Source organism: Microcebus murinus, chromosome 14 (genome assembly GCF_040939455.1).
Source record: "Microcebus murinus isolate Inina chromosome 14, M.murinus_Inina_mat1.0, whole genome shotgun sequence".
Classification (NCBI taxonomy): Eukaryota; Metazoa; Chordata; class Mammalia; order Primates; family Cheirogaleidae; genus Microcebus; species Microcebus murinus.
Genome location: NC_134117.1, coordinates 77,159,107 through 77,229,821, shown reverse-complemented (window position 1 = coordinate 77,229,821; position 70,715 = coordinate 77,159,107). Strand labels below are relative to the sequence as shown.

At 53.3% G+C, this 70,715-nt stretch overlaps 1 protein-coding gene and 1 non-coding gene across 3 annotated transcripts; both read left to right on the top strand.

Annotated features, from left to right (window-relative positions):
• Window positions 1-20,115: 20,115 nt before the first annotated feature.
• LOC142875590 (cardiac-enriched FHL2-interacting protein-like) lies at window positions 20,116-46,642 on the top strand. 2 transcript variants are annotated; one of them, XM_076010305.1, is made up of 3 exons: window positions 20,116-20,593; window positions 36,220-36,322; window positions 42,121-46,642. In XM_076010305.1, exon 3 carries the CDS (start codon window positions 42,265-42,267, stop codon window positions 46,540-46,542), a length of 4,278 nt encoding a protein of 1,425 aa, XP_075866420.1. In that variant the 5' UTR covers window positions 20,116-20,593; window positions 36,220-36,322; window positions 42,121-42,264; the 3' UTR covers window positions 46,543-46,642. The 2 variants fall into 2 exon arrangements, with proteins under 2 accessions (XP_075866420.1, XP_075866421.1); XM_076010306.1 differs by lacking the exon at window positions 20,116-20,593 and having other exon boundaries at window positions 34,876-36,322.
• A 6,044-nt stretch (window positions 46,643-52,686) lies between these two features.
• Window positions 52,687-52,793, top strand: LOC142875766 (U6 spliceosomal RNA). The gene has a single exon (XR_012923059.1). It is a non-coding gene; the product is annotated as a U6 spliceosomal RNA (small nuclear RNA).
• Window positions 52,794-70,715: the final 17,922 nt, after the last annotated feature.

Here is a 70,715-nt window from a genome sequence, read left to right as displayed (position 1 = left end):
TTTTGCTCCCTTACCTGCATTCCTGGCTGCACCAACGTCTCGCTGTCTGCCAAGAATGCCCCAGATGCCATTCTCCTTGTTCTGACTTTGTCAGTCCACAGGGGATTGCAAACGCTTCTGCCATGTGCAGACGCTCAGCATGTGCGTGCACGCACACACACGTGGCAGTTCATCCCAGGCTCCAAGCTGGCACGTCCTGCCCTGTCTTGGAGAACCAGCCTTCAGGGCCGCAGAGCTGGCCCAGTGATCCCTGCGAAGATACACCGGGGTGCAGGTCCAGCGTGCAATAACAGACTCGAGACTCCTGTTCATCTCCTGGGCGCCCCTGCCCTCTCCTGCCCCCGGGTGATGCTGACTGGTGCGGCCATCTGCCAGCCGACTTCACAAACCCTCCCTTTTCTTTAGCAACTGGACAGCCACTGCATGGGGACATCTGGATGGAGCCACTCTGCGTGACAGCCTTTCAAACATACCCCGGGGTCTCCGGGCTCGGGGCCCCGCTCTGTCTGCGGTCTCCTTGACAGTGCAGAGCAGCCCTCGCCTTCCCCGGGCAGACGCTCATCTTGTGTTGGGGCGCAGGCGTTAGGACAGCCGACCTAGCTTTCCGCAGCGCACAGGCGAACTGCAGACCTCTCACGTTCCCACACACGGACCTGCTCCCTCGGCGATGGGCTTGAGCAAGTGCCCTCTGAGCTGGTGGCCTGAGGTGAGAACCCATTTTCTGAAGGAGCCAGATGCGCAGGCTACTAGCCAGGTGACCTCAAGCAAATGACTTGGAGGACTGTAGTACTTCTGTCCTAACATTGCTGCAGTTATTAAAATGAGTCATCACGTGGCTGTCACCCAGGGCTGTGCCTGGCACGTAGACCCAGTAGGGTCACTGCGCACTAGCTGTGGAACGTGCAGGCCCCTCGCACCGTGGTGTCTCCGAATTTCACGCTGCCGTAAGTGACTTCCCCACACTCCCACAGCGAGTGAGCATTCAGCACTGGGAGTCTTCCCCGCCCCTCACAGGCAAGCCTTCAGCGAGTGACACACTCATTAAGAATTCGGAAAATATAGAAAACAACAAATTCTATCCCAGATGACCCCTCCTCTCCTCTCTCTGAGCCTCTGAGCCACCTTCAGTCTCGCCAGAGCCCTGCGGTGGCCTTCTGACCGGCCGCCTGCCCTGGCCTCATCCTACAACATTCCGTTTTCTGTTCAGCAGCCAGAGAAGTCTTTCTAAAATGTACAGCAAATCCTACGGACCCTGATTAAAGCCACTGTTGTCATCCTGTGACACTGAACAAAATGCAAACCTGTGTCCTGGCCGCCAAGGCTTCACGCAGCCTGGTCCTGTCTGCCCCCGCTCTCCTCGCAATGAATCACGGGCCCAGACCCCAAACGTACGTTCTGGGAGAGCAGGGCCCTGTCTGCTGTACCCCCATTGCCTGGCCCGTGGTGGTTACAAAACAATTACTTCTAGAATAGATGAAGGATTTGGGTCCATGTAACCTAACTCTGCTGCATTGCACTGGGCAGAGGGAACAGGTGCTAGTGGGAATAAATCACCGCCACTAAGCTCACCTCGGTCCTTCCCCCTGACCTGGGAGCCAGTGGGCCCAGAGGGCGAGGAAGAAGTTTGTCCACTGCCAGGCTGAGTCTCCAAGGACCCAGGTAGCCTTAGAGGGGCCACTGAATCCAGTCACGCAGGCTGTGGAGTGCGCAGATCCCGGGGTGCCACTGATCCTGGGGTTTTAGATGGGGCAGAACGGTAACCCTGGACCCCCAACCTGCCCCCTCAGCCCTGCCCAGGCCGCACTGTGCCTCTGTGCCTCGATTAGTCTCCTCCTTCAGAACTCTCAGACCAAGAAACCAGGGAACAACACGAATGGCCGCCCCTTGGGGAGGAAAGAGGACCGAGAGGCAGATGGGGCGAGGGAGACCTTAGTCCCATCAACACAGCTCTCAGTCTTGTCCCCACTGCTTCCTGGCTGTGTGCCCTGAGTCCTCCACTTTTGTGAGCCTCAAGCTCTCAGTGCAGAGAGATCCCAGAGCATTTGGAACAGGCCTCTGTACGGTAGGCTGATCGCAAAGCACGTGCCCATGGCAGACTCAATGGCACAATTCGCCCAGCGTGGGCACATGCTCTCTTCCCTGTATTTGCCGTAACAGTGTGTGTGAATGACCATTGTTCCTTCTTGCAGATGAGGGCAGAGGGCCAATGGCTCCCAAGTCCCGGGCCCTGCAGCTCCCCCCAGCCTGTGGTGCTGCCCAGAGGCCATCGGGTCAGAGGAGCCGGAGACTTTGATCTTCGAGGCTCAGTAACATGCTCCGGGACCCTGGGCAGTTCCCCAGAACCAGCCCTCTCTCTGACCCCACCCTGCTCCCCACATGTCATCCAGGCGGCTCTGTGGGGTCTGTCCGAGAGCCTAAAATCGGGGTGGGAAGGAGGTGGGACTCCTCCTGAAAGCCAGATCCCCACCTCGTAACTGAGCCTGGCTGTCAAGCCGAAGCCTGATGCTAAGTCTGAAAATCTGGGGCGGTGCTGCTGACAGCCCCATGACAGCCCAGCTGGGAGCTCGGCTATATTTAGCGCAGGCTTGACCTGAGATGCTATCAGGAGCAGATCTGCAGCAGCCGTGGGAAGCAGGAAGGGAGGCCACCAGCCCAGGGGAGGCTGCACCCCAGCTGTGCAACCTCAGTTAGCTGCTAGGGGATGCTTCCACTTCCCAGGCACTTGGCTTCCAGTGTTAGGAGGGTCTTGCAGTTTGCCTAGCACTTTTGGCCTGAGAGCAATAGCTGGCATAGCAACCTCGTTAGGAGGTAGAAGCTACAATCAATCCATTCTGTTTGCAGCAGGAGGAATTTCAGCACAAAAGAGTAAAGAAACATGTTGTCCATTTAAAAATACTGGGGAGACACTTGCATACTGAAAAAAGTTAGAATAATTTTCCTAAGTTACATAAAACATCCCTCGCAAACCATGATTAGAATTGCCTTACATTTATGGATGAATGAATGGAGAATTTGAATCTTTCTAAAACTGTGTCTTTAGTTCCCTTTTAGATGCAATAGTGAATTTGTAATATCTACACATTTCCCTGTAATTTTGCTTTATCTTTATTCCATATATTTGTAATTTAGCATTTGTATCAGTATTCTGTTTGTTACTTATCTTTAATTTTGTTGAATAAAATCAGACAACATAAAAAAAAAAAGAAAGAAACATGTTGTCCATGCTCATGTTGTCCAGCTTCCTCCTGCATCCCCGGGCAGGACAGCGCGCCAGTGAGTCTACGTGCACCGGCGTTTGCTTTGCGGGGAAGGGAGCTCAGGCCGTCTGGCAGCACAGACCCAGATCCTCCTTATTGGTGCTTCCTGCCTCTTAGAGTCTTTGAAAAGATCGAATGAAATAGAGCATGAGAAGTACGCAGCACGACAAATGCCATGACTTTTCTCCCTTCCCTCGATGCTCCTGACCCTACGAGGTAGTTTTAGTAGATTTATCCCCATTCTACAGATGAAGAAACTGAACCCAGCACTCCAAAAGGTGGCTTGCCTGAGTTCTCAACCAGGATCTCAGCAATATCTGTGCTGCAGACACATCAATATTCCCACCTCCGTGGTTGACCTCACTAAATGGTTCAAGAAAATGGGGGTGGGGGCACTAATTTCCCAGAAGTGGTCTTACCTCTGCTCTTTGAAGTGCCACACAGCTGAGTGAGACTGCTCCTGTCAGCAGCCCTGCCTCAGGCTGCCGGCAGCACTTTTAGCACCTGATTACAAAGGGGCCTCGTTTCCTGAGCAGTTACCGGCCTGCCCCTCATGCTCTCACCCCAAAGGAGAAGAAACAGAGAAGAAGGCAGGCAGGCTGCCGATGCTCCCGGGACCCTGTCAGAGCCTCAGAGGGGGACGCAGCTGACCCCCTGCCCCGCTGGCAAGTCCGACTTGCGCGCAGCTCCCACCATGCCAGCCCTAGCCGTGCCTGGAGCATTCCACACCAGGTGTGGCCTTCAGGGCGAGCTCCTGTCACAGGCTGTGATCCGGCTGCTGGGGTATTTGGAAACGAAGCACAGGGAAGAAGGGGCCGGCCTGACTTATGGTTGTCATCCTTTCAGCTCTGCTTGAGAACATGTTAACCTCACACTATAGTAAAAGGAAACACAGACTCCGGAGATTACCTCTTGGCCACAATCCTAGGGCCAGGAGCACAGCAGAGCAGGGACTCCAAGCCGGGGCCCTGCCCAACGGCACCCCTACTCTGCCATCCGCCGCGGAGTGCCCGTGCTGCCTACTCAGAGAAGCTGGAGGCTGCGTCCACCCAGGCCCGTCCCCTCTGGTCCCAGCAATGGAAGCCCAGAAGGGTGCCCTGCCCTGAGGGCGGCTAAAAAGACCACTCCCCTCTCCCCCTGCAGTGCCCTCACTGGCATTCTGCTCTGCACTCTCCACTTGGCCTCCCACATAACCGGGAGGGTTTCGCTCCATTTCCCACAGCTCACGGTGGCAGGGACCCTCAGATGGAAACGTCCAAAGCTGCCGGAGCCGTGATCAAACAGGCAGGCCAACCCGCTGCTGGCTGTGGTGGGAAGCAATTTGCCAATATGTGTGCACATGGAGCTTAATAATGTGTACCTCTTTGACCCAGTCACGACACATCTGCAAATATACTGTAGGCGATGGATCGAAATAATTCTCACCTATAAAAATCTTTATCATGGCATTTTGTAAACAGTCAAATAACATCAAAGGCCCATGGTATAAATATTAACCCATTAAAAATAATGTTTCAGAGGCATTCATAGTAACATGAAAATTCTTTTTATAAAGTTTAGTGACAAAAGAGAGTTATGAAATTATCCAAATGGTGTGATCATAGCTATGTGGAGAAAATAAGAAGTAAAGATGTTAAATACACCAATGAATGAATTGGTATTCAAATGGCACACGAGATTATGGGCAGAGTTTTTATTTATTTGTTTATTAACAGTCTTTATTTTTTAGACTAGTTTTAGGTCCACAGTAAAATTGAGCGGAGAGCGCAGAGACATCCCCAGAGGCCCCCGCCCCACACATGCCCGGCCTGCCCATTGTCGACACCTGCCTGGGGTCCCCGCTGTCTTGTTTTTCACCACAAAATTATCTAGAATGAGAAAAATACACTGTGTTAGGAAAGAAGGAAGAAAGGAAATGAAGGAGGGAGGAGGAAAGGCAAGAAGAGGACCCTGTCACCCCCAAGGAAGACACAGGAGGCTCCTGTCCCTTTTGGCTTTCACAGTCCTCGCCATGCCGCCAGCGGTCGGCTGCTCACGGGCTAGCACGTGGCCTCATCCCCCGCCACATGTGCTCTCCGGAGGGCAGGCCGTGCCAACGCCCCAGCCCCCCTGCAGTCACCAAATCCGAGCCGCCTCCACAGGACACCTCCTGGGCCGGCTCCCCAACCCCGGGTACCTCAGGCAGGGTCCTCCTCTGATGGGGCCCAGCCCTCTCCCTTCACCTCCGTCCCCACGCCCGGGGTCCCCGCACAACCTGCAGGGTCGGCTATCCGCCAGCAGGGGGCAGTGTGCTGAGCCCAGGTGGGACCGAGCCCAAGCCTGCGCATCTCAGGGTCCCTGGTGCCCAGAACCCGGGGCACAGGAACACTGGCTGCGTGAGGGGTGTGTCCACAGGCCTCTGTCCAGCGCCCTCAAGAGCGTAACACAGGGAACGGGGCTTTCTCAAGCAGCGGCGGTGGAGCCCGCACGCGTTAGATTGCCCACGGGAGCGGGGTTCCTTGCCGCCTGCTGCGGTCTGCTGAGGGCTGTTCCCACCCAACCGTGCTGCCCAGGAAAGAGCCCGGGGTTGGGGTTTGCCACCCACACCCAGGTCACCTCGGACAATGCCCCTGAAAACCTCACAGTAGGTATGGAGCTAAGGGTTTCCTGGCCGCTGTCTTAGCATAGACACAAAATGCCAGGTCGGTATTGTTACACCCACTTTCTCAATCGGACAACTGAGGCAGAGGGAGGATAAATAACTTGCCCGCACCCACATAGCTAGTAAGAGAACAAACTGGGATTTGAAACCAGATGCCAGGTCTTTCCTCTCCTCTGACCGCCTCGCAGTCTGTCACCCGGGAGGGTGGGGAGGGACATGGCAGCCAACACTCCCTAAAGGAGGCGGAAAACATCCCTGAGGTCACAGCCCTGCTTAAGTCTTGCTCTCTTTCAAGCCCAGCAACGCAGCAGGTTTCCTCTGGGCTGACCCAGCATTTCAACAGCAATTACTATTAAATTAGTTCCTCAAGGGTGTGGCCTGGGTTTGTGGCTTCATCCTGCTCCAAATTAAAACTGTGGTCAATGGCAGCCCATTGTCTGGTAGATGCAGTTTATGTCTGCCTTGCCTCTTCATGCAATCCTTTGTTTTAAAGAGTTCTTTCTCTGTAGCGAAACAAAACCTGTCACCCTAGTCGATAGGGTTTTTGTGGGGGCGGGGCTGTCCTCAGGTGGGGGATTCTTCATGTGTTTACTGGCCAAACCGACTCTCACTTCCATGAAAGGCATGTCTGTGGGGCGTGCATGTCGTCACTCCCATTCCTGGCTCTCCGCGCCCCTTGCGGTGAAGCAGGGAGCAGACCCTTCCCACACGCCGGCCGAGGCCCTTGTCTTCATAGACCCTGCGCTCTCCGGGGAAGGAGTTCATGGGGCGTCTGGCTTTGGAGTCGGGACCCCAGGCTTGAGTTCCAGCTGCCCTCTGGGCTCAGAGCCCCACCTGCGGAACATGAGGGCAGAGCAAGGCAACGCGCCGAAATGCTTTGCGGAGACTAGCAGCTGCAGGAGGATGCTCTGGAGGGCTGGCAAACACAGCCCACCTGAGTCTCTGGTTCAGTGGAGCCTGGGAATCTGCATTTCTAACAAGCTCCAAGGTACTGATGCCGCTGACCTGGGACTCACACTTACAGAACATGTTAGAACCTCTCAGAACTTGGCCCGAGGAGAACTTCTGGTTAAGAGTGAAGCCCATCGTTAGGATGAGGCAGGGCGGTGGGTCCCGCCGGAGGGAAGCCGACCCCATGCCACCATTCTGCACACTTCAAAGCAGTGCTTCCCGATCCCAGATAAGCCTGCGCTTGTTTACAGACAAAACAACAGATTGTTGGGCCCTGACCCAGACTCACCAGATTCGAAGTTCCGTAATCTGCACTGTAACAAGGCTCCAGAGACGTTTGGGAAATGCTGCAGCTCCACGGCTAGCTCCAGATTGGAAAAAAACTGTATGGGAAAGCAAATGTTCACATCCCCTGCAAGTGGGGACATGGGTGAGAAGCGACGGCATCGTTTCCGGGAGAAGAGGGGCCCTGCAGCCTGGGAACGGATGCCTCGTGAGGCAGGCCCGGAAGCAAGGCCTCCGTCGAACGCTTCTGGTGGCATCAGGAAGCAGGACCGAAGCGGCCTCCACAGTGCAGCCGGCCACCAGCACCAGGAGCGGCCTGCCTGCTGCAGGGCATCCCGCCTCTGCCCCGCAGGCACCGTGTCCCTCACTGACCCTGAGGGATCCTACGAGGAGGAAAGCATAGCGCTCTTGAAAGCTGGGGCGGCGCTGGCCTGGCTGTACCTCAGGCTCCCCTGGGAGGCTTTGTAACCTCCCCCAGGGACAGAACATTGCCAGACCCACTGAGGCAGAAGCACAGAGCTGGGACGCGCCTGGCAGGGCGGAGGAGGCCGCCGCCGCTGGGGACGGAGCACTGCCGCAGCCCGGAAGGGGGAGGGGCCGCGCAGCCAGGACCGCCGGGTCTCGCCCTTGCTCAGGTGCCCACCCCCTCTGCACGGAGCAGGCAAGGACAGGGACCAAGTGCACGGCGTGTCCGGCTTGCGGGCTCTCTTACAATAAAACCCCGTCAAGTCATGTTCGGATGCTCCTTTAAAAACTATTTTTGAAAAGATGCTCAACATCATTGATGGAAAATGCAAATCCAAACCGCCGTTAAGACGCCAGCGCACACCCTTGGGGTGGCTGCTGTCAGAACGGAAACAGCAACCGTCGGCAAGGACGTGCAGAGATGGGACGTCCTGTCGCTGCTGCGGGAATGGAAGCGGTGCAGCCCCTGAGGAAAGTGGCGTGGCATTTCCCCAAGGGCCACACACAGAGCCACCGTAGAGTCCGGCAACCCTACTGCTGACTACAGACACAAAAGAAGCAAAAGCAGGGACTTGAGCAGATGTTTGTGCGCCAATGTTTGTAGCAGCATTATTCACAGTGGCCAAGAGGTGGGAACAACCCAAATGTCTGTCAGCGGCTAGGCAGAGAAACGAAGTGTGGTCCCCACACAGTGGAATGTGACGGAGCCTTACAAAGGAAGGAACCCGACACACACCCAGTGCGAGCCTTGGGGCCGCATGCCAAGTGAGATAGGCCGTCAGGGAAAGGCAGAGACGGCGCGATCCCGCTTACACGCGGTTCCTAGAGCAGCCAATTCACAGGCCGAGAGTAGACGCTGGTTGCCAGAGGCTGGGGGGACAGAGTGCTGTCTGCACGATGAAGACAGGTCTGCAGTGTGATCGCACCGTGATGCAAATGTACCTGCCACTGCTGAGCTCTGCGCTCCACACTTAAAAGTGGTTAAGACAGTAAATTTTATGTTATGTGTATCTTACCACAATTGAAAAAGAAAATCACAACATAAAAGAGCACTGTGGAAACAACTGGGGTGCCTTTCACGATAAAGCAGGGCCTCGTTTGAACCTAGTGTCGGCGTCGGGGCTGGGGCTGGGGCTGTGAGGCCCTGCGTGTGGGTCTTCGTGTTCCCACACACAGAAGTAATCTGCTAGGAAACAACCGTGAGCAAGAACATTGGTCACAGAAGTCTGTGTGTCGATGCCAGCACACATTTACGATTTGCTTCGTTCATTCATTCCTCCTCCTCTACAGACAGTTGCGGGGCGCAGACCCTGGGCCAAGGAGAGGCAGAGGGTCAGGGTGCAGGCTCCGGCCGGCAGGTCTTTCTGGAGAGAAGCGGCCCAGGCTTGGGAAAGAGGCCGAAGTGAGGGGGAGAGCCAGGGAGGGGCGCCCGGCCGCCTCCCCAGGCAGTGGGGGAGCAGCTGGAGGGCCGGTGGAGGAAGGGCCCTCCGGGCCTCATGCTGGGAGTGGCTTCGGAGGCCTCCCCGTGCCTGCTTCCCTCTGTGGCCCCAGCCCCTGGCACACAGTGGGGACCCAGCAAATGTGGGCTTGTGACATGTCAGGGAGGGGCCAAGTTTGTGAGACATCCTAAAGGGCTGCCCGACCTCAGCCCGGGATGAGTCTAAAGTGCAGACCTTCACCCAGGGTCTGGGAGGACTTGCTCCTCTCCTCTTTCGGGGACAGCCCCTCTGCTGGCCCATGGCCCTCCAAGCCAGCGATGGATCATTTTCATTCATTCAGATTGAACAGCAAGACAAACTGGGTCCAATTTCTGATCAGCCTCCTTTCTCAGGCTGCTCAGGGAAGATAGCGTCCGCTAGCCGCCCCTGCTTCCCTGCGAGGGCGCCACTCCCCGTGCAGCAGGTGGGGCTCTGGAGGGTGAAGACTCAGTGCATGTGGATTAGTGGCTGGCTTGTTGTAGGTGCTTAATAAATATTCAATCGTAACCATCTTAATTACTGGATTACATCATGTCTGTCTTAGGGTAGGACATAAATAAGTAATGCCACGATAATAATGAGGCCCGAACGGAGAGTCGCTCTGTTTGAGTTCCCACAACCACACAGGCAATTTTAATAAATGTAGGTGGATTTCATATTTCATGGAGAAGCATCTGCTCACAGCAGGTACACGTTTCTCAAGATAAGCCTTATTTAGTGCTAACGAGAGCAGAACACTTCCAGGTTTCCTGTTTTATGTCCTCTTGCAATCAAATCATTTCAAGGTGGGATGCAGTCCTCCGAGTGCCTGGGAGTGTCCACAGGCAGGGTCAAGGAGGGGACAGGGCTGTGTGGTGGGGGGTCCAGCACGAGAGCTGGCGTAAGGTGAGACAGGGAGGCAGGTTGGCTTTGCTGTGGTCCAGCGATACCTGCGTGACACAGGTGAAGCCGGGCTGGAGCAGCAGGTGTGAAGTCTCTGGCCGAGCAGCTTCTGTAAATGAAGGGAGACAGCAGGTACTCGGCAGGCGGGACAGGCTCCGTCCACAGGGCAGCCCCACACAAGTCCTGCCTCTGCCCCATACGGGAATGCCACCCAATAGTACCCGATCCCCCATTTAAAAAAGCCAGAAATGCAGCCATCACTGCAAAAATCTCTTGATTTTTAAATGCTACGAATCAATTGGGATTATTTTAGGACAAAACACACTTGCGGGTTTTGGGGCCACATCTGGCCCTGGGCTGCACCAGGCAACACTGGCGTTTGGAGCACACAGAGCTTTGTGCCGGGCCCTCGGTGAAAGTCTGGAGTGGGCAAGGGCGGGAAGGCCCCTGGCCAAGCAGTTGGGCACCCAGCTCTGGCTCCGGCACCAGCTCTGTTACCCACTGGACCCACCATGTAACTTCCCATAAGTCTCCAAGCCCCTGCTCCCAACGCTGGAAAGCAGGGAGGCCGGGGTGGGGGCACGAGGATGAGGAGGCTGCCGGGACTGTGCTGGGCACCACAAGTCCTCTGCAGAGCCGACAACACCAGGCCCCTCAGAACAGCAACTAGTGGATGCCCAAGAGACTTCTGGACTTCTGGTGAATGCCTCACATCTCCTTGAATTCTGGCCTCTGGAATCTTCTGGAAACTTCTGGAAGCAGAGCTAGTCTTGCGGAGTTAAGGCCTGAATGTCAGATACTGACCCCAAGGGGAGACGATGACCTGCAAACCTGCTCATCTGAGCGTGCACAGTCTGGCCTGCCCCGACCTCACACAGCACCAGAGCCAGGCCCGGTCCCACTGCGAGTATCCGTGTCCCACTCTGTGCTTAAACCTGGCAGGACGATGAAGAGGAACCTCCTCTGGGGAGCTGAGGTGTGTGGGGCAGGGGCGGCCTTGACACACTCTGTTCGCCAACAGGAAGTCCAGCAGCTCTGACCAAATGGCAGGTCTGTGAGCTGGGCGGCCCGTCCGGGGGCCTGAGTACCCCCACCTCCCTCCCGGGACCCGAGGTGACCCTGTGAAGCAAAGGCAATGCCCACAAAGGAACCCTGGGGCCTGCAGGAAGCAGTCTCCAGGAAGCAGCTCCTTGCCCCAGGCACGGTCACCAGCCACAGCACTGCCACTGGGGGGTGACCACTCACTGGCGCTTGGGAGAAAGTGTAATAGACAGTCCTGGGCTTCCAAGCGAGACTCTGCCGGCACTGGGGTATTGTTTAAGCCCCACCATCCCATATATCCACTCTAGGGGCATTGACATCCCGGGTGAAAGGAGCCACTCGCCTTCGTGTGGTTCCAGTAGGAAGTCTCGGGCAGCCGTGTGGGGTGAGGCAGGGGAAGTATCCCCCGTCAAAAGTAGGACCAGGTGTTCTTCACCCTGCTGCAAAGCACCTTAATGAAAAATGCATTAGTATCTTCTTAAAGAAGAAATCAACACTCAAACCTATGTATTCTGCTTACAAGACTATATTTGTGGTTTTAGGTATTTTTTTCCTTTAACACTTGGCAACATAGTATTTGAGACTTTTTAATATAAATACATTTTTATATTTTTTCTTTACATGAAAATATATATTTTTACATTAACATATAAACTCCACTTTTACTTGCTTACTTAACAATCTACTACAAATATTTCCCCCTATTTTAATATTTTAATCTGTAAGGGCAGCCTTAGGCAACCAACCTCTAAATTGTTTTTGGTGTTTGATGTACTTGCCAATATTTGCAGAGATGTCGAGCTCCCTGAAGCCACATTATATCAAATAACCCTAAGTGAGGTTACCAGACAGACTGGAGTCTGCAGGATGGCCACCTCCTCTGCCATGTGGCCCGAGGGGCCGTCTCAGGTCTCACCCTGGCTCCCACAGGGCCGCACCCGCTCTCTGCTGCCCCGGGGCTGTCAGCTGCCTGGCAGCTCCCCTGACCCTTTCTGTCCTCCCTGCTCCAGGGAATTTTCCATTTCTTAAAATTATGGAACATTTGAAATGTATACAAAAGTTCAGAAGATGGTGTGACAAATGCCCAACTTCAAAAATATTGCTTCGCCTAAGCCGCACCCCGTTTCCCATGCACTGCACGGCTCTGCAGCCCAGGCGTCACATTTCATTCACAAATACCAGTGTGGGTCTCTCTATACAGCAAGGCGTCTTTTCTCAACATGATACTATTATTGTGCCTAAAATGCTGGCAGCGATTTCTCAATATCGTCAATTACTCAGGCAGTGCTCGGAGTCCCTAGCTGTCTTACAAACGATTGCTAGAAACAGTTTGTTGAGATCGGGATGCAGAGAGGGTGGGCATGTGGCGCTTGGTCGGCTGTGTCTCCAGAGGCTTTAAAGTGACAGGTCTCACCTGCCTTGTTTTCAACAACTTATGTGTTACGGAAATTGGTTCCTGTTCTGCAGAGTTGTCCACGGGTTTGTCCAGTTTTCCCAGAGTTTGCTGATTGCTCCCTCGTGGTATCACTTACCGGCTTCCTCCATTTCTGTTCTTCCTGGAGTTTGGCAGTTAAATCTGGTTCGGAGACTCGTTCTAATTGAGGCTCGGTGTCTCAACAAGAACACTTCCTGCGAATTTTCGCAGGCAGTCGTTGGCAGTCGTTACCCCAGCCATGGTTTCATGGGGGGGCTGAAAACCTCTGATGGTCTGTTTCCGTTCCTCCTTCCTTCTCCATCTGTTAGGGGAAGCTTCCTTCTCTGCCACTTGGTGCCTGGGACTGTTGGGCTCAGTTCATAGGGGGAGCAGGCGTAGTCCCCCACCCCGTCCCACTTTGCAGCAGAATGGAGCTGCTCCAGGCATCCGCCAAAGGACCTCGGAGTGCTGTTTGGGCTGTTACTTTCTCAGTATTGTTATGAACTCGTGAGTTAAACACATTCAGTGTTTTTTATCCATTGTGGCTTTTATCCATACTGATGTACAAGCCAATCCACCCTCCACTAGCGGGGCCTCTGTAAGTCAGCTCCTTAGTGCGAACGTGATCCCAGGAGTTTTGGTAGCTGCCTGCCTTTCTGGAATGACAGTGTTCCAGACTCTTCTTATGTATTTTCTGTCCTTTTTAATGAGAAATGGTATTTAGAGACAAAAATCCAGGAGCAAGCAATGTTCATTGCTATCACGTTGGCTACTGTTTCTAGATCTTATCAGTTAACAATTTTCTTTTTTAAGAGAAAGTAATCAAGAGTTTATATCAATATTCAAATATGGGAGTGCAGGGCTTTACTTTTTGATATATTTGCATCTCTTTTCTCTAACAATAAAAAAATTTGCTTTCAAATGACATTAACATCCTTACTAATTTACTTTATGTGTGTCTACCTACATTTCTCAGATGAGTTTAAGATTTTATTTAACAGTTAATTTTGTGTTAGGATATATTCATATTATGAATTAAATCAAATTGCTATATTTTAAAATCACTTGATATAATTCTCATCTGTGAAATTATGCCAGCTACACATTAAGTTCATTTTCATTTCACTCTCAATTTTAGGAACTGCCTTTTTTAAAACTTTGATTTAATTTAGTTTTAAAATTCTGTAAGGTGCTTGCATGGGTCCAAGTCAAATCAACCCAAAAAAGGGCAGATTCAGAGAAGTCTGGCTCCTATTCCTAATCCCAACAACCTGTTTCTCCTTCCCCATAGGCAGCTTTTTAAAAAATTCATCCTATTTTATTTTCATATAAACAAACACATGTAAATACACATACATTTGTAGCCTAACCTATTTGAGTGACTGGTAAACACTCTGTACTCATGTTTCTCCTCTGTGTCCTGAGAGTTACTCCCTGCATGGACAGACAGACAGACGTTCCTGGTTCCTTTCTACAGCCGCGTAGTACTGCATGGTGAGGAGGTGCCCAGCTTCTTGGCCCTCCACGAGCTACCTCCTCAGCCCCAACCACCAAGGTTTTCAGTCATCGCACACCTGCTATTGCTCTCCAGCCTCACCACGACAGAGCCAAGGCGACCACAGTTATGACAAAATACTGCCGCTGTTGTACCTGAGCGTGTGCATCCACCTGTGCTAAGCACCTGCATCAACGCCAAGCGAGGGGCCGGCAATCAGCGTTTTCCCCTCCGGGCATTTGAGAGCCACTGCCTGAGATGAGCCCAACGCTCTGAGGCGGGATGGCAAGGAGGGGCGAGGCGGGAAGAAGCTCCCGATGGGTCAGCAACCCCCGCCCATTCCCTGCGCATCAGGCACAGAACAAGGCAGGCAAGAAGCGGTGCTCGAGGGGCTGTGTTCTGGGGGAGGGGCGTGTACAGGCGGCAGGAACCTATGAACAAAGAGGTGAGAGGGTTTCTGGTAGTGACCAGAACCATGAAGGATGCAACAGGGGCATGGCAGAGGCCAGCTGAGGCCAGGGTGAGGGCCTCTAGATGGGGTGGCCAGGAAAGACCTCTCTGAGGGGGTGGCACTTGAGCTGAGGCTTGAATGTCAAGAGAAAGCAGTGGTGTGCAGATCGGGGGCAGAGTGCTCCAAGCAGGGGGCCATGCAAAGGCCCTGAGGCAGGATGGCGTCTCATGCACAAAGACGGGCAAGGAGGCCAGTGTGGCTGGAGCCAGGGATTCTTGCCTTGGTCCCCCTCTGGGACTAAAGCAGCCCTGCAACCCTGCACCAGAAGTGTGTAGGGGACAGACAGTGGGGAGGAGAGCTGGGGTGCTTGGCGCTCCAGCCCTGCCTGTGGAGCCCCTTCCCCCACAGCCAGGCTCGCGGCGGGTCCCCCACAGCCAGGTGCGCGGCGGGTACCCCACAGCCAGGCACGCGGCGGGTCCCCCACAGCCTCTCCAGTTCTGCCAGGCGGCCCTGCCTGCCCCGCACGCCAGTGTCACGGCACCAGGGAAAACTGCGGTCTGAAGAGACAGGGAGACCTGACGGAGACCAGCTCGGCTGCCAGTCACATATTTCGGCCCAAGAGATTTTGCTTCTTTGAGCTTGATCTGTATCTGGAAATGGAGCTAAGGACGCTGGCCCAGGCGCTGTGAGGATGGAATGTGTGCGTGTGTAGGATGCTAACCCCACTCGAGCTTCCAGTGGGCACTTGGAAAATGGTACACTCGCTATTTTTTTCTTTATTCTCAATTTCCTATGGCCTGATGTTGTCTAGACAATGGTAGAAGCAAATGGTAACAGCACCAGTGATCTAGGAACCGTTGCCCGAGTTCCTACTTAACGCTCCACGCAGAGCAGGTGCCGATGGAGAAGCCGAGACCTTCTCCCCACGGCACCAGCCCGGTCCCGGGCAGGCCTGGCCTGAGGAAGGGCCAGCAGTGAGGGCGAGTGTGGCCCAGCACACAGCCAGCCCGGCACCGGCCAGTGGACATGCAATGTGTCATTTTAAATTTCCTAGCAGCCAAATTCCAAAAGCAGAACGAAACCTGTAAAAATAAACTTAAATAAAATGCTTCATTAAGCCCAAAATATGCAAAGTATTATCATTTTGACATGTAGTCAATATATAGTATCACTGAGATATTTTACAGGGTTTTGTTTGCATCAAGTCTTTGAAATCCGGGATGCATTTTACACTGACGGCACATCTCGATCCTGACGAGCCGTGTTGCAGACGCTCCGTAACCACGTGGGGTTGGTGTCCACGAAGTGGGCAGAGTGGCTCCAGGGCAGAGGCTGGCAGACCAGCCCTCTGGGTCTGTACGCCTGTGATCTAATGCAGTTTGTACATGTTTCAATAGTTGAGGGAAAAAATCAAAACAAGATACTTGGGACATGTGGAAATTATATGAAATCCAAATTTCTGAATTTAAATTCTGAAATTAAAAGTTTTATTTGCAGCGTTCACCACTCCTATTTGTTTAGAATGTCTCTGACTGCTTTCCCGCCACAGTGGCAGAGCGGAGCAGCTGCAGCAAAGACTCTGCAGAGCCGCCGCCTCCTGCAGGAAAGTTTGTCGGCAGTGCTCGGGAGAGCAGCTGCGCTCAACCGGCCCCAGGCGCCTCCGCGGGGAAAGCAAGCTCACGGACCCAGCTCCCCGGGGAGACAGGCCTCCCGGCTGCTCGCCCTGGCTTTGTTGCATTTGGTAGCGTTTTAATAAACTGGATTGACTTCGTTTCGCAGCGAAGGTTCTGTTTCTTTTGTTTAAGCCTTTTATTGTAAAGTCCTAAGCAAAGAATCCTAAAGGAGAGGCCTTGAGGAGAGGCCCCTGGCCAGGGTGGCCCTCGGGTGACTGTGACAGTCGCCACCCTGGAAGTAGGCTGGTCAGATGGAGAGGACGGCAGCCCTACAGAAGGGGCCTCGGTGACCTGGGTCTGTGGGCTGTTCTCAGCTGTGAGCACAAACAGTGCCCTCCCCCGCAGCCCGCCGCTCGAGCCAGCTGTGGGACGGGCATTAGCAGGCAGCATCCATCCCCGGCACCAGCGGCGCTCCTGGAGGAGGGCTCCAACTGCTCAGGCCCTCAGCAGGTGAGCCGCCCAGCTGGGCCTGAGCCCCAGAGCACCCTTCCCCACGACGCCCATCTTGCCGTCAGCCCTGGGGACACCCACGAACTGTGCCCACACCGGAGCACAGAATCCCCACGGCTCCCACAGCAAACGAGCAGCTGAGGAGGGCCTGGCCCACTGTGGGTTGAAGGAGGCTGCGTCCTGAACCCAGGCTGGTGGGGTGGTGAGCTGGGGGCGTAACGACAACAAACTGCCGGACGGCCAGGCGGGCGAACGCTCTGTGCATCCTCAGTGCCACGTTAGCTGCGTGGCACCCCAGGACCGTGGCTGCCAGCCTCGGTTTCCTCCTCTGTAAAGAGGACGCATTAGCTGCTGTCATATGGGGGCAGAATGAGGGTTCTGTGGAGCCAAGCACAGAAAGTGTTTTCCTGGCACACAGTGGCGCTCGGGAAATACTGGGTCCCCTTGTCTTGTCTTTCCTTGGCTCCCTGACAGGTAGCAATTCATGGGGACAGAACAAAATCATGCCGGGACCAAAGATCAAGAGTGTACAGTGTGGAGGTTTGCTTACGCAAGGACCGTGCAGGGCCAAGCAAGCGTTCTGGGGGGCTGGCGAGCACGTTCACGCTGCCGCTGTTCTGACTGCTACTAATATTATCACACCAGGGAAGTGCGCCAACCTCCCAAAGAAGTCTACAGAAATGCCTCGTAAAGAAAGCTGGGCCCTCATGCAGAGTGTCTCCCTGCAAGGAGCCGTAGCCATATACAACCAGGACACAGGGGTAGAAGAATCAGGTGAGAGGCCTCCTGTTATTTGCAGAGATGTGAGCTTCTGATACCCAGAACCAGAAACTGGCCTGCAGGACCCATTTAGCCTTGCCCTCATTGCCAGCTTTTGAAATTTCTAATTAATACAGAACATTCCTAATCCGCTGCAAAATTAAGTTAGCAATCACCATGTGCATCGCGGTGCCAGCTAGACCATTACCCACGCTGTCAGGCGGATGCACTGCCCTCACGGTGTTCCAGAGCCCTTGCTGAGGGTTGTAGCCAGTCAGTCCCTGTGGGACGGGACACGGTGAGCCCGCTGCCTGAGGACAGCCTTATTTACGCTCTTGCAGAGTGTGCAAGCGGCCTTGTTTGTCTGGACAGCCAGCGAGAGCGCTGGCTCACATAGCACCCACGGTTCCACATTTAGAATTGTGTCTTCATTCACATTCTTTCCATGCGGCTCACAGCTCCTGGACTGGGAGAGAGTAGTCACTTTCCTGGGTCAGTCACCTAGACAGATGCCAGCCCCAGGCCACGCAGACCCTGAGTTCTTGGTCTAGGGCCTGGGCTGAGCTCTCTGGCTGTGTTTTCTTGCTGGGGGTGATCCACACCAGTGTACCCACTGTAACTGGTGCGGACGTGGGGGTCTGTAGCACGGGCCAGGTGGAGGCATTTTCCGAGAGAAAGCAGATTCCGCAGGGGTCGGCAGTGCCCAGGCCACGCTCCAAGGGTTGCCTGCCCTGGGACAGGCCCTTGCTGGGCCAACTGTTTTGTTATTCTCCCCCATCCCTAGTGCAGACATCACGGACAGTGCCGCCTGCTGCCGCCCGGCCCCTGAATGCCCCCTCGTCATCCTCTTCCCCTGGTGCTCCTTGCTCCATCAGCCACTCCCAGCAAACACCGTCAGCTCCTGCCACTTCTAGGGTCCCAAACAAAACGCGAGGTCATGTTCTCCGCCTGGGAAGCATTAAGAGCGGGCTGGGGGAGAAAGGTACCGAGGAGGGCAAGGGGGGAGACGCGGGGGCCCTGCCGACCCTTTGTGCTCATGTTACGCGCGCCCGAAGCGACCTGCTCCACAAAGTGCGCGCAGCGACGCAGTGTCTCCTGACACCTGGGGCAGAACGCTTGGGGTCAGACAGATGACACAGGAACTCGGTATAAATTTGTTTCAGTGTGTACTAGGGAAACAATTTAATATCAAATCCATGATTTCTCAGGTATTACTGTTGCTCATAAAATTCTGTTCAAAATTTTTAAAAAGCATATCGATTTAAATTTTCTTTAAAGCAAAATATTAAGTAAATGTTGATACAGATGGTTGAGGATATGTCAAAAATCCTGGGGTAAATGGGGAAAAAAATAACAAATAAATGACTACTATTTGGGAAGCTTCGCAATATAGGAACATGTGTGTACATGAGCCCCTCTGGTCCTCAACCCACAGAGCATGGGCACACTCTCCACCTCAGAGATGGGTAAACTGAGGTTCAGAAAGGTCAAGTAAGTATTTGACGAAGTCAGATGGCTAGGAAATAATGGAGCCAGGGCTCCAAGTCCTGGGTACTATTTTAAAATGTTGGCTCACGTCTTAAGCTGATGGTTTTTCATCTGCCAAGTAGGCTGGTGTTTGTTTTGACAAGCAGGGGATGTGGGTGGGTGGGAGAAATTGGAGGGTTCACTTTGGGGCTCCCTCGAACCAGCTCTGAGTGTTGAGCAGTGAGCAGATGTCCCTGAAGTGAGGTCTCGAAGCTCTCAGGGCAAAAGGCAAGTCCCTAGGTTCCAGGGAGTGGGAGGGTCTGGATGCCCCAGGTGGTTGGGCTCTGACACCACGGTCTGCAGGGCAATGAGGAGCTGTTCTTTCTGACTTGGTTTGGACAAAAGTGCATAGACCCAGGTCCTGTGACTCTGGCCGCCAGCAGGCTCAAGGCTGGAGGTGATGCCAGGCCCCGAGCTGGGACTAAACAGAGGTTGCTGCCCCTGAGGAACCACAGGGTACAGAAGTGGCAGTCTGCAAATAGATCCAGAGATACAGTACCCTGCAGACTTCCAGGGGCTTTGAGCACTGCACAGAGCTGGGCATGCAGGGGCACAAGTCAGCTCCACTTTCTCAGGTCACAGGAGAGGGGAGCATGAGGAAGGGAAGAAAGAAAGAAAGAAAGAAAGAAAGAAAGAAAGAAAGAAAGAAAGAAAGAAAGAAAGAAAGAAAGAAAGAAAGAAAGAAAGAAAGAAAGAAAGAAAGAAAGAAGGAAAGAAAGAGTCTTGCATTAAATCCTGGCAGTGAGCAGACTCTTATGGGGCCAGCTTGGGAGGGCAAGGAGGGCAACCCGGGAGCTGGCACAGTACGAACAAAGTATGGCAGGTGGAGGAAGTTTGGGGGTCTGTGGGCAGTTTGGGGAGCAGGTCACCACAGGCCGAGACAGAAAGTAGCTATTGGGAAGGCAGATACAAGCCCATCTCAGGGTTGTGGGGGCCAGCCCCTCCCAAAGATGGAAGGGGGAGCTCTTGCCTGGCAGAACAGGACTTGTCCACTCGACTTGGACCTTGCAAACAGCTTGCCACGGCCAAGCTCACCAAGTGGACTTACCTTGCTTCTTCCCCGACTATTCCATATCCTTCTGCAACTCTCACCCTGAAACCCAGCCTGGCCTTCCCCCAGCCTGCAGCTGGGCGTATTACTTTGCTCCAAAAGCACGGCAGAGCATGGCTCCTTACTCGAGGAATGCAAGCTGTGGCCGTCCAGGGCCGATGATGAAACGGGCTATTTCTGCCCCGGGACCTCACAGGCTCCGGGCGCTGGCTCCAAGGCACACACTCTCCTGTTTTTAAGGTTTCCCCAAACAAATGTTTCACTTCCCACCTTGGAATATTTTTATTTGACTCTAGGTGCTGGAATGGCGTTAGAAATCGTTCTGAGTTGACGTTGGAATCGTGGTGAGGGTCCAGGCAGGCAGCAGCGACTTCTCACTCCCAGAGTTATCTGTTACTCGTGGCTGATCTGGATGTAAAAATAGCTGCTGAGGCTGTTTGTTTAATCTGACTGTTACTTGACACCACGCGGGTGTTGCAGTGGGACTGTTTGCCTCTTCCCCACCACGAGCTCCATTTGGTTCCCCCGGCTGGTCTCTATTTAGGTAAGCTTCTCAGACTTCCAGCGTCTGGCAGGCTTCTGGGCACTGATTTTCCTCAGACGGGCAGGTTTGTGGGAAACAGGAGGCTTGGGCTTGGATCCACTCTCCTCTCCTCTCTTCTCCGGGCAGCCCAGCTGAGGAGGGAAGAAGTTCTGGCTGCTGGGCAGAGCTGGGTGTCTCGTTCCTGGGGCAGCCTGAAGAGCGGACGGCCGGGACACACGGAGAGCGGAAGGTACAGTCCGGACGCTGTCTGCTCCGTGGCGTGGGCAGGGAGGCCCAGGCTCATGGCAGCAGGGCCGCTCGTGCCGGGCTGGTGGTGTGCCGGGGCGTCACTCAGCGCCAGGGTGCTGTGCAGGGTGGCGTGTGTGTCAAGGGTCACTGGGCTCGGGGGTTCTTGGTATGCTGGATGTGCCTCGTGGACCGTGTACAGCGGCTGTAGTACATACACGGAGACTTTGTCCTTATATGTTCACTGCCAGGGTGCTCTTTCCCACACGGCTGAGTGAGCACACGCCTGTGGATGTGCCCAGGGCCCTGAGGGCCCTGCATTGCCGAACGGGGGTGACCCCATGGTCACAGGCTTTGAGGCTGGCTCTCTGGTCTCCCCCAGGTCTTGGCCTGGCAGGGTCATACGAGCTGTAACAGAGAAAAATTGATGATCCGGACATAGTGGCTCATGGACTCCATGGGCACATGTGTACCCAAAACAAACTCTCCACGGGTTGCCCGTTCTCACGCACCCTGGGAGGGGCCCAAGCAGACGCCCGCAGGGTGGACTTGACAACTCCAAAGTTTTTTCTGGTGGAGGAGAATTGGTCATTGATTGAGAAGAGCTATGCTGACTAAGTGTGGGAAGCTAGAAAGGAGAATTACTATTCAGGACTTTAAAACACCTTCGTAAGGGTAGGAACCTGGAGAACAGATTAAACAAATGTGCATATTAAATGAGGCCCGGCTTTCCAGCATTGGAGTTCCCTGTATGGTAGTGGTTGGAAAACTACAGCCTATAGGCTGGGTGTCTGGTTTTGTAAATAAAGTTTTATTGGCATACAGCCACGATCATTCATTTGCATATTGTCTGTGGCTGCTTTCCCACTGCACCAGCAGAGACCACATGGCCTGCAAAACTGAAAACATGTACCATGTGGCCCTTCACAGAAAAAGTTTGCCGACCTCTGCAGTACAAGAACATTTCTCAGTGTGGGTCTATTCAATACAAAATGTATTAAAAACCAGTGAAAGTTCTTGCTTAGAATAGGCTGTGTGCCAGCCGCTTCAGGACCAGTGGCTGGCTGGACCAGCGCCTCCTGCCCTGCCTGGGCCCATTTTTCAGGTCTGGCTGGTATACAAAATACCCAGTTTGCCATTGTGGTGCTGGGAGGGTTAGTTTAGCTGTGGTATCACCAGATGCACAGCGTATCTGTGTGGCCTGGGCCGCTGGGCAGATTGTGCTTATCGGGTGGTTTATAAATAGCCATCTCTGGTGACCAAGTCCAACGTGCATCTGCCCCTGGGTCTTTGGGGTGGAACAATTATGCCTGCTGGTGGGTGACCAGAGCTCGTTGGGAAGTGAGCCAGTGTGCTCTCTGGGAGGAAGGGGCCTGGTGGAAAGCACATCCTAGAAGCAGAGGGGCTTGAGTCCCCTGGAAACCCAGGGAGAGAGAACTGTCTGAAGGAGACAGGGAAGGCCAGAGCCAGCTTTGCATCCTCTACATCGATGCCTAATCACCAGGACACGGGCAAGCGTCTGCATTTTCTGCTTCTTTGCCCCTGGCCTTAAGGAAGCCCTGGAGACCCTTACTGAAGAGGAGAAGCCCCATGTCTTGAAATAGCCCTATTCCTCCCACCTCCGCCAGAAATCTCAGTAGCTCAAACCTGCCAGTGGTGCCAGGACTGGGCCGTCTTCCTCATTGGCTCTCGGGACTTCACTCCATCTGCCCAGGGTTGTGGGGGAGGCAGAGGGCTGTAAGAGAAGGCCAGCGCAGGCACTCAGTGCCCCCAGCAGGAGCACAGGGGCTGGAGTGGGCCTCGGTCTTTTGTTCACTGGAGGCGGTAAGCCCCACGTCCCCAAACCCAGCCAGCGCAGAGCCCTTGACTCAACCTTATGTTTCATTTATTAACGGCTAGTTGGAAAAACCCAAACACGTCTTAATGTCTACTTGGTTCCAGGGTTCACCACACGAGCTGGTGGGGTACGGAGGGGGAAGGACAGGGCTCAGTGGAGGCACAGTCAGGAAAGAGCCAGAAGTGGGCATGTGGAGCCCATGCTGGTGCCGAGATGTGTCGCCCCAGCGTAAGTCTTTCTGGAACATGCCCCGGAGGGCTGTGCGTGTGACAGGGATGGTGTGAATGATACACGGCCTCCTGGCGCCGGGTGAAGGCGGAGCGGCTCCTCCAGACCGCAGTTAGGGGCGCCGGGAGACGGCTTGGTGCACACGCCTTCCCCTCTGCGCCTGCGTGGCTGGCCTGGGGCGTGTGACGGCAAGGGCCTGCGACCCAGGTGGCTTTCTCCCCAACCCTGGGAGACCTCTGCCAGCAGGAAGGGGAAGGCAGAGCCCTCTGGACCGTGGCCTGGGACAGTGGGGGCCTTCCTTGGCGTCCTCCTCTCTCTGCATGGCGGACCCCTGAGGGTCAGGGTCAGCCCCACAGGACGTGAGCCCGGCTCAGGCAGCCAGGACCCCAGAAGGGCTTCCAGATCCCATGGAGGTGCCCACACGTGGCTTCTGCGGAACCGCAGGGGCCTCGCACTCTGGGCCCTCTTCCTTTGCTCAGTTGTTCCACCCTTCCCTGAGAGGCCCTCTGGGTGGGCTTGAGCGGTGAGGGACTGCGAGTCTGGGCTACGGGCAGGGTCTGTCTCTGCCTTAGCAGTCTAGGAGCCCCTTCCCCTTCCCCTGCCATCTCAAAGCCTCCTCCTGCAGCTTGCTGGGGCAGGGAAAGGGGCTCCTAGATGGCTGAGGGAGCCTCTGAAGGGCTCCCCAAGGCTGCCCCGCCCTCCCCGGCTCCCTGTGGGTCCAGAGCCTGGTTTCCGACCTGGCACCACCCAGCCCCACCTGCTAGGGCCGGGTCACAGCCAGGTCATGGTGCAGCTGCCCCTTGGCTTGCCCTGGCCTGAGGCCACCAGGCCGCAGCAGCACCCCCAGCTTGTCCCCTCGCCTGGCCCTGCTAGCCTCTCTCAGAGGCAGGTCAGGCCCAAGGCTGCAGAGGTCGAGGGGCCGGAGCTCGGCCCACTGAATTAAACCCGCGGATCACAGCCACTTCCAGCCGCCACTTCCCTCCTGGCAGGCACAGGCTGACCCTCCATGTGCAGAGCCAAGTGTCTCTCCGGCTTTAGTCTCCCTCACCCAGTGCGGAGGTCTTGTGAGCCCTTCAGAGAGGCAGGCACTGAGGTTTAGGGAGGTGCAGCAACTTGCCCAGGATGCACAGTTAGCAAGGGGCTGAGATTTTAACTTGAGATCTGAGGCCAAAGCCCAGGGCTTGTCCTAACCACCTCCCATCCCCAGAACCCCTGGCAGCACCCAGCAGATTCTCTAGGAAGGAGGCCATGCCACGAGACAAAGGTCAAAATCCTCCTTGGAAGAGCCAAGCGAGCCCAGGGAGGCACACAGGTTTCATCCAGCTCCTTAGACCTTCCAGAAGCTGCCCCAGGCAAAGCCTGCTAGGGCTACAGGACAGGCAAATGCAGGCTCACAGGCCAGCTCTGCCATCTCTCAGCAAGCCCGGGCCTTAGCTTCCTCCCCTGTGATATGGGACTAATAACAGCTCCCACCTCCTTTGAGGTCCTGCGAGCATTAAAGAGCAAATACAAAAAGCACCAAGTACATGGTAGAAATACAAGAACTGCTTTTTCCACTCCATGGTCCTGTTTGGCGATATTTTTTCTGCTGCTTAAACTCCAGCTTGGGTCTGTACCTTTCAGAGGCCGCCAAGGAGAAAGCCCAGTGCTTCCGAGTCCAGCCGATCTGTGCTTACTGCTCAGCCAGAGAGCAGCTGGCACCACGGTGGCCACCAGGCACTCTCACATCACGATTACCTCCCCTCTGTACCAAAGAGGGTCACGCGTCTGAGCACCTCCAGTTCTCGGGGTGAGCCTCGCCCTAGAAGGAAGTGGCGTTCCCGCCACTCGGCGACGCCGCAGAGCCGGGTGCAGGGCGAGCGCAGACACAGCACAGGCCGTGGCCGTTGCCGGCCCTGAGACCCCGCAGCCAAGAGGCCGCGGCCCGTCAGAACAGCCTCAGCTGCTCACGACCTGCAGCTCCTTCCGCAGCTGTGGTCTCGGGACCGCGGTGGGACCCAGCGCCGTCTGGCCAGCCCGCAGGGCGTTCTGGAAAGTAGGAGGACCCTGCCTCGTGAAAGGAGAGGGGGACGCGGCTCGGGCCTTGTCTCGCACGCAGCAGCCGCAATCCACGGAGCTGTTTCTCACCTCGACACAGCCATGGGTTTAAGTGACGTGTCGTGGGAGGAACATCTTTCAGCTTTAAATTCTAGAAGGATAACCTGGGTGGTCACTTCTGAATGCTCTTTCTTGCCATGAGGAATTCCGTGAGGGAGGCTTGACCAGCTTCTCCTGACTGTGTCCGCACGGCAGGAGGCTCCTCCCGGCCCTTCCCCTGGCTGAGCTCGCCTCACGATGCCTGGCGAGCTGGAGAAAAGACGGCAGTCGCCTGCCATTTACTTCCCAGCCTCCTCCAGCAGGGACACGGGCACAGCTGGCCTCTGACCTGGCAGGAGGCTTAGGAATCCCAGGGGCGCTCTGCACACAGCTTGCTGGCGTCCGGGGTGGGGTGGCCTCTGCAGGAGAGCTGGGTCCTGCCTCTCTGGCTTTACTAAAGCAAATGCTCCCTGGCGGGACAAGAATGACAGAGAGAGATAGAAAGAAGGTGCTAGGACCGGGGCTGCCACCCCCTCCTCACCCTGCACAAACCTGGTGGCAGTTGGAAGACCATCCCGTCTCTCTGCTGTCACTGCATCCTGGCTCTGCTGCTCTTAGCTGTGTGACCTTGAACTCATTCCTCAACCTTTCTGACCTTTACTTTCTCTACCTAAAGTTCCTTTGGCAGCAGCCCTACCTAGTTTGGCAGTTGTCATGACCATCGAGCGAGGTCGCGGGTGCACAGTGTGTGGCAGGTGACAGGTGCACACAAGTGGGGTAGATGTGCGGGGCTCCTGGCAGAGTGCTAATGCTTGGCGGTGCCACTTCCAGCTCTGCTTTTCTGCCTGTGGCACCAGCCCTGTGGCACGAGTCCACAGATGGGGGGCTGGGTGCATGGATGGCTGGAGGTCTCTGTGGGACCCCTGCCTTCCATGGCTCAGGGGGGTCCTGCCTGAGCCTCCTTTCTCTGCCATGTCTGGCACACCCCCTCCCCATATTGCCTGGCTCTCCTCCCAGGGGCTAGAGAGAGGATGGTTGCTGAGGGACACCCCTACCCTCATCCCCAACAAACCCAATCGCCCCTTCCTCTAGACAAGGCCCTTCAAGGTGGAGTTCGGTCCATAGGTTACAATCATCCTGAAACCACCACTTCCTAATCCAAAAGGATTTCCACAAGCATCAGCTGCTGGGTCGCCTTAGGAACTCACAGGGGCGCTCTGTTAGCCAGCCCCACGGTTACCGAAACAAGACAGATTCAGACAAATTGAGTGGCTTGTCCAAAGCCTGTCTGGTCTTGAAGCTCTTAACTGGAGAGCAGTGTGCTCCCGTAGGTAAGGGGCAGGGGAGCGTTTCAAGGTCTTTGCACCCGTGCTATGGAAGCCTGAGCATTATCGGTGAGGGAACAGAAGGACACCCTGTGTCTCAAGACGAGCTCCAAGGAGACCTGAAGATAAGAGCCAAGAGCAGGGGGCTGCGGGGTGGCCAGGGGCAGGGGCTCCCCAGAGGGGCAGTGTGGTGCTGAGCAGGGCTCTTGCCTGCAGCTGGCATTTCAGAAGCCGCTGGAGGAGGCTGCCCAAGTGCAGGAGGCAGGGATCCCCTCTGCAGCAGCCTCGGGTTCGAGCCCCACACCCCGGAACTCCACCTTGGAGGGCCTTGTCTAGACTCCACGCTCCTCTTCGGTAAAGAACAAGAGTAATTCCTGCCTCATGACACTGCTGTGAATACTAATTAAATAATAATCAATAAATATTAGTCAATAGCACGGGGTTATAAAGTGCCTTTATACCAGGTGCTCAGTAAAGGGGAATTTCTCTTATCCGTTCATTCGTCTAACAAACAAATGGCCCCGTGCTGGGCACAGGCCCTGTGTCGCCACTGGGCTCACAGCCCAGAAACAGAAAGGCAAGGCCCAGCCTGGCGACCCAACCTAGCCTGGGGTCTCCTCCTCTCCCCAACGAAAATCTGGTCAGACCCCACCCATAGCTGCGTTCAGTCCTCGGGTCTCCAATTCCCCCCCTTAGATGAAAATCTAGCTCACTATAAACAACAGCCCTCAATGGGGCTTACTTAGGGACAGCCTGAAAATGCCACTGCAGATCGTAAGTCATTACTGAGTCCTGGAATCACTTACTAAGTTACAAATAGGTTTTCTAAATGAAAGAATAGAAAAGAATAGAATGGAAATTATCAGAACAGTGTAAGTAAGAAGGACGAGTTTTGCTTCACAAAGTTTTCCTTGACACATACATGTCCCTGAGCAGTGATGTGTGCTGTGATGCAGATGTTTCTTACTACGTGTAGAGGGAACACCTCTGCTCCAGGAAGACTCTAGAAGCATGTGCAGGACGCACGCGTTGCTCGCTGGGCCCGGCGCGGTGGCAGGCGAAGTGCAGGGCTGCAGCCGGGCTTCTGGGCCTCCTGGGGCACAGGCACCCCCGCTGGGGTTGATGGAGGGGCTGGTGGGGTGGCTCTGAGGGTCTCTCAGCAGTGCCCGCCTCAGTGACCCATTCCGTGGAAATTCCTTTCCCTGGAGTGGGAAGCCATCCTGGGGCGGGGCAGTTGTCATGGTCCTGATTTTACAGGTGCAGTAACAAAGGGACACACCCACTGTGTGGCCTGAGAGCGAGGGGCACACCTGAGAGCGAGGGGCACACCTGAGAGCGAGGGGCAGCAATCCCTACTGCCCAGACTGCCTATGCGATCCCGCTCTCGGATCAGGCCCTGCCATCCCCTGACGCCAGGGCAAGATTCCCCGGGAAGTGTGAGGAGGAAGGCGTGGCTGGGCCACCACATTCCAGATTCCACAGCAGCGGCTCTCAGCCAGGTGTGATCTTGCCCTCAGGAGACGTCGGCAGTGGAAAGTGCCAGGTTGAGAAGCTCCATTAGGAACCTCCTCAAGGTGCGCAGCATGAGCTGCGTCTCGCAGGAGAGAAACCCAAGGCTCGCGCGCTTGGTATCCTGCAGTTGTATTCAGCAAAGGTGGGGCAGCACTAGGGTCCCCCCCACCCCGATCCCGGGTGGACCCCCCATTGTCATAGCCCCTGCGTCTCTGAAATAGCTGTGAGTCCTTCCTCTGGCACCTGCCCCAATCCAGCCCAGCAGTAGGCGTGGCCCTGCAGTGAGGGTCTAACAGGAGGTCGGTCCGAGGTCAAGGCTGGGCAGCAACCATCTCTGCTCATTTGACCCTCTTGTCTTCGCAGCTTGCCCATCAGGCGCTGCCCCTCCCGGGCAGGGGAGCAGGACCAGCACTCACCCAGCTCAGGGAAGGCGTGAGGGAGGGGAAGCAGAGTTGTTTGGGGTCATCTGCTGTCCATTCCAGATCTTTCATGCTCCTCGTTTCACCTTTGATGGCAATGCAGCTGCTCCTATAAAAGCAAACTGGAGCACTTCTAAGCCCCCAAGGAGAATCTAAGGGCCTCCCATTCAGGGGCATCTGGCCACTGAGGCTGGGCCCTTCGGCATCTGCAGAGAGCACCTGAGGGAGCACCACAGAGACACTGGCAGTGCCAGGCTCGAGCTCCTTCCTAGTGGGAGGGAGCATCCAAAGACCCTACCTGTCCTGGCCAAGTCCAGCCCATCTGGCCACAAGGAGCTCCAAGGAGTGACCCCAAATAATATTCCACCTGCAAGAAGTGGTCAGAAACAGCGTGAGGATGACAGCTCTTGGGTCAGCCTCTATGGAGTGAGGCTCCGCCCAGGTGTCCTTGTCAGAGCAAACACAGGTGCAGTGAAGCCTGTTGAGATTCAGAGAGTGCCAAAGCCTCGGGCACCGTGCAAAGCCCACTGGGGCACACCTTGTCCCAACTCTGCCTCTGAAGTCACGTCAGCATAGGAAATCGTGCTACAAACCAGTGTTCTTGCCCAGAGAGCCAGTTATTAAACATTGCTTGGCCGGTCCTTGTCATCACAGAAGAGGAACAGAAGCAGGGAGGGGACAGGTTGTGGGGGACTCATTAAGCCCAGCCCCATTCTCCTTCTCTCTTTTTTTCTCCTACGACTGGGGCCCCTCCCTGAGTCTGTGATGCCAGGTGTCGGGCAGCCTCGCGTGCAGGGTGGCCTGAGTCAGACCAGGCCAGGCCTTCCCTGAGTCAGGCTCCCTGGCCTCTCTCTGCAGACACCCAGGCCTGAGCCACAATCGGAAGCTGCTGGGGAAGGACCTGTCCAGACGCAGGGACCAGTTGCTCAGGCCAGAGTCAGCAGAGAAAGCCTCTCTCCTCCACGCTCCCCCTGAGGGTGGCAGGATGCATGCAGCCCCTGCGACCACGACCCTCTGCTCACCGCCAGTCCTGTAGGTCCAGCAAGCCCAGGCAAGCTGGTTTCTTCAGCCACAAGCCCTGAGGTGTACAGGGGTCAAAGGCCTACACGCGACATGGTTTGTAGAAGGCCAGACTCCCGCGAGGCCGGAGCTACATGAGAGCCATACCGACACCAGCCACCCCGTGCTCCTGGGCCGCCCACAGCCAGCCTTCTCTCCCCCAGGGCCCAGGAGTCTCGCGGTGAGTTTGAGAGCCCTTGGCTTGCCTGGTCTAGCACCTGGGTTGGGGGCCATTCAAGCCAGGCTGGCTGCAGGCTGACACCCTGTCCCCTGGGTGCCAAATACCAGACCAATGGAGCCCAAATGGCCAAACCAGATGTGCAGTGACTCGTGTGCAAATCAAAGCTGTGTTTTACATGCAGAAGAGGCCCTGCCCAATGGAAGCCAATCGAAGTAAATGTGATTTTACAAAGCAACGCCCTCCCAGGATCCATGCTGTTCCACAGGGGGAGGGCCCAGGCCAGCCCTGCCCATGGCTGGGTCTCCTGCCCCAGAACAGGGGTAGCGTGTAGTCTCAACAGGTGCTCCATGAGCCACTGCTGAGTGGATGAATGCAGAAAAGAGCGTCAGGTTTGGCTTATGAGATCCCATGTTTTCTTCCAGTAGAATCTAAATGAACTTAAAATTCCTGATTTCCAAAAGTCAAGAGGGGTTGCAAAGAAAAGCAATTGCCACATCTGGGAAGAGCCAAGCAGGACTTACCCTGGGGCCAGAGAACAGGACACAGTACACCCAGGCCAAGGACTGGTGTGGCTCTGCGCCAGCACTCAGCTCTAAGCAAAGTACAAGTGACTGACCCAGCAAGCCTCAGTTTCCTCACCTGTGAGATGGTGAGGAGGCCTCTCCTGCCGAGTTTTATCCAGAAATAAGCGAGCACAGCCAGGTGCAGTCTGAGACCTGAGGCTGCCACTTCACAGACACTCAACAGTGCCTGCCCTCCTCCTCTGGACCCTGACGGAGGAAGTCAAAGACGTCACTTTTGCCATTTCTTCATGCACTGCTATGGACAGAATGTCTGTGTGCTCCAAATTCATCTCCAACAGGATGGGGTTAAGAGGTGGGGCCTCGGAGAGGTAATTAGGTCATGAGGGTGGAGTCTCTGATGACAAGAATAGTGCCCTTATGAAAAGACGCATCAGCGAGCTTCCTTCCCTCTCTCTCTCTCTCTCTCTCTCTCTCTCTCTCTCTCTCTCTCTCTCTCTCCCCCCCCCCATATGAAGACACACGAGAGAGTGTCTGCCACAGCCAAGATGACAGCCCTCACCAGACACAAGATCTGCCAGTGCCCTGATCTTGGTCTAGCCTCCAAAACTGTGAGACGTAAACATGTGTTGTCTGAGCCACCCAGCCCATGGTATTTCTGTTACAGTAGCCAGAGATGGCTAAGACACTCACCTCATAAAACGTAGAACATAGACAAGGACGTTCCCCTTGAAACAGGAGGGCTGTTGGCATTGCACAGAGAGGTCAAGAGCTTGGCCAAAAACTAACCAGCACGTCATGGGTCCGAGCAAAGCAGCCAGTGTTGCGTGGGGTGGTGGAGGCTGTGTGTGCTGGGCGATGTGCATCCGTGGCCTGGAATGGGGTCTCCAGGCTGCCACAGACAGGGAGCTGTCCCTGCTCACTGCACTGAACTGCTCCTGAGCAGGCCTGAGTCAATGGCTCAAAAAGGCAACCCAGAAAGAAGAGCAAGAGGAATCAATTGCATTCTGTTAGGGTCTTCTGGGTGCGATAAAGCCAACCCCGTCATCCCCACTGTCTTCCTGCTTCCCCTTCACTAAGAAGGGAAAACACCATTCAATTAAGGTAATTAAATTCACCCAAAGATCTTGGGCTCAGAAACCACACTGCAGGCAAGCGGTCAAGCCCAGCAGCAGAGCAAACCCCAGCGGCTCCTGCGGGAAGTCGGCAGAGACGGAATAGAGCAGGGGCTGCCCCAGCCCTGCAGGCCCCAGCCAGGAGGGCCCCACGTTTGCCGGTCAGATCGACACGTCCACTCCTGTGGTTGTCTGGAAAAGCTGAGCTGAGAAGATCCGCAGGGGATGAAATGAAACCTTCTTTCCTCCGCCTGCATCCTCCATTCTCCCGTGCACTGCAGCCTGTGGGCCAGAGCAGGGCCCGAAGCGCCTCCCAGGACACGTCTGTAGGAGCCTGGGCCCGCAGGCCGGAGGCTCGGGGTTTCATCTAGAGCAAGCGCGGTATAGTCCAGTGGTGAGCGCATGCTGAATCCCAGCCCCAGTTCTTGTCTTTCTTTACATGCTGTGTGACACTGAGCAATGTCCTATGCCTCTCTGTGCTTTCATTTCTCCACCCAGAAAATGGTGACAACATGGCCTACTCAGCCCGCCACAGAGGGGTCATGAGACTCAAACAAGACAGTGAATGCTACAGTGTGTCATGAACTGCAGGGTGACATGCACACATGAGCCATCATTGTCACTGTGTCATCTCAGTGTTGACTCACCATACTGGCTTCCTCTGATTGTGGATCCACTTTGGGTGCTAAAAGTTGGTGAGGACCTTAGGTTACCCGATAAAAAACAAAGTCCAGTGGAGTTTGAATTTCAGATAATAGATTTTTAGTATAAGTATATCCCACATATTGCATGAGATATACTTACACTAAAAAGGTATTTTAGTATATACTTAAGTGTAAGTATACTTACACTTACTTTAGTATATACTTTAGTGTAAAAAGGTATTTATTCTTTATCTAAAATTCACATTTCGCTAAAGATCCTGTGTGTTTAATTTGTTCGATGTGGCAGTCTGGCCATGCCAGACCACCAACTGTTCCCTTCCCTGCTGTGGGCTGACTCCAAGGTCGCGGGTCCCAAGCCCTGCTTCGCCCTCGCCAGCTGTGAGACTCCTCCCCTCTCTGAGGCTCAGTGGTCTCATCTCAGAAGTGAAGCTGAAAGTGCAGAGCCACATGGGTGATTATGGTCCCTGAGCTGGGGCCTCCAGAATCACAGTGCTCAGGTGTATGTGGAGCATCTGGAATAGGCCTGGAATATAGGATTTGATATGCAGAGTCCCCTCCCCTAGCCGATTCCTGCCCGAGCGGCCTATAAGGAATGAGGGTGCAGAGCCCACCAGCAAAAGTTGGGCTACGTGACTCTCTCAGGCCTGGAAGACAAGGAGAACATGGGGTGCAGAGCCTTCAGCCCTCCCTCCACCTGCACCCTGAACACCCACAGCAAACCCCTGTCATCACAGCCTGTGGCCCAAGAGCTGCACTCAGCAACAGCAGCTGAAAGCGTTTACAGTCACCAGCATGCACCAGGCCCTGGGTCAGTCAAAGACAAGCCGGGCCGCAGACCCCAATCCAAGGATCTCAAAGTATAGTGGGAGAGATGGACTGAGGGGGAGGAGGGAGGAGATTCTATAAGGACTAGGAGAGCAGAGGAGGAAGTGATCCCCAGTAGTGGCCAGCGGACAGAAAAGAACATTCCAGGCAGAGGGACTCCCACTTGGAGGAGACAGTCCAGGACACGGGGGTCCTGCGGCTTCCTTATTCAATGCACCACAGGCCAAGCTCCCCAACAAAGAGGAACTTGAGGGTCATGCCAGGCATCCGTAAGGGATTAGGGGAGACAGAGAGTTATGTCTGCAAAAGGCAGCACGTCCTGGTCCATGAGAGTCCAACAGCATCATGTGGCAAGGCATGGAAAAAGCATCACGTGGGAAACCTTTTGGAAGAGTTAGAACTCAGCAATGACTGTGCAAAGGGTATTTCAGTGCTCGTCTTGAGAAAAAGCTGGTTCATGGGAGGCATGCTTAGATTTGATTGGTTTGATATATTCTGATTCAAAAAGATGACCCTGCAATAAGGACAAGACAAAACACATCCTTGAGCGTAACTCTCCCCACCCCAGGGCTACCGAAGCACGCTTATGTGCCCAGTTCACGCCATGGGCAGATTTATAGTGAGTATGGCAACGACCCTTTGCCCCTCCCCAGTGGCTGAACTGGAAGGTTCTTTCTACTAATTCCTGCCTGGGGATCCTATTTCCCAGTGTTTGCTCTGGTGTTTTGCAAAGCCTGCTTGACCTGATGCAAACTTGGCTCAGGCCAGCGGTGGAGAGCTAGAGACCCGTAGAACAGGGTGCTGCTGAGTTCCGCAGGCTTGCCTGCACAGCACTGGGCAGAGCCAGCTCTCCAGCTGCTGACACCCATGATTTAGATCATCATCATGGAGTGGCCATTCACACTGCGGCTGTGGACAGAACCCAGGCTAATGTCAACAAATATTTGCTGGGAGCTGCCCCTCCAGAGGGCATCAAAGCTACCCCCAACTTGGAGCACGGAGAGCAGTGACAAGGACAACTGGGAAGTGGAGAAGTCATGAAGTCGCTTCTCACTTCTCCCTGATGCAAATGCTAACCAGCATTCACCTTGAAACTCAATCCTGACTTAAACGCATGTGCCACGGTGCCAGTGGACAATGTCCCCAGCCAGCCGGCCAGCAGTCTCTAAGAATAATCCAGTCCACCTGCTTCCATCTTTTACCACAGGCAAATTTTATATATTTTAGGGCTTAGAATAAAAAAGCGAGGTGGAGGGATTTGCCCCTTCACTAGACACACGCCTCTCGCACTGTGCGCTGTGCTCTTTATACGTGACGGCCATGGGTCGGAGGGCCAGGCAGACCTGGCTCCCCGCATCATGAAGCCCCCAGGCTAGCAGGAGAAACAAACATTAAACAACAAACCTCCCGGTTAAATACTTAATTATAATTACAGTACTGAACGAGAAACAGGTATAAACTCTTATGAAAGTGTATCACCGGGGACTTGAAATAGCCTGAGGAAGCTGCCTTGTTGAAGGAACATGTGGACCGGTCTCTGAAGTACATGTAGGAGTTAACCAGGTAGCAAGGAAAACGTGGAAGTAAAGGTTTCCAAGGGGAGGGAACAACGTGTGCAAAGGCCCTGGGACAGGAAGTGGCATGGCCTATTGAAGAAGCCGGAAAAAGGCCAGTGTGGCTGGAAAGCCAAGCCGGAGGGGACAACAGTCTGAGATGAGGCTGGAAAGAGGATCTGCGTTAAGGAGATTGATTTTCATTCTCCAAAACCGAGAAGCCATCGAGGGATTCTAAGCACGAGGTTGACAGGAACAGACGTGACTGTCAACAGCAGATGTGGGTGCGGCGCAGGAATGAACACGGGGTCCTACCGTAGCCCAAGGAGACAGGACAGCGGCGCGGCCCACGGCGGCCGTGGAGAGAGTATGGGGGAGGAGCTGGAAACGGATGGGAGGCACAGGAGGAGGAGGAGGGAGAAGTCGCAGGTGACTCCAGGTGTCTGGGGTCCCCGGGGAGAACACTGGCTTGTGGAAAGCTCCGAGTCTGGAGTCTGTTCGAAGGGCTGGGGACAGGGGCGGGACTGGCGGGGCAGTGGGGGCGCGGGGCCTGCGGGAGCATCAGGTGCAGACCGCCAGGACGCCACAGAGCAGAGCGGAGCTGCCGATGAGGAGAGGAGGCCGGGCGGGGCGCAGGGCGCCCGCAGCGGAAGAGAGGAAGAGGAGAGAGAGCGGCCAGGCCCGAGGAGAAGCGCCCGCCGGGCTGGACGGCAGTGGCCGAGAGTCTGCGTGCAGCCTAGAAGCCACAGCAAAAATGACCCGTAAGAAGGCCACAGACATGAATGGGGGCTTTCCAGGCCGTGATTAAATATTCATTTTTAACTCTGTGTACTCCTTAGACCAGATTCCAGGACCCTGTTTAGAAGGCGGCTCGGCCACATGCAGTTTATCCTCCGTCACGTTTCCTGAAGGAAACCACACCTTTTTCCTGGAAAGTATTAATATTCTTCGAAGCAGAGTTTCCACCAATTCAAGTTTGCTTCCTTCGAACAGTTCCAGGTGGTGAGCAAGACCACGCTCGCCGCCTCTGGAAAACGCGTTGCGGCCGCACAGCAGTGAGTCGCTTAGGCAGCTGGCTGGGGGGAGCCCGAGCACAGAGGGACGGGCCCCCACACTGTCACAAGGTAAATGCCACCATGTCTTTCCACACCTGCGTCCCACCCACGTGCAGCACCAGGTGGGTGTTCAGAGCTCATGGAGCTGCAGCGGTGGCATGGCTGGGTAGTCACTCCACTGGGTCGATCTGAGTTTTTCAGGCGGCTGTAACACGCAAGGCGGAGGATCTTCCTCAATACAATGCTTTTGTCTTCTTCCTTTTTTCCTGTGCTTCAGTTTGCTGTTCAGGGGAAAAAAAATCAGAATAAAGATAACCCAATTCAGAACATTGTCACCAACATTTACTGAGCTTCTGTTTATTGAACTCAGTATACAAAAGCATGTGAGACTCCCTTCCCGGGTTCAGGGACTTTTCTTTCTAGTGGAGGAGAGAAGACTCGTCAGTGTCTGAAACATACGGGGGGTGCCACTCGGCCGGGGGACACGACAGAGGCCCATCAAGCCGGCCCGGGAGTCGGGGCTGGGCCGCGCCGTGTGGCGGTAGGCACAAAGCGCCTCTGTGATTCTCTGAAGAAACTAACTTCACAAATTTGATCTATTGTGATTATTAATGTTATTAATAAACTACCTTGGATTAGATTCATATCCAGGAGCTAGGAGCTGGGGAAGGTCTTATGGAAACCCCAGTGGTCTGCATTTAAAATTTGCACAGTAGATTTATTTTAATTAGTTTACACTTCATTCTGGGCACTCTGACAATCCTCCTGGGCAGCTTTTTGGTTCTTTTAGCTGTCAAAATAGATACTCAAGCCTCCTGCCAGCAGTAAATCGAACACTGTGCCGCCCCTTGATGAGTGGACTTGAATACGGCTGCTCCGGTCCCCTCTGCCCTGAAACCCAAGCTGTCAGTTCAGTGGGAAAAGGGCCTTTGGTCAGATGTTAGATCATAAAGTAATTCACAACCGGGACACTCGCATTAGAATCCCAAAGGCTTGAAACAGGCTCTTGAAGACTTATTGGACCACGAGCAAATTAATGAATAGTAGAATGGATATAAATTAACTCTATGTTAGTTTTCACTAAAAATGGCTATATAGAAATTTTGTTGAGTTCAAGTGTGGATTTTAAGAAAGTTTTTTTTTTGAAAGCCAACTGCATCATTGTATTACTGACATTTAAAGATCTCTTGTCCACTGAACACAGGCTGGGCCTTTTGGTCAGTTGGGTTCCACTGAAATTATTTTCTTCTTTTTTCTAGATGGGCAGTGGTGACACCACATATAAGCATGAAAAGAAGTTTTAAAGCTGCAAACCCCAGAGGCCAGCAAGGCAGGCAGCATCAGCCCTCAGTGCTGTGACAGGTATGGACCCAACCCAAGAGCGGCTTCTAGAAACAACTGCGGTTTGGGCCCTGTGCTGAGGGTGCCCTGTGCGGGGGTGTGGAGGTGAGGCCAGCTTTACGGCTTTCCCATCAGGCTCCAGGTATATTCAGTCAGAATTGAAGAAATTGTCTGAACAAAGCCAGCAAGGGCGGGAGCTGGCTCTCTTTTCCCTGAGGCAGGAGTAATGAGTTATTTTCCGAATGCTTTGAAGATCGGATGCTTCCTCACGGTTTGGAATTATGATTAAAACTCAAGATCAGCTAGGGCTTTTTGGCCACAAGCAACAGAAACAGGAGACGGAAAAAATGAAGCAGAAATTAAGCAGTGTTAGAAGGGAACTGGAGGTCTTACAGACTCATGGTAAAGGCCAAAGTTCCAGGCCAGGCCCCGTCAGGGACCAGGCAGCCCCAGGGCATCCCGAAAGCTCCACCGCTGGGAAGGCTGGCTGAGCTCGCCCCCAGCACGTGACTCCAGGAGAACCAGCGCCATCGATGGGCCCACACCAGGGCTCACGTCTGCTCTGGGCCCAGGACGCCTTGGCAGGCACCTTGACTTTCTGCCTCTCCAAGACCGAACGCCATGGGAGGAGGAACTTCCCCAAAAGGTATCAGGTACTTTTACTCAGAAGAGGAGGATGGAAGCTGAGTGTCCAAAAAATATATAGCAAATACTTGCTAACAGTCAGGGGTTTTTAATTGGGTAGAGGCTGTTCACTTGACTCTAAGCTTCTAATGCGGCTGTTCAACCATCCTATTTTCTCCTTAATGTGGAAGTGCAGAGAGCCCAGTATCCCTGAGTTTGGTCCTTGGCAAGGTGTAAAGTCCAGCATTCAGGACACCAGGAGACTTCTGACTATATTGGTAGGATCTCAAAAGGCAGAAAACCTGACTTACAAGGGCCAAATCCACTAAGGTCCCCACAGCCCCAGTAATACCAGTTCAAGCGGGTGGTGCTATCACAGCTCATAGCTCAGCGTTGCTGGCCAGGGCCTGGCGCTCCTCCTCTGCCCCGCCTCCAGGCCCAGCAAGTTGGCTTCAGTGGCCATCGCTCACCCCTAGGCTGGAGTCCCAACCCCAGTACCTTGGAACGTGACCTTTTCTGGAAATCGGGCTGTTACAGATATAATTAGTTAAGATGAGGTCATTAGGTGGTCCCGGATCCAGTGGGACTGACGACCTTATAAAAGGAGAAGATTGGGACATGGAGACAAGCATGGAGCAGTGGCAGTGTGAGGACACATGAGGTAAAGCCAGCCGTCCTCAAGCCAAGGAGGGAGGCCTGGGCACATCTCACAGCCCTCAGGGGACCAGCCCTGCCGACGCCTCGCTGTTGGACTTCCAGCCTCCAGAACCAGGACACCGGGCACTGGCGCCGTCTGGGCCGCCCGAGTGCCGCCTTGGTTACGGCAGCAGCACAGAGACAGGCTCTGCTCAGGCTTCGCTCTGCGCCCAAAGCAAGAAGAAAGGCACCCACTGCGTGGAGACGTCAGGATTGTTCCTTTGAATAGAAAGGCCGGCACTTTCCCAGACTTCTGCGGCCTCCCTCCTTGAGACCAGAGCCCTGTCCCCCACCAAGCCAGCTGTGTGGGAGGCTGAGGACAGCTTTTCTAGTGGTTGCGGGTGAAGGGAAGGGTGTGTGCCCACCCAGCCCCCTGAGTCTGCCTCCGCCCGCCACGCGGGCCCATGTCTCCCTGGCTCGCAGCCCTCTAAAAGCATGAGCCGAGCTTCCCGGGAGGCGGCAGCCCGCTTCCCAAGGCAGGGCTGGGGCCGTGCAGAGAGGCCTTCCCGGAGCAGGTCAGCTGCTGCTTGTTGGATCATTCAGTCTGCCAGGACGCAGAGTCCTGTCCTTTCTCCAGAGCCCAAGCTCGATGCTATCACTGACAAAAGCAAGCCACCCGCCCACGGGTCAGCAGCGGAAACTCACCGGAGTGCTGTGGTCAAAAGAAGGAAACAACAGACCCGAAGAAGGCTGGCCACCAGGACGGAGGACAGCACTGGCAGCTCAGTAGCTTCAATCGACCCCGTGACCAACCGTGACCAGCCCTGTGCAGCGATGTTGTCCCTAACCTCCTGGGGCCTTGCAGGGGCCACATGACCCCCATTCTACAGAAACAAGAGTGATTAGAATCACGCAGCACCCTGCAGGTGGGGGAACACAATGCGGCTGCCCCAGCCAGCCCGTGGTCACAGCAAGGCGAGGTGGAGCCGGGCAGGGTCTGGGCTTCTGGCGCGGGCCCTGCCTCCTGGTGGGAGCGCCCTCACCTCCCACCCCCCAGAGCACCGGCAGTCTCATGGCCAAGCCGGGAGCCGGGGGACGAGCACAGGCCGCTCAGCTCCTGCTGCTGTGAGCAGGGCCGCTGTCTGACAGTGTCCCAGCTGCCAGTGAGGACGCAGCAGCACCCTGCCAGATGTTCACTGACCCAGACACCCCCACGTGGGCCCACTCCAGGGTCAATACTTGCAATTTTGTCTAACTTTCTATGTCTTCCTTTTCTTGTTCCCGGTCCCAGGCCAGGCACTGTCCTAGGCGTTAGAGGTATGTGTCCCAGGAGGGAACAGTAAGGGTCCCAAAAGCAGCATCCTCAGACAGTATCCGGAAGAGCGCTAACAACGTGCTGCCGCACACCGCTAGGATGGCCATGATCAGAATAAACAAACAAGTGTTGGCAAGGATGTGAAGAAACTGGAATCCTTGCACGCTGCTGCTGGGAATGTGAGTTGACACAAGCACTATGGAAAATAGTCTGGAGGTTTCTCAAATAATTAAAAATGGGACTACTATTTAATCTAGCAGTTCCACTTCTGGCTATATACCCCAAAGGACTGAAAGCAGGTTCTCAAAGAGATACTTTCATACCCATGTTCATGGCAGCCTTACTTACGGTAGCCAAAAGTTGGATGCAACCCAGTGTCCAACAGTGGAAGAATAGATAAGCAAAATGTGGTATGTGCACACACACACACACACACACACACACGCGCGCGCACACACACGCGCACACACACGCGCACGCACACACGCGCACGCACACACACGCGCACGCACACACACGCGCACGCACACACGCACGCACACACACACACAAGCGCACACACACGCACACACACGCACACACGCACGCACGCACACACACGTGCGCGCACACACACGCGCGAGCACACACACACAAGCGCGCACACACACACAAGCGTGCACACACACACACGCGCGGTGGGATGTCCAGCCTTGAAAAGGAAGGAAAGTCTAACCTGCTACAACATGGATGAACCTTGAGGGTATTATGCTAAGTGAAATTAGCTAGCTACAAAAGGACAAATACTGTGTGGCTCCACTTTTATGAGGTTCCTACAGTTGTCACATTCGTAAAGACACAAAGTCAAATTGTGGTTGCCAGGGAGAGGGGGAATTGGGACGTCGCTGCCGGGTGTAGAGCCGCCGGGTGTAGAGCTTCAGTTTTGCGAGATGAAAAGGTTCTGAGAGAGTGGTTGCACAATGGGAATGCACTTAACACTACTGAATTAAATACTTAAAAATGGTTAAGATGGGAAATTTTATATTATATATATTTCACAATTTTTTTAAAAAAGAAGAGAATGTAATGAAGGGGCTAGACAGAGGTGTAGGCAGAGTTAGGGGACCCCAGGGATGCAGAGACACTCAGAGAGCGGGAGCCAGCGTCACCAAGACCCAGCCAGCAAAGGGGAACGACATGTTGTTGGCACCCAGCCAGAGCCCGGGTGAGGGCCACAGCGACAGGAGCGGAGCCTCTGGTCCCCACGCCGCCGCAGGAAGGGAGCAGGAGGAGACGCGGCTCCCATCCCTGCGGGCTCCCACCAGCACCTCCCACTGGCCACACACGAGGGCAAGTCAGAGTCACGGGCCCAGGTGACGTGAGCCCTGGAGACCGTACGTCCTTGGGGCGGCTCTGGGACAAGGCACAATCAGCAAATGGACATCCCAGCGGTCCCTAAGCTCCTGGCACTAACAATCCAATGATGGGATAGGCAACAAAGAAATAAGTTTAATTTTCGACTGTGCTCAGTACCATGAAGATAAACTGTGCACTGTGAGACAGGTGACTGAGGAGAGAACACCCAGGGAATTTCAGGGAAGGACTCTCCAAAGGACACATCTGCGCCCCGGGCCCGTTTTGAGGAACTGGCTCCCTGGATTGCGAGGCCGGCAAGTCCAGTCCGCGCAGGGCCGGGCCGCGGGCTGGGCGCGCAGGAAGACCTGATGCCGCAACCCCAGTCCAAAGGCGCTCCAGAGGCAGAATTCCCTCTTCCTGGGGAACCTTAGTCTTTTATTTTTCTAAGCCATTTTATTGAAGTAAGATTGACATACAAAAGCTGTATGTGTTTAATGTGCACAACTCAATGAGTTTGGAGATAAGAACACACCCATGAAACCACCACCACAATCCAAGCATAGACCTTTCCATCACCTCCAAAAGGTTCCTCCCACCCCCTTTAGTTATTACTTTTGTGGTGTGTGATAAGAATACAATGGAAGATCTACCCCCTTAGCAAATTTCATGTATACAATAGAGTACTGTTAACTATAATCCTCATGCTCATCTCCAGAACTTACTCACCTTGCATACTGAAACTTTACCCCTTTGACAAAAAACTCCCCATTTCCCCCCTTCCCCAGTCTCTGGTACTCCCTGTTTCTATGAGTTTGACTTTTGGATTCCTCATATAAGTGACATCATTCAGTATTTGTCTTTCTGTGACTGGCTTATTTCAGCATAATGTCCTCAGGATGTCACAAATGTCAGAATTTCCTTCTCTTTCAAGGCTGAATAATACTCTGTTGCATGCATATCTCGTGTTTTCTTTGTCCATTCATCCATTGACAGATGTTTAGTTTGCTTCCATGTCTTTGCTACTGTGAATAGTGCTGCAATGAACACGTGGATAAGATACCTCTTTGAGATTCTAATTTCGTTTCCTTTGGATGTACACCCAGAAATGGGATTGCTAGATCATATGGTAGTTCAATGTTTAATTTTTTGAGGAACTTTCATACTGTTTTTCCTAGTGACTGCACAAACTTATATTCCCACCAACAGTGTACAAGAGCTCCCTTTTCTCCACATCCTCACCAACACTTGTAATCTTTCATTTCTTTGATAACAGCTATCCTAACAGCCTGAGGCTCACTGTGGTTTTGATTTGCATTTCCCTGATGACATTGAACAACTTTTCATATACCTGTTGGCCATTTGCATGTCTTCTTTGGAGAAATATCTGTTCTATTTCTTTGCCCATTTTTAAATTGGCTTATTTGGTTTTTTGCTACTGAGTGTAGGAATTTCTTATGTATTTTCAATATTAACTTTTTATCACATATATGGTTTGCACCTATTTTTTCCCATTCTGTAGGATGCCTTTACATTTTTTGTGATTGTTTCCTTTGCTGTGTAGAGTTTTTTAATTAATGTAATCCCACTTGTCTATTTTTGCTTTTGTTGCCTGTGACCTCAGTCTTTTCTCTCTTAAGCTTTCAACCTACTGGACAAGGCACACCTGCATTATGGAGGCTAATCAGCTTTACTCAAAGTCTACTGATTTTAATGTTAATCGCATCTAAAAAATACCTTCCCAGTCACATCTAGACTAGTGTTTGACTAGAAACGGGTACAGTAGACTAGCCAAGTTGACATATAAAATTAGCCATCACAGGGACCACTATCCCCCCAGACCCGCATGCAGTCTTGCATAGTGCTACTAAATTGGATATCCTGTTCTCACTTGTTCTTCTTTCTTTTGCAGAGAAAAATAAACCCACCTGGTAATTGCAGATGGTTGACAAAAAACTCTAATTTTGTGGGAACGGGGCTACATCTAACCCTTGCCAGAATTATCACCGGAGGCGCCCCTGGCTGACGGGGACAGTCTTCCCAGAGCTGACAGATAATGCAGGGGAACAAGAAGTGCACGGACGGGCTCAGCGACTCCTCGAGCATCGGCAGCGTGCTGGACGATGCAGACAGGGAGGTGAGCAGCCTCACAGACCGGGCGTTCCGGAGCTTGTGCATCTCGGAGGACACATCCTTCCATGACTCCGATCTGGCCCTGTCCCCGGATACCACTCGCCAGGTGTTTGGGACTTTCCACCAGGGAACGGTGAGCCACACCCACAGGAAAAGTGGCATTTGGAGCCAGCTACCGGCCCAAGGCACAGAGCATGCAGGCTGGGCAGCCACCTTCCAACAGCTACCCAAGTACGTGCAGGGGGAGGACAAGTACCCCAAAAGCAGCCCCCCTCCGACGCCAGCCCAGAGGAGACTGGAGGTGCCAGTTGCCGGCCTGAGAAGCAGCAACAAGCCTATCTCCAAAGTATCCTCACTAATCCAGTCCTTCAACAGGACGGAGAGCCATCGTTGCGAGATCAGGCCTGCAACCAGCAAGCCCCCAGCTCTGAAAACCACTCCCAAATTTGCTCCTCTTCCAGACAACAGTGTCAACTTCTGCTTCGATTCCGCCTTTCTGACAGTCAGGAGGGTGCCCGCTGAAGTTTCCAGTGCCCATCAGAGCAGCCACCAGCCCGGCAGGAAGCACGGAGAACAGGAGTCCCCCCAAAATCCTGAAATGGCCTGTCATGGCTCCAGCAGCTTCCTCCCAGCGCCTGACAACGCGGCCATCTCATTAGAGTCAAAGTTCTCCTCCCCAGCCCGCAAGCCACCCCCGGGTGAGGCTGGCAGAAGCAAGGAGTGGGCTCATAAAGGGACCTTTCTACACAGTGAAAACAGTGCTTTTGAGTCGTGGCACGCCCACCAACCAAAGTTGCTTGAGAGAAAGAACGCTGCTGAAACTGTCCCAGAAAGCAAAGCTCCCAGATGTTATAAGGACGTGCCCCTGCTACGAGAACCCCACCCTCCTGAGCACGAAGTCTCGCCCTGCCAAGGCCAGGCCAGCTTCAGTGAGGCCGAGAGCAGACTGGCCGCCGGGGCTCTGCTGGCACCTGGGCCCTGGGGGTGCAGGGATCCAGGAGCCCCGGTGTCTGCCATGGAGGGAGAAGCTCCCAGCTCGCAGCCTGACCCTCAAGTGAAGCCTACCCAGGCCCCGTGGAGGAAACCAAAGACTGGCAAAAGAGGGAAAGCAAGTCTACAAGAGGCTGCAGAAGAAAAGAGACAGAGCAACAGGAGAGGCCCACCTCTGTACACAAAGCACGACCCCCAGGGGCAATTTCCAGAAAATGATGCTCTTGACATGCCTGCGGACCCAGGTGAGCATTACAACCCCCCTTTCAACATCAGCAAGCTCCTGACGCCCATCATACCCACCAAGCTCGCCCCAGATCCGTCAGACAGTCCGCCCGCGGAGACCCCCTCGCCCCCAGGACAGCTAAACGGGTACCAGGAGAAGGAGCCCAGTGAATGCCAGTCTCGAGACAGTTACAAGTCCAAAGCCCCTAGCCTGCTGTTCAACCTCAAGGACGTGCGGAAGCGTGTGAAGAGCACGTACAGCCCCTCACCTCTCCTGCGAGACCTGGATGAGCAAAGCAGAGGGAAGGTTGGCGGGAAGCAAGAGCCCGCGAGCAATGGCATCATGCTCGCCAATGGGCTCGAGGACAGTCCCCCAGACGAGCTTTCTGAGGAGAGACCTGAGGATGCCCTTACTGCATCACAGCTCGGTGCCCAGGAAGACCCTGCAGCCGACCTCAGTGGGGCCCCAGCAGACAGCTGTCTAGCCCCTAGCACACCTCCAGTCGTCGCCAACACCCCCTTCTGTGTCAACGGGGAGGCTGCCGAGAGCAGTCACGAGCACGCCTATGCCCACGGAGGGTCGGAGCTGGGGCCTGGCAGGCCCAGATGGCGTCCAGACTCCAGGGAAGGCGGCCCCAGGAAGCACCTGTCCCTGAAGCTTTGCAGCAGGGAGCCTGAGGCTGACGAGGCCGCAGAGAAAACAAAGACCCAGCTAGAGAACGGGCCCTCGAGATCCGACTCGCAGGAGACAGAACCCAAGAGAGAGGCAGGACTGCAGAACCCACACTTGACCCAGAAATTCTCCCCAGGGCCCCTGTCCCCTGAGGAGGAAGATGTGTTTTACAGCGACAGCCAGTCCGATTTTATGCCGAGCATCCAAGGCAAGGCCAAATTCAGCACCAGCTCGTCAGATCAATCCTTTGCCTCGTTTGATGATCAGCAGAAGACGTGGTTTACTGAGAGCCAGCAGGAAGACAGGAGGAACGGCATGAGTGCAGGTGACCGTCAGAGGGACGAGAAGGAGAAGGTGGGCGGGGATGCAGAGGAGCCTCAGTGCCGGGCCGCCGGCGCTGGGGGCGCGCGCAGGGAGGTGCGGGGCGAGGTGCTGGGAAGAGAAGGGGAAGATGTGTGTGAAGGAAGGTCCGGGAAGGCGTCCGCGGAAGAAGCTAATCCCAGAGGCTCTTGGGTTGGGGCACGTAGGGGCACCTCCCTTTCACACGCCAAAGACCCTGTGCCCTCCTCGTCTTCTGCTACAAACAAGCACATACTGTTTACGATTAAAGACAACACGCTCAGAGCCACCCCGGTAATAAAACCCATCATGCTGCCTCTCCTGAGGACCATGTCCTCCGAAGACTCTCTGGGCAGTGCCCATAGAGAGGAGGACTCGCCAAGGCCAGGGTGGGGGGAGGATGCTGGTTTCTGTGCCCCTAAAAGCCAGGAGATGCCTGGCACGCTGGCACCTGCTAACATGCAGGGCACACACATGAAGCCCTTGGCCCGTGGCGTCACAGAGGAACCCGGGCAGGTGTCCAGCACAGCCAGAATGGAGACCTCCCAGCTAGTCCCAAAGGGGAATCTCCCACCTCTGCCTCTGGGGGAGGGGGGGGCCGGGGTGAAGCCACCCCCAGATGCAGCGCATAAAGTCTTGGCACACGATGTCAAGAGCAGTCCCACAGACTCAGGGAAGCCGGCCGCCCCCCGGGACATCCCAACAATCGCTTTACCTGAGGGTGACTTAGAAGAACGGCCACTGCCATGGCAGCTGGGAACTTGCTGGGAAGAACGGACACAAGGTGCCAATAGTCACTTTTTGCCTATGCCCAGGGCAGGGCCACCCGGGAGAAGACCCGTGCGTGCTGAGATGGCGACTTCCCCCAACCCCAGCTCCCTGGGGGAGAGCAGCGTGTGCTCCCCTGCCGCCAGTGAGCTGGAGCTACTGCCAGAGGAGCCCCCTCTAGCCAGCCCCTGGGCCAGCCCCGGTCCTGCCAGGCTCACCAGAAGGGAGGACCTGACCCACGCCCTCGTGTGGGAGGCTAGCTCAGACCCTCAACTCGAGCCCTCGGCAGAAGACCTCCGGACGCTCTCTCCGCGAGACTCGCTGCCGGATATGGCCACCGGCTCTGCAGGCCCCCCCGGGAGGCCGGCGCTCCCTGCTCAGCTGGAGAGGGCGGCCAGCAAGCCGCCCGCAGTCCCGCCCAAGACAGAGAAGGCCCTGCGGCGGGCAAAGAAGCTGGCAAGCAAGAGGAGAAAGACCGACCAGTTGCCAGAGAAGCTCGGCGAGCCCCGGGAGGGAAAGCCCTGCCCAGAGGACTTGGAGTGGACAGAGCGAAGGCCACCGTCCCCTGGAGAGAGGCCGCCACACAGCTTCCCCGCGGTGCGCTCCGTGCCCCCTCCCCTGCATCGCCACTCCGTGTCCGGCTTCTCGGAGCCCACCGGGGGACAGCCTGGGGGGCCCCAGTCCCTCACGCCCTTGTCCCCTTACCCCGCCACCCAGAAGGTGCTCCAGGACCCCCAGTCCGGAGAGTACTTTCTCTTCGACTTGCCACTCCAGGTGAAAATCAAGACCTTCTACGACCCAGAGACAGGCAAGTACGTCAAGGTCTCCATCCCCTCGTCCGAGGGGGCCTCCCCTGAGCCGCCCCTGCCGGAAGCCCCGGCCGCCCCCTACCTGCTGTACCCCGGCCTCCGGCCCGTGCCCGTGACAGCCCTGACGCCCCTGCGCTGCTCCTCTCAGCTCTCCGCCCCCACCTTCCTCAGGCAGGGCCCTCGCGCCCCGGGGGCCGCCCGAGCCCGGCCCCAGAGTGCCCACGAGACTGGACTGCAGCTGGCCCTGGGGCCTCAGGGAGACCCCGCCCAGCACTCTGCAGGCCAGCGCCCCCAGGGGCCTCCCCGGGGCCCAGAAGAGGAAGGTGCAGAAGCTCCAGGCCTGGGCATCATCTCCACAGACGACCTGGAAGACTTTGCCACAGAAGGCATTTCTTGAGAATTGCAGGAGACGACCCCCAGCCCCAGATAAACCCAGAGGAGCTTACTTCCCCTGCCCCAGAACAAGTAACACACACACGCACACACACACACACACACACACACACACACACACCACCACCGCCTAGCCATTGGAGATCCCTAGAGTCCAAAAGGAAGTGGGGGTGCTGAGACAGCCCCCTCTGGAGGGCCCCAGGCTCCCCTCTGATGAAGGGCGCTGCTTGTGTGACAGCCCCTCCGTGGCCCTCCCGGATCCTTTTCGCTCCCCTCTCCCACCCTCCCTCCCTGCCCTGGCCGTCCCTGGTCCTGAGGGTCCCTCTGCCCCTGTGCCCACCCAGACCCCTGAGCCCCCCAGACACAGTAGCTGGTTCCCAGGTCCCTCGGGGAGAATTGGAGGACCCCCAAGGCAATCTCGCAGGAATGTTTGTTTGCATCAAAGCGGTTTTCTTCACAGGGGGAGACTCACCTCTGAAGGCTGTTTTCTGGTAAAGAAAAGGCCACCTTTCACAAAGTGAAACAGGTTTGCAGCTGTGGTTCTGTCCCTGGACTCCTATCCTCCTGTGGGCAGTGGGGGTCAGGTCTGGAAGGAGCTGCCTCCCCACCAACTGCAGCCCCGAATCCCACCTCATTCCTACAACCCGCCTCTGCCTTCCAGGGGCCAGGCCCTCCGCTAGTTCTGGGGAGGAGAGACAAGGAAGACCCAAGACCAAGGCCAAGGACGGCCTGGGGAAGCTGAGTCAGGCCCTGACCATCCCGATTTAGTGGACCTGCACATGTGCCCTGCACTCAAAAGGAAATTGTGTCCTGCCCCTGCCCCCAAGTCCCTGGCCTTTGGGGATCTGGAGGAAAATATCTGAATCACCCCGAGGGAGTAGAGGGTGGCAACAGCACACTTAAGACTGACGGTCTGAGAGTGTGTACCCACTGAGGCCGGGAAGGAAGCCAGTGGGCCCTCACGGGCTTCTGCTTGCGGTTTCTGCTGAAGCCTCTTAATTCTTGTTCTGTAGGAAACGCAGGAAGAAAAAGCCCTCCCTCTTTGTTTAGAAACCTCAGCAGCTGGCAGGCCTGTGCTGCTCAGGCCCAGTGGACGGGCAAAACACGCTGCCCTTGCTCTACTGATAAAGGTGCTATTTCCACACAGGGAGACAGGGGGACTCAGAGCCTTGCGAGTCCCAGACTCATCCAAATACAGGGGCTCGGAGGACACTCCACATCATGATTTGGATTCAGGATTGTATACCTATTTGCTTTCCCAACAAGTGTAGCCACACGTGACTTACATTGTGAAAATACTAAACACACACACACACACACACACACACACCAGCCCACTGCCACTCAGTTTGGCCACCTGAGGAGTCAGCAGGATGACCAGCCAGGAGGGCAGGCAGGCCACTGTCCCAGAAATTGAGCTCCCCTGAGTCACTCACTGGGTACAAGTGACAAGAACAAAGTTGTGTTTTGACTCTGTCGCCAAAGCACCTTTAGCATTCTATTTTTGTCTTACTAAAATATGAAAAATAATGTCTCATTTAAAAATTCTCAGGGCCCCAGGAAAATAATTTCCCAACAAAAGAAGAATCCCTCAGTTCAATAATAAACACAGTTATAGTAACTATGTCCCCACAAGGAAAAATATTGCTTTGGGGAACTTATTTGGGGAAGGAATCATCTTCTAGAAACAATATTGGCAGGGTCGTGGGCGGATAAAAACACAAAGACTTGGTCAGCTAGAAGGAAGCCCTCACTGCTTCCAGCAAAGGGCCTCTGCTCCTAGAAGAAGATCATGCCCCACGGAAAGTGAGGTGAGAGTCCCTACCCAGGGAAGCCGGTGAAGTCTCTAGCCAGTCACTCTCTAGCCAGGGAAGTCCTCTTCTTTCCTCCTGTTCATGATGGACGTCAGTGCCTCCTTCCTCCCTCCCTCCCTTCACTCTCTCTCTTCCTTTCTTCCTGCTTTTCCTTCCTTCCTTCCTTCCTCCTCTCTCTTTTTACAAACATTTGTAATGTGCCAGGCACTTAGGTGGGTGCCGAAGATAACATGATAAGATCCTGTCTCTGCACTCCAGGAGTTAAAATCTAACAGAGAAGAAAGACCATCGCAAGCCCACGTGCGAGGTGATTCACCAGCTTGCTCTGAGGAGCGCCGAGGCTGCCTGCAAGGAAAGGGCTCCCTTCAGGAGAGCGCAGGCAAGCCAAGCCAAGAAACACAGTCAACTGAGGAAGAAACCAGAATCTCCCAGCTTCAATCTGTCTATTAAAGATGGCCCTGATTAAATACTAATAGGCTTGACTTGCCGTATCAAAGAGTATTGATTTAGCTAATTGTTCATCGGCATTTCTAGTCAGCACAAAAGCTGAACCAGCGCAGTCTTGTAGGATAGACCTTTATTGATAAGTCCTTCGGCTTCTGAGTTGATATTTCACTCATCCAGGTTGCCCAGAAGCGCTGCGTTTAGCAGGAGGTGGTGAGAGGCACGGGCACGCTGCTTGCGGAGGCTGCGGTGTTGCCTGCCCCTTCCGTTCAGTGCACTGGCTCTTTTCTGCGCGTCGCGGCCCCTCTCAGCGTCTCCGGGGAGTGCGCGGTTGGAGGTCCCGGGCTGTTCGGCTACAAATGCCTGAGAGCTCACAGTGTCGGACACGCGCTACCCACGTGCCAGCCCCTGAGTAGGGCCGGAGCCTGGGCTCAGTGCTCACGGCAAAGCTATGGGGGTGCCTCCCTAGCACCAGCATGCCGTAATGGACGCAAAGGCATGGGACAGGCGTAACCGCCCACAGTCACACGGCCAGCGCGGAGCCAAAGCAGGGACTCGGCCTCTCACTCCTGGGTGGACTCTCTCAGCCTCCAGCCAGTGCCTCTGAGATCAGAGAGACCTTGGTTCCGAGGCCACTTCTTTAGTCAAAGTCCTCAGCATGTCAAAGCACCATGCTTTGGGGTGTCATTTCCTGAGCCCCAACACCTCTGACAGGGTGAACCTAGGACTCTGACTGCCACCTCTCCGGTGGCGGGGTTCGTTCACCTGGCGGATATCAAGTCAGGAGACGCAGCCAATTCAGGAGCGCAGGGGGATCATTACTCTGCACGGGGAGCACACCAGGGTAATCCCAAGAGGCTTGGGCCAGTTTTGTCATCGTAGGGTGACGAGGCACAATCTGATTGGATCTGGCAATGAGGTGATGCTGGGAGGCATGATCTGACTGGACCCTGCTATGTGGCTTCTTAATTCAGTCCCCTCCTTGGGCCGAGCACTTAGATTCCTGCCATGGTTGTGCACTTGGTTCATCTGGGCATGCCCAGGCCCGTGACCTAAAACCTGGGGGGTCCATGCAACTGAGATGCAACTCACAACTTTGTCACATAAAAGTTGAGCCATAGCTACAGAACCAACACAAGTACACATTTGATGAACGTCCCTAACCATCGTCCCCAAGCAGAAAGCCAAACTTCCTGTGCTCATCACTTGCCAAAATGCAGTTTTAAATTTTTCTTTTCCTGTCTTAGCATTTTTCTCGAGCCTTGGCTTGCTCTGGGCACTGCCACACTCACCCTGGGTTTCCAGGTCCTTGCTCATCATGAGTCCTCCTCCTGGACCCCCACACTACCCTGTCTCTTGCAGCCAGCCCTCCCCGTCTCGAGAGCACCTCTGGAGGGATGTCATGGGCGCCTGCCTTCCTGTCCCGTCGCCCTCTGTCTTTCTCCAGTCTGGAACTTCAGGCTGCTGTGTTGTGCTTTCCCACTCCCAAACGCCAGACACCGGTCAGTCTCACTCAGCGTTCTGTGCTGAGCCCATTCTTCCTCACTGAGGAAAACAGAAAGTGTCAGCAGCCAAGCCAGGCGTCAATCAAGCCGTCTGCTTCCCGCACCTGTGACCCGCCGGTGCCTGCGTGGGGACTGGCTGCTGCCCAGGGCAGTGTGAGCTCCTGGGCCTCCTCCCCATCTGTCCTGGTCACATGCAGTGCCCACGGCTCTACTGCCTGGTGTGCTGGTTTCCCAGAAGGTGGCTGCGTTCTGATTGGAGCCTCTTGGCCAAGAGGCCATCATGGCCTCGAGGAAAATGCAAATGCAAACCACGGTGAGATACCATTTCACGCCCAGTAGGATGGCTACCATTTAAAAAATAAAAAGGAAAATAACAAGTGTTGGCAAAGGTGTGGAGAGAGTGTGCACTGCCTGGTGGTCCAAGCCACAGTCCTGGGTGCCACTCACCTGCTCCCAGGCTCTTGCCCCCAATTCAATCGGGCCCCGAGCCTGTCAATTCTGCATCCAGGTCTCTACCAATCCATCATCCAACTGCATCCCTACCCCTCCCCCAGACTGCTGTCGGCACCTTCTCCGTGCCCCCACTTCCTGTACAACCTCCTTCCCAACCATTCCCCACAGGGCACCCACTCCCCAGTGCACCACCCTGACCCAGAACCTGCTAGAACGTTCCTGTCCACCTCAGGATAGAGCTGGGCTCCAGGACACAGCATACAAGGTCCCCATACACTGGGACCTCTGTCCCCTCCAGCCTCATCACCTGCCTGTCCCTACAGCTCCCTTAGGCCCCAGCCACCTGAGCTTCTTTGAGGGGACCAAACGGGCCATTCCAGCCTGTTGTGCATGCCCTTTCTTCTGTGGCTGTGTTAAAGCCTGTCAGCCAATCTTAGACCTGCTCCCTCAGGACATGGGAAAACACTAGGCCACTTCCGCTGGCCCTCGGGAACACACGCTCCTGAAGTTGCAGCCGCCACAGGGCAGTCCAGGTGCGCTAGGTCACTCGCTGTAAGGAAGCCCACGCCAGTGGGGGTGGAGATGTGGCCTGGCAGGCCTGGGACCCCGTGGAAAAGCGGGCCTGCTGCTCCAGCTCCAGCCAGGCCTGACCCACACAGCTGTGAGGGACAACAAAAGGACTGTTGTTTCAAGCCACTCGGTGTTGGAGTGTTTTATTACGAGGCGACCGATAACCAGAGCCCTCTCTCCTAGGCTCCTTGCTTTCCACCCCTCCCCCCCGCCTCCTCCTATCTACTTCCTGCAGGTCCTAACTGTACAGCCGTCTCTTGTCTACCTCCTGTGTACCCTAATGTGCCCCAGCCTAGACACTGTGTCCTCTGGGAGGCAGTCCCTGATGCCTGACTCCTAGCATGTGCCTCACTTTCTGAGTCTGCCAGCACTGTGTACCCCCATCGCTGTAGCTGCCTACTGCCCTTTGTCTCCCTCGCCCACTCAGCAGTTGGTTTGGAGGGAAGATCCCGCCTGTCCACACGATTGCTGCATCCCCAGCGGCTGACACAGTGCTAGGTACAAAGTAGGCAACCAGTGAACATCACTGAATTCAGTAGAATTGTTGTAAATTGTTGAGTTGAAGCCAGAAAAATTAATCTTTGGGGACAGCAACCAAAGCCATTTTGACAATGTCTTCACTTTTTTCAACTGGTTGTTGGACACCACGTAGATCAGCTCCAGTCCCAAGCTAGAATGGGTGCTCTGCTCCCCCAACCCCTGTGTGGTAGGCAGGCTGCACCCAACAGATGGGTCCCAGGGACCCAAGGCCCAAGAACAGGTGCCCCACGACGCCACCCCTAGGTAAGTACTCACACTTCACTAATGTTCTTTGATGAGAAATTCCACATCTGCCAACAAAAGGCAGCCAAAAGGGCTTGCTGGCACCCACAACAACATCCAAAACCCACATTAGAACCAAACTATCATTTGGTTTTAGGAAGAGGACTTTAGGCAAATTGTATTAAGCGAGCACGGTGAAAGTTCCTGAATTCTGTGTTTATTACCATGGGGAGAACTCAGCATCAGACTACAGTCTTCTGAAGTATTTCATCGTTGTTTGGTTGCCACATGGAAAGGCCAGGTTAGTATAGAAGGATTTTAACTTTTGAGTCACCTAGGAAAAATCAGGGGTGCTACCCTTCAGGACCAGGAGAGTAAACTAAAGTAGTTATTTTCTCTCTCTTCCCATTTCCCCTCACACCAATGAATCTTTCTATTAATAATTTTAGTTCCATAGATGGAGAAATAAATATTATAACAGCAAAACTGTCTCTAAAAGATAAATAGCATCACAATCTAAAATATCCACACATCTAGCTTTAAATCCGCTAGTAGGATTTGAACATTACCAACCACTGAGGAGCTCTAAAGAATTCTGGAGTGCTCACTTCAGCAGCACTTATACTAATATTAGAATGATACCAAGAAAGTTAGCATGGCCCATGTGCAAGGATGACATGCAAATTCATGAAGAGTTCCATTTTTTTAATTAAAAAAGACACTTGCACTTGAGTGTGTATAGCAGCACAATTCACAGTCACAAAGATGTAGAAATAACCCAAGTGCCCATCAATATGAGTGGGTTAATAAAATGTGGTGTATATATATACTATAGAGTCTTCTCAGCCATTAAAAAATGGTGAACTAATACCTTTTGTAACAACCTGGAAGGAACTGGAGACCATCCTCCTAAGTGAAGTATTATAAGAATGGAAAACAAACACCACATGTATGCGCTATTAAATTGGAACTAAATGATCAACACTCATGGTAGTGTTGATCAAACACTGGTAGTAAAATTCAATGAAAATCAAACAGGTTGGGGGGAAGAAGGGATGAGTAAATTCATACCTAACAATGCACACTATCTAGGTGATGGGCACACTTATAACTTTGACTCAAACTGTACAAAAGTAATTCATGTAACCAAAACATTTGTACCCCCATAATATTCTGAAATAAAAAAAAATTCTAGAGCATCCACAGGATGCTTGATATCTTCATATCTCAATAAATTTTTCTATCAGTTTTTGAAACTGGTATCTTTTAGAGTTTTTAGGATAAGCCACACAAAGGTTTTTTTGATGCCCCCAAAAGTTCCAGCAGCTTCTTTTAAGCATGTTCTCGAGGCTCCCAAAACTTGAAACCAGTTGACCCCAGCTAAGCACAATTGTTCAAAAATACCCAGGCCACACTCTTCCCAGAGCATATTGTCTTCACTGACAAGGCTGGCCCACCCCGCCCTGGGAAAGACCTTTGCCTCTTACACTCTGTGTGGAGGAGGGGTGGGGCAGATGCCACCAGAAGCCAAGGGAAAGAAGTAATAAATCCCCTCCAAAATGCCCATGTCGTATTTGAAACGAATCTGAGTCCTCCACTCTATTGGCAGAAGATGCTAAGTCTTATAGTTTGAAGGTGTCTCCCAAAGTTCATGTGTTGGAAACATTCCCCGATGCAGCAAGTGCTGATAGGTGAGACCTTTAAAGAGTGATTAGGTCATGAGGGTTCTGCCCTTGTGAGTGATTAATGCTGTTACCCTGGGAGTGGGTTTGTTTACGAGGGAGTGTGTTCCTGGTCAAAGGATGAATGTGGCCTCTTCCCTCTCTCAGGCACTGCCCTCTCACCCAGGTGACGCTGTCCACTGTGTTGTGACACAGCTAGACAGCCCTCACCAGATGCAGCCACTTGATCTTGAATTTCGCCGCCTCCAGAACCATGAGCCAAATAAACTTCTGTTTTTTACAAATTAGCCCTTTGGGCAGAGACTCCAGCAAGCCAGGCGAGGTGTGTCCCTCCAAGGTGGCATCAGTAGGCCCACCCAACTGGGCCATTCTGATTTAAACCAAAAGCCTTTTGGACTTTTAATGGTAATTTGGTTATCAAAGGGAATCTGCTTAAGAATGATTTTATCATACTCCATGAATAAGCTCATAAGTACATAATAAGCTCACAGTGCTTAGTATCCAGTGAGGTGTCACCAGGCACGCACAAGCAGGAAACACAACTCATAACCAGGGAAAAAATTCATTCAATAGAAATAGACCCTGAAATGGAAGAAACGATGAGCTAGCAGCAAGAGCATGGAAACGGTGATTCTAAATATGTTCCACATGTTCCAAAATGTAGAGGAGAACATAAGCATAATGAGAGAAATGTAAGCTATAAAAAATAACTCAAATATAATTTCTGCAGATAAAATAATGTGAAATGAAAATACAGTGGATGCAATTAACAGATTAGACAATGAGAAAAAATTCAGTGAATTTGAAGATATAGCAATGGAAATTACATAATATGAGACACATAGAGAAAGACTTTTTAAAAAGTTAACAGCATCAGTGGCCTGTGGGATGATATCATGAGGTTTCATATACATTTAATTGGAATCAAAGGGGGAAAAGAAAAAGGGAAGAGAAAAATTTGAGGAAATAATGGTTGATTTTTCAAAATTTGATAATAAACATAAACCCAGGGATCCAAGAAGCTCAGTAAACTCCAAGCTATACAAATCTAAAGAAAACCATGCCAACTGGTGATAAAGAGAAAATTTTAAAAGCGGCCATAGAAACAGATGCATTGCATTTAAAAGATCAAAGGTAAGAACTACAACAAACTTATCTCCAGAAACTATGCAGTCAAGAAGACAAAAAAGCAACATCTTTAAAGTACTAAAATAAACACTCCATCAACCTGGAATTCTTTGCCCAGCAAAAATATATTACAAAAATAAAGGTTAAATAAAGTCCTTCAGACAAAAATCGAAAAGAACTTATCTCTGGAAGATTTGTAGTTCAAGAAATACAAAAACAAGCTCTTCGGGCAGAAGGAAAATGATACCAGATGTCAATCTGGAAATCTGGGTATATAGGGTGTCCCAAAAGTCACCATTCATAAGGGAAAGTGGGAAATTATAGCTAAATGTACCTTTATGCACAAAATATTCATTAAAAATTTTACAAAATTTTTCCTTTGTAAGGAGACTTTTGGTACATCCTGTACACTAAAGAATTTAAAAACTCCTAACAATAGTAAATACATGGGCAAACTAAAAAAGACTTTTTTCTTACATTTAATATATTTAAAAGCTAATTGTTTAAAGCAAAAGTAATGGCAATGCAGTGTGGGATTTATATAAACAGAAGTAAACTATATGTGAAAATAGTTTAAAGACAAAAGGAGCTAAAGAGAAGAATACTGTTGTAAGGTTCTTATGATGCATAAGAAGTGTGATAATATTATTGGGAGGTTGTTTTAAATTATGGATTAAATTATAAATCCTAGAGCAACTACTAAAGAAACAAAGCATGAGATTAAACCAATAGTGGAGTAAAATAAAATTATAGAAAATAATTTACCCAAAAGGAGAGGGAAAGAGAAAGAGGGAATGATGCTCAGTAATAAAAAGGAATGAACACCCATGAATCTCAATTGCATTTTTGCCAAAAGAAAGAAGCCAATCTCAATAGCCCACCTATAAAATGGAGTCCCATATGATTCCAATTATATGACATTCTAGAAACGGCCATAGTATAGAGACAGAGAACAAATCTGTGGGTGCCAGGAATCAGAGTTTAAAGGGAGTTTAACTATAAGGCAACACAAAAGAATTTTGGAGGGTAATGGAAATGTCCTATACCTTGATTGTGGTAGTGGCTCTACAACTATACATGTGTTAAAACTCATAGAATTGTACACTACAAAGGCCAACTTTTACTGTAATTATTTCTAAAAAACCTGATTAAAAAAAGATAGTACTACTACACACTCATAAGAATCACTAAAATTTTAAAACTATCAATACGAAGTATTGTCAAAGGGAATTTTTATGCATTGTTGATGGGAGTGAAAATTTGTGCAGTCTCTGTGGCATTACCTGCTAGAGTTGATTCCTGAGTCCCCGATACCCATCAGTTCCGTTCCAAGGTATGCGTCTAAGAACTGCATACATGTGCTCACCGGGAGGGAGGTAAAAGAATATTCCTAGCACCATTCTTTGTAAAACCCCAGATTGATAACAACGTAAATGGAGTTGATGAGCAGCATGGACAAACACTGTGGCACATTCATCGACAGCTTACAACGCGACAAGATCCTGCGGACCGCGGCTGCAATCGACACCACCGCAGGGGAGTCTCAGCCACGGTGAGCTAAAGAAGCCAGCCTGAAACGTCTGCATTACATCCAAAAGAAGTAAAAATTCTTCATGGAGGTACAAGCTGGATAACAGAGGGAGGGGCAGCATGGAGAGGAAAGACTGAGGAAGGAATTTGCAGGATGGTAATTTGATTTGATTTTCCCTGACTGGGTAGTGATTACACAGGTGTGTTCACTTTGAGATAATGCATTGAGTTTTACGAGCTATGCACTTTGCTGTTTATGTGTTATATGCATTGTTAACAAGTTCTATCAACTATATCAACTTATGTTCATCAATTTAGTAAAATATCTAGATATCTGGACAGGTGGGTGAGTGGATGATCCATGGTGGGTAGATAGGCAGATGCACAGGTATAGATGTACAGCTGACAGTACCTTGTTTAAAGAACATGGGGGTAAAGAAGAAATTGTGACATTGTTTATAGAGCTTTTAACTGACAAGTAATTTGATGTTTTCTAGTAAATTTGAGATGTTAGCAGCTATACAGCTAATCTAATTATTAGGCAAATATCTGAGTAAACTTCTCATGCACGAAGCGACATCCAGTGAGTGGCCTCAGACACTGTGCTCGTGCCCACTAGACAAGACCAAGGTGCTCCCATCTGTCCACTGCGGGGCTTCACCAGCCAAACCACGCTGTGCACATTCTGTGCTGATCAGGCCTCTCATCTGGGTGTCTTAGTACAAGTGACATGAAATTGATAAATATCCATAGAAATAATCTCATGCTTAAAACTTTGTTGTTCTCTTAGAACAAAAATGGTTTTGGAGGTTGGTTGTACTTGCAAAAATTAAAGTAAAACAAAATAAACTATGAATCAATAGGGTAATAGAAATACAGAATACAGAACATTCTCCAGTTGAACGTCATACAGCAAGAAATACAAGTGAACTGAAACTGCACACGCAAATACAAATCACTCTCACTGATTTAATGTTCACAGGAATAGGATAAATTCAAGTTGCAGAAGAATAAAAAAATTAAGAAAACTGGAGTGGCTGTATTAAGATTGGTAAAAGATTTTAGAACAAGGAGTAAATAGAGACATTTCAGAATGATAAAGGAGTTAGTTAATTAAGAAGACATAACGATCATAAATGTGCCTAACGACATATGCCTACCGACAGAGCTCTAAAGTATATGAAGCAAACTAAAGTTGAAATGAACTGGCATCACCAACCCATCAGATCGGCAAAATCATAAATTCTGACAGTACCAAGTGTTGGCAAGGACAGGGAGTGATGGCGATCCAAGCACACTGCTTGTAAAGACATGCATTAACACAAGCGCTATTTTAGTTATCTATTGACATATGACAAAGCATCGAAAACAGAGTGGCTTAAAACAAAAAGCCTGTATTTTCTCACGGTGTCATGTGTCAGGAAGGCAGGACTGGCTTAGCGGCATGTTCTGCCTGAGGGTCACTCATGAGATTGAATCAAGATGTCGGCTGCGGCCACACGTGTCTGGCCTCCTCAGTCAGGCAGTCTGAGAGGAGGTGGATCCTCCTCTCCCAAGGGGAGCCCTGAAGACGAGTGACCAAACATGCCAGCAGAGAAAACCCCTGCCCACACCCACCGCAGAGGCAGCTCACAGGCATTGCCAAGGAGAGGCCCCACATGTGAGGGGCTAAGGCACAAGCTTAGAATCAGGTTGCCTGGGTTCACATCCCCACTGGATCGCTATTTACTCAGTGACTGAGCCGGCCACTCTGACCCTCAGTATCTTCGTCTGTAGACTGGGGATCATGCTGATCCCAGCCTCACACAATGGTGGTAAGGGTTAGGTTGTCACTATCCCCAGTGCCTGGCACCCATGAAGTGCTCAGTAGTGTCAGGCACTGCCACCATCACTCTCTGGTCTCCTTGGCCACAGCCCCTCACTGCTGACCAGAGACTGAAGCCTAGGGACTGCCTGCAGCAGACTCTAAGCATGGTAGACGGCCCGTGAGCCCGGCTGGGATGGCCGGGGGCAAGTCCCTCCCGTTCCTAGAGGCTAGGGAGGTCATACCCACTGCGCTTCCTCCCACCCAGCAGGCCTGGAAAAGCCGTGAGAGGAAACCTGCGGGGGTGCAGGCCCCTCGGCACCTGGGAGGCTCGGGCTCTGCGGCTGCGGCTGGAGCGTCACACGCACGGAAGCCCGGGCTTAACACAAGACGACTCCTAGGCCAAGGGGCTGAAATGGGTTCAGACGACCAGGCAAATGTGGCTTAACTGGGAAAAAGTGACGCCCTCCTTCCTTGCGCCAACTCCACGAGCAGCATCGGGAGGAACAAGCTCGGCAGGGGCGTCCACGGCCGCCGAGGAGCAGCCTTGCTGAGGCAGAAGCAGGAGGCATGCCCCAGCCGTGGCCCGGGCTTGCGGCTCGGGCGGAGAGCCGCCCGTCACTCTCTGTGAGCAGTGCTCGCTGGGAGCTGTAGGCTGCACCTGAAGCTCCGGGCGGGCCCGGACTGCCCACGTCTGGCAAGAGAAGAGCCAAAGGGATTTGGCTCCCAGAATTCCTGGGAGGGGGAGCGTCAGACCCCGTGCAATGACCCAGCACCCCACCCATGAGGGCTCCCAACCCCTCTGTCACCCTCTGGCTCTGTCTGCCATCACCCCAGTATCCATCACGCCAGCACTGCCACGCTCCACCCTCTGTCCCCCTTTGCCACTTCCCCAGGGCTTGTCACCTGCGGTGCTGCTGTAACAGAGCACCTGAGACTGACAATTTATAAAGAAAAGAGGTTTGTTTGGCTTGTGATTCTGATGGCTGGAAAGTCCAAAATTGAGCAACTGCATCTGGAGAGGGCCTCAGACTGCTTCCACTCCCTGCGGAAAGAGAAGGGGACCTGTGTGTGCAGAGATCACATGGTAAGAGGCGACGGTGCCAGGCTCTCTCTAACAGTCAGCCCTCAGGGGTATAATGGAAGGAGAACTCACTCACCTGGGGGCCGGGCATCGAATTGTTCCTGAAGACCCACTCCCATGACCCACAACACATCCTACTGGGTCCTGCCTCCAATATTGGGATCAAATTTCAACATGGGGTTTGGAGAGAACAAACCTCCAAACCACAGCAATAAGTAATTTAGTATTAAATCATATCTACTATTTATTGTCTCTTTCCTCCCAACAAGAATATAAGCCGTAGAAGGCAGAGGTCTCTGTCTGTTCTGTTCTCTGCTATAGCCAAAGCACCTAGCACATGGTTAGAGCTCAGTAAATGCGTGCATGCATGTGTGTGTGTGTGTATGTGTGTGAGAGAGAGAGAGAGAGGCAGGGAGAAGAGAGGGAGAGCGGGAGGCAGAAGGACAGGGGCAAGTGTCAGCAACAGATGGCAGACCTCCAACCACAAAGCAGGGTCCAAGGCCCCTTGAAACCCATAGAGACCAGGGGCAGCTCAACAGCCCAGCCAGACGCCACCCCCCCAGGCCCTGGGCTGCGTGGTAAGGTCACAGGCAGCACCAGGCAGGAAGGGGAGGCTTGGACCTCACTGGGGAAGTGTCAGAGCAACAGAGGAGTAAGAACTTCTCCCTGCTCACTTCCCACGGACCCATCAGCAGAGGGGTCAGCACCCTCTGTGGGCCCTGGGATAAAGCCGCCTCCCCTACTGGGCCAGCACTCCCTGGCAGATGGAGCCAGGGCAAGGGGGTGTCTCCTGGTGTCAATCATGGGGAAAGGAGCGGGTCCTTAGACAGGAGGTGGATCTTGAAAAGAAGGCCTGGGGCACAGAGACGAGGCCAACCTGGCTCTCAGACCTCACTTCCTGAGGCCTTGACTGGGCACACGGACGGTCCCTGGTGGGGATTACTGACCTGCTGCCTGTGGTGGCAGCCATGGGTGCGACCAAGGAGGATGCAGTCATTGTTGTCTCCAAGCTGAAGAAGGGGCATTTACCCTGTGCTCCGATGGCCCCAGGTCACAGGTCTCTTTGCAGTCCATTTCTCTGTAGGATGAATGTGGCAGATTGTGTTTTCCAAAATGCTGCAAAAGCATTTCCCATTCCATATACTGTCCTGGAAGCTGGCCATTCCCCCATTAAGAGTAGGAGTCTGTGTCCCTTCCCCTTGCCCTTTGGCAGGCCTTTGTGACTGCCTCCATTCACAGAGTGCAGCAGAAGTGACCCTGCATGACTCCTGAGGCTGGGTCACAAAGGGTGGTATACACCTTCTACCCAGCCATCTCTCCCTTTGGGACCCAGGGCTGCCAAGTAAGAAGTCTGAGGATGCCATGCTGTGAGGAAGCCCAAGTATCCACATGGGCAGGCCACAGGGAGAGCCCCTGAGACCCCGTGAGGAAGGAGATGTTGGTCCAGCCCTGATCTGCCCCACCCTCACCCTTCCAACTCCAGCCACTGCCCCAGGACAACCACATTAGAGATCTGGTGCCAGAGCCACCAGCCAAGCCATTCCTAAATTGCTGACCCACAGATCTGTGAGATATAATAAAGCACTGGTGTCTTAAGCCACTAATTATGAGAAAACTTGTCACTCAGCAATAAGATAACTCAGAGCAATGAAATATCCAGCTGTCTTCTATTATGTGCCACTGTGCTACAGGGAATAGGGGAAAGATGGAGTATCTGTGCTTAGGGTAAAAGAGGACAGCCCTTGGGGACAGCGTGGAGGCAACGGCTGGTTAGTAAGAGAGCAGGAAGAGAATTCTGCAAGGCAGAAGTTGAGGCTGTGTGCTCTGGTCAGCCACCCCTCCTTGCCTTGAAGAGGTAGGCTCAGTTTTTAGGGGCCTGGTGAGCCCCTTACAGGTATCTCCATTGTGCTGAAGAAAAACCTGAGGCCCAAGCAGTTCTGTGCACGCCAAGGTCATTGTGCTCACGTGGAGTGGAATTAGGACCTAAGTCCCAGGTTTCTCAACTGCAAAGCCTAAGTGGCTCTGCCAACACCATGATCCCCAAGGCAGAGCCCAGCCGTGCTGTGCAGACTGCGCAGTGCGAGGAAGCAGGCAGGAGTCCTGCGGCAGGAATGCGAGGCCAACTCAAGAGGACTTATGCTCAGCCAGGCCCACGTCCTGCACAGAGGGAGAGGCCACTCCTGCCCAGTAGCCTCATCCCCACCCCGGGCACACGCGGACACCTCCATCCGCACAGGCAAGCTCCTCCCTCGCCCGCCATCAGCCCGCCCTCCCCTACCGCTCTCCACACACCTGGAAGAACAGCCTCTCCGTCCGCAGGGAACAGGTGCGTTGGGAAAGACGCCCTGTGCCCAGGCAGGTTACGGTGAGGATGAGAACCCCACCCCCCGGCGCTGGCCTTGGGTCCTGCAGGCTTTGGGCAATGCCCAGAGGCAAGCTGTCATCGAGGCCCACGGCTACAGAAGGGCAGATTCGTGCAAAGCTAAAAAGCTCCATGCCTGAGACCTGAGCAGAGTGGGCAGCAATAGTGGGACGGGCAATGGGGAATCCTAGACTTTGTGGTGGCAGCAGCAAATTCCCCAGGTCCTGGGTCTGCTACAGGAACATGGCCCAGCTTTGAAAACCTCCTAAGAATTAGGTGTTAGGAGGTGGTGCTGGTAGGTCAGGGAGGGGACTCAGAGGTGTTACAGGCAGAGTGGAGCCTGCAGGAGGGGAAGGCTGGTGCTTAGAGGGGCAGCCCGAGGTGTGAAGGCATGGGGGACCAGGGGCCACCGGGTGAGGGAGGCCAGCAGGGTCCAGGCTCTGCCCCATAAACCCTACCCTCCAAACTCACCCCACTGAGTAAACAGAGATGAATCTTCCCCATAAAAAGGGACTCCAACGGATGCCATTACTAATCGCTGGCAATAAAACTGCTAAATAAAGAACAGAGACGGAATGATGGATCTATGGGAGGGATGCCCAACAGAACAATTAGACTTGAGAGGCGAACATTCGTTCACAGACATCACCATCAGGCATGTATTATTAATAACATAGACATTGAGCTCAGTCAATAATGAAAGGAAAGGGGACCCCAGCCTCCCCCACCCCAATGGAGTCTTCCCCCAGCTCTCTGCCTTGGCACTGAGCACTAACTGGGACAACCTGTGACTGGTGAGGCCACTGGACGCTGCCCCCTACAGGCAGGTGGCACTCCCTGTCCCACTGCTGGAGCCACAGGCAGGACTCTGATGTTTCCCACTGCCACCTCACACCCAGGTGCTGCTCCTCCTTTCCAAATGTTGATGACAGTGTCCCCCACTATCGTTGCATAACAAATTACCCTAAAACTTAGCAGCTGAAAACAACACTTAGTATCCTGCAGCTTCTGTGGGTCAGGAACTGGCTGGGTGCCTCTGACTTGCGGCCTCTCGTCCCCTCTCCTGGCACTCATCGGCCCATGGAGAAACAGGAGCCAAGGGTCAGGTCACCTTTCCGGTCCAACGCACACTGCAACTGGGGTCCCCTCCGTCCTAGGGGTTCCATCTTCCTTGCCCCACTGGGGCTCATCCCAGAGCAGCCGTCACTCTGCCCCGTCCGTGGAGGAGGGAGCCCAGAAGGAACACGGGCCTTTGGCCCAGGACCCTCGAGGGGCAACCAGCTCTGCCCAGATGTCCCGACACCGGTGAACGCTGGAGAGAGGGAGTGCCGTTCGTTCCCGCCAGTCGCTGGAGACCACTTGAGCTGGGGCTCCGGAAACTCACAGAGCAGGGGTGCTGGGGGCGGCAGGCAGCCTCAGGGGCCCCAAAGACAAGTGGAGGTGTCCCAAAGCCCTCTGCTCAGGACCTCCCAAACGCACATGTCTCATTCCAACACCTACCCGCCCACCTCTGAGCTGGCAGGGGAGGGCTGGCCTAGGGTAGAGTTTCCCTCCCCTTACCGAGTCAGCAGGAGGACCACCCTCGACAGCCTGGGGACACAGTCCAGATCCACAGCCCAGGGCGCCAGCAGGGTGGCATGCTGTCGGGCTCCAGCTGGCCCCCAGTGTCCCTCTCCACACTCCCCAGGCCACTCTGCCGCACCGACAGGCAGGAAGCCCTGGCCGGGAGTCAGCAGGAGGGAAGTGGGGCCGGAATATGTTCCCCTGGCTCCGGGCTGCACCCTGGGGGCTTGGTGTGGCTGGCTTCCTCGCCCAGGGACCAAGGCTTCTGTCCAGCAGCCGTCTCCAGGTGACAGGGCCCACTGGCTCCAGGGCCCTCCAGCCCTGGTGCACTCGGGCCCAGGGGTATGAATGGCCCCCACTGTGGCCAGCCCCTGCTGCCTCAGCACCTCTTGTTGGCTTCCCTTCGCCCACCTACTCACTGAACACCCCCTACCCCGCTCACCTGGGAAGGTGCCCACGCACCCTGGCTGGTGGAGATGGGGTGCAGTCAGCCCAGAGCTGGGAGCTGGTGGACACAGGCAGGAGTGAGAAGGGGACAGAGAGGAGGAAGCCGCAGTGAGAGGAACTGCCCTGCCTGTCTGATGCCTGTGCGGATGTGTCAGCGGCCACAATGGGCTGAGGTCACTGTGGAGTCTCCTCCTGGGACGCCGCCTGGCCGCTCAAGTCCAGCTTGACTGTGCAGCTGCCAGCAGGTGCAAACAGAAGTCACAGCCACCCGCTGCCTGACGACAGCCTTCTCTCCAGCTCAGTCCGGCAACCCGCCTGCCTTGGCCGAGCACTCTCACCATCACGGTTGACTTAATATGTTTTCTTTAAATTAACTCACTTTTTTATTCAAACAAAGTACTCTGAAAGCAAACTATTGCTGTGCCTGTTATTTGTTTCTTAATACATGTTAACACCAATGCATGCCCACATAAAAGCAACGTTGATGCACACACAAACCATCTAAGCATTTGCCGTAGCAAGAATGCAGCACACCCCACACGCGGGGACGCTGTGCTCCGGCTCCATGCTGGAACACCCAGTCTGCTCCCAGCAAGAGGCGTGGTGCCCGCAGCAGCGGGGGGGACAGGAAGTGGGGTGCCTGGCTCCCCATGTCAGTAGACAGGGAATCGAGCCATCTACCTTAGAGCAGGAAATCCAGTCCCCTGATGGCACTGCAGACAGCGAGATGTCTTCCCTACAGCAAGGCAGGGGGGCTCAGGACAGCGCGGCCTCTCTTCAGGATGACACACCAGCCAGGGAGGAGCCCAGGCTTCCGCATCAGGTGGTTGAAGTGGAAATCTTGGCTCTACTGACCACTAGCCGTTTGCTTGACTCTGGGCAAATCACTTCAACCCTCTGAGCCTCCATTTTTTTCAGGTATAAAGTGAGAACATAAAATAATATCTCCCTTATACAGTTATGGGCACATCAGAAATAATAGGTGAGAAGTATCTGGTAGGATGCCTGGCACAGAGATGGCATCCATAATAACCTTTATTTTCATAATCAAAGACAAAGTCCTAGCAGCCCTTGATATTCCGATTTTTCCCTGCATCCAGGACAGGGCAAAACTCAGACCCTTGCCCTGCTTCCCAAGGCCTCTGGCCTCTGGCCTTACCTGTGCTCCCCCCACTGCTCCCTCTCCAGCCCCGGCTGCTTTTGCTTTCTCCCTTGGGACTACATTGACTCTTGACATAAATACATCGACATGTCCACAGACGTAATTTCCAAACATGAGAGTGGCACCCCCAAATCAACTTTCTCCTACCAAAGATAGACTTTGAAACACCAGCTAATGCACGACACTTTCAGCGGAGAGTCAGTGCTGTAGTGTCAACAGAGTACAGCAGTGTTGGTGTTACACCAGACCACTGGCCCTTGCTATCTTTAAAAAAAAAAGAAAATGGAAAGGGAGAGATTAAGTTGCCAACTAGAATTAAAGCAGGGAAAAATAAAAATCATTACCCACACTGCTACCAACAAACTGCTGCTTTCCCTCCAATATTCACTAGGCCAATCCAGGCATGGGGTGTTCATCTGTGCAAGAAATAAACCAGCTGAAGAGCATTGGCCAAAGGCAGGGAGGAAACAGGGAAGAAGTTCCTGGAGGTTAAATGCATGGAGGGGGGAATGGAGACCTTCCAAGAGAACCTTCCAGAAGCAGAACCATGTACCCTGCTATGGAGCTCTCTCCAGATGTATTTAAGAGGAAAAAAAGCAAAGACCCAACAGTGTATAGGACATGCCACTATTTGTCTGAAAAGGGGATACAGTGAACTCATACCTAACAGGTACAATGCACACTATCTGGGTGACAGGCACATGTATAACTTTGACTCAAGCAGTGCAAAAGCAATCCATGTAACAAAAATATTTGCACTCCCATAACATTCTAAAATGTAAAAAAACTATTTAAAAATATCATTTCTACAAAAGGAAAAACAAGAAGTGGGAGATACAAGCACACGCGTATCTCTAGAGGGGCGCACAGAACCCAGTAGGAGAGGGCACCTTCAGAGAGAGAGGCCAGAGGAGGGGAGGCCGGCAGTGGAGAGGAGACATGAAGCACGATTTGCCACACGTCCTTGTTTGCTCTTGGCCATGTGAGGAGGGTGCAGTATAAGGACCCAAATGCAGAGAAGATTCAGGAGTCCATGCATTATGCTCTGGCTGGCCACGGATTTTCCACTGCCGACGCAAGCAGGCTGGCATGCCATCTCCTCTTGACAAATTGTTCCAAAAGTTAATAAGACAGCACCAAACTCAATTTTGCATTCTCCTATTCAATCATCTACAGAATCCCCATCAGCAAGGTTTTTTCCACGTTAAAAATAATTTTCTCCAATAAACACATGAAGAGATGCTCAACATCACTAGTCCTTAGGGACATACAAATCAGCACCACAATGAACTATCATCTCACACCCGTTAGAATGGCCACTGTCAGAAAAAAAAAAAAAAAAAACAGAAAATAACAAGTGTTGGCTATGATGTGGAGAAATTAAAACCCCGTGCACTGTGGTGGAAAGGTAAGATGGTGCGGGCACTGCACCAAATAGTATGGTGGTCCCTAAAAAAATTAAAAAGAGAACTACCATATGATCCAGAACCCCCACTTCTGGGCATACACCCAAGAGAACTGAAAGCGGGGTCTCAAAGCAGTATTTTCACACCCATATTCATAGCAGCGTTATTCACAACAGCCAAAAGGTAGAAGCAACACAAGTGTCCATCTGAGATAAATGGATAAACTAAATACGGTACATACATGCAATGGAATATTATTCAGCCTCAAAAAGGGAAGAAATTCTGCCACATGTTACAACATGCATGCCTTGAGGACATCATGTTAAGTGAAATAAGCCAGTCAAAAAAAGCAAATATTGAATGATTCCACTTATATGAGGTACTTAAATATGAGTAGTTAAATTTATAGCAATTGAAAGTAGGATGATGGTTGCCAGTGGTTACAGGGAGGGGGAGGGGGAGTTGTTACCATTTAATGGGGACAGAGTTTCAGTTTTGCAAAATGAAAAGTTTTGGAGATGGATGGTGCTGCTGAGTGCACAATGATGTGAATGTAATCAACACTACTGAACTGTATACTTAGAAATGGTTAAGATGGTAAATTTTATATCATGTATATTTTACCACAATAAAAAATTTAAAAATTAAAAAATAATTTCCTCTTCTTCATATCACTATATGTTACCTAACAGAACTAGATTCAAGGGTAAAAACAAATCTTTTAGAAGTTATGTTGTGTTATTGACAGAACATTTGTGCCCCTCCCAAATTCATACATTGAAGTCCTAACCCACGGTGTGGCTGTATTTAGAGATGTGGAAAGTGATTAAGTTTAAATGAGGTCATCAGGGTGAGGCCCTGGATCCAATAGGATTAGTATCCTTATAAGAGATACCAGCTCCCTCTCTCTCTCCCCCCTCCACCCCTTCCCTCCCTCCTTCCCTCTCCCCTATTCCATGAGGAAATGCCACTAAGGACACAGCAAGAAGGCTGCTGTCTGCAAGCCCAGACGAAAGCCCTCAGCAGGAGCCAAAACTGCAGCGCCCTGCTCTCCGAAGGCCAGCCTCCAAAACTGTGGGAAAATAAACTTCTGTTGCTTAAGCCACCCAGTCTGTGGTATGTTGTTATAGCAGCCCCAGCGGACTACTATATGTCGTGTATGGTTAATGTTTCTCTCTATATTTAAAGTTTTAAATCATCATAAATAACACATCATGTTTACACTCTTTTTTAAAGTATACATTCACTGTATGATCTCATGTATATTAACAGTCTTGAAATTTTAAGAAGTACAGTGATGGAGCACAGATGAATGATTGCCAGGGGTTAAGGTTGGGGACGGGGGCGTAGCATGAGAGGGTCTCTTTAGGGTGATGGAACAATTCTGTGTCCTTATCGTGATGATGGCCGCATGTGTCTGTATGTGTGTATATCTGCTATGTGCTGAAATTCCATACAATCATTACCTCCCTCCCCAAAATGAGCATTTGTGTGAATTTATAAAATCCAAATAAGGTCTGTAGGTTATTAATACTATTGTGCCAATGTCAATTTCTGGTTTTACTCGTTGTACTATGGGTATGTCAATGTTGTTTTGGGGGAAAGTGGGTGTACTACTTTTACAACTTGTATGTGAGTCTAAAATTATTTCAGAATAAGAAGGCTTAAAAAACGTGTCCGTAATTAAAACGGCTATTATCAAAAAGACAAAAGCGGTTGCTGGTGAGGCCGCAGAGGGGAGATGCTCACACGCGGGGTGGGAGGGTGAGCGAGCACAGCCGCCATGGAAACGGTAGGGCGCTGCCTCGAAAAACCAAAAATAGAATTCCCACGCAAGAATCCAGCAACGCACTGCCGAGGGCATGCCCAAAACGAAGGGAATCCGTATATTGAAGGACAACCGCGCTCCGGTGTTCACTGCAGCACCATTCACAGCAGCCAAAACGCGGGGTCAACCTAAGTGTCCGCAACTCATGAATGGGTAAGGAGAATGTGGCGCATGTGCACACAAAGGAATATTATTCAGCCATAGAAAAGAAGGAAATTCTGTCCTTTGTAGCAACATGGATGGAACTGAGGGGCGTTCGTTGAATGAAACAAGCCGGATACAGAAAGACAAATCGCACGTCCACACTCGGCTGCGGGAGCTGAAAAGGAATGACTCTTCCCAGAGGCTCGGAAGGGCGGCGGGGAGGGAGGCTGAGGGGGGCTGGGTGGTGGGTGCAAAAACACAGTTAGATGGTAGGAATAAGATCTGATGTTTGGTAGCACAGCAGTTAACAATAGAAATTCATTGTATAGTTCGAAATAGCTAGAGTGGATTCAGAACATTCCCAACAAAAGAAACGACAAATGTTTGAGGTGATGGATATCCCAATTACCCTGATTTGATCATTAGGCATTGCACACTAATACCAAAATATCACATGTACCCCATAAATATGCACAACTATTATGTACCAAAAAATTAAAAATTATTCAATAACTGGAGACTTTGTATATTTTGTACCTTCCTGGAGACAGAACCCACTTTACAATGCGTGAGGTGCTGCTAGACTTCTGTGCATAGGACTCTCACACCGTCCCAGGCGCCCCGGGGTCACCACGACCTTGCTCCCCTCTCACCTGCAGGGGCTTCTCTCTGCCCAGAGATTCCTCTCTGGCTCCCTCATCTGAAGCTCCTCGCCCTTGTCTGGGACAGCTCACACCCTCCTCTGCAGCACTCCCCCGACAGTGCTCCTGGCCTCTCATCCCACCTCATCCTCATCACCTTGTCGGGCAGAGGAAGGGCAGAGGAATTTTTCCAATAGTCAGGAATGTACTTGGGTGGGGCAATGAGCTAACCGCAAACTTTTGCTTCTGGTCATTGCTTGCTTGCTATGACCACTGTAGGGGGAATTATGGGATGAGGTCATTGAAGCAAGGGCGACTGGCCCATCAGGCAATAGAGGGCAACCAACCCGCCAATTATTTCAAAAGGCAACAGTGGGCAACCAATCATTTTAAAGGTCAACGCATGATCCATGCGTAGTCGGCTTGTGCGCAGCTTGTGCACCATGGGGATAAAAGGCATGCCGTTGTTCCGGTCAGGGTCCTTGCCTGCGAGAGTGGCCACTGTGTTGGTGCTCTGGGGCTTGGACCCTGGCTAGCCAGAAAATAAACCTCCTCTTGTGTGACTGCATCCTCGATGTCTCTGCTTTTCTGTCCGGTGGGGCTGTGGAAGGTCGGTCCCTAACAACCTCTGCTTTGCAGATGAGGAAACTGAGGCTTGGAGAAGGCAAGGGACTTGCTAAGGGCCCCCAGGCTCCCTGGGTGGTATGGGATCCTGGATTCAAGGCCAGGTCTGGTGGCCCCCCCAGCTGGGCTTTCATTCTCCCCAAGGCACCCCGCCAGCCACCTCAGGCTGCCACTCCAGGCTGGCCTCCCACCCAAGTGCGAGGAGAGCCAGTGGGAACAGGGCGCTAATTCAAGGCTGCTGGCAGAGCAGCTGTGCTCTGATTCCCTGCGGCCTAGGGCCGCTGCTCTCACATTCCAGGGTAGACAAAGTGCTCCACTTAGGAGGCGCTCTCCCGGCTGCAGGGCCATTAGCTCCCTGACTCCTGAAACAACCATTTGGCCAGCTCTGACAGATGTGGCCATTACACAATCACTTAGCCCCTCGCTGCCGCCAGACCTTGGGAGGAGGAGGGGCCTCGAGGCGGGCAAAGCCCAGGGGAGGGTCCACACGATTCACTTCCTGACACTCCCCTCCTCTCTGCTCTTAGGTTGCCTTTTGCCAGGCTACTCTGATGCAGCAGGAGGCAGCTTCAGGCAGCATGGTGTGCTGCCAATGACCTTGTTCTGAGAGTGGTTCGAAACTGCCTTCCCATGCATCATTGCCTTGGCTCCCAGACCATCCTCTGCACTCGGAATTAGGATGGCTATCTCCCGTACCCAGATAAAAAAACGAGGCACAGAGGGGTTAAGTGGCTTCTCCTGCCCCGTCCTACAGTGATCCTGCTGGGGTGTTAGCCCCAGAGCAAGGTCTCCAGGGCTAAGACAGGGGCTGCTCCTCTCTGCCGGCTGGAGGCAGGCGACCAGAGGCTACAGCCTTCCCCCACGGAACGCCTGCCCTGTTGGCAGCAGCCAGGCAGCCCTTGCCCCAGAAGGCCCCCAGCCTGGGTAATTTCCTCCTACACCCCCACCATGCTCTCTGGACCCTCGGCTCAGGCTGGATGAGCGTCCTCCCGCCTGCGTGGCCCAGGCTGGGCTGGCGGCCCTCCAACAGCTGGCCAGCCTCCTCCCCCAGCCAGCACCAGAGGCATCTCGGCATAGGGGCTGCTGTGGCATCTGGGGCACCCAGCTGAGCCAGGCCAGCACTGGGCAGCCCAGCCCCAGCATTGTCTGACAACGTGCCCGGCACTGCAGCCCCGGAGGCACCCAGCACAGAGGGAGGGGGCAGTGCCCAAGTCCTAAGGAAGA

Bases quoted from the DNA above. Each gene is read 5' to 3' on its own strand.
- LOC142875590 (XM_076010305.1), top strand. From the start codon at position 42,265: ATGCAGGGGAACAAGAAGTGCACGGACGGGCTCAGCGACTCCTCGAGC.